This window comes from Hemibagrus wyckioides, linkage group LG14 (assembly GCF_019097595.1).
Source record: "Hemibagrus wyckioides isolate EC202008001 linkage group LG14, SWU_Hwy_1.0, whole genome shotgun sequence".
In the NCBI taxonomy this organism is placed as follows: domain Eukaryota; kingdom Metazoa; phylum Chordata; class Actinopteri; order Siluriformes; family Bagridae; genus Hemibagrus; species Hemibagrus wyckioides.
Window position 1 is genome coordinate 11,078,180 of NC_080723.1, and position 72,089 is coordinate 11,150,268.

General features: G+C 37.0%; 3 protein-coding genes across 6 annotated transcripts in view; 1 reads left to right on the forward strand and 2 right to left on the reverse strand.

Annotated features, from left to right (window-relative positions):
• Positions 1-16,552: 16,552 nt before the first annotated feature.
• Positions 16,553-52,995, forward strand: shisal1b (shisa like 1b). Of its 2 annotated transcripts, XM_058407407.1 has the most exons (5): positions 16,553-16,856; positions 38,207-38,392; positions 40,015-40,228; positions 41,589-41,918; positions 50,935-52,995. In XM_058407407.1, coding segments are annotated over exons 2-5 (630 nt in total). In that variant the 5' UTR covers positions 16,553-16,856; positions 38,207-38,307; the 3' UTR covers positions 50,936-52,995. The 2 variants fall into 2 exon arrangements, with proteins under 2 accessions (XP_058263390.1, XP_058263389.1); XM_058407406.1 differs by lacking the exon at positions 50,935-52,995 and having other exon boundaries at positions 41,589-41,922.
• A 5,362-nt stretch (positions 52,996-58,357) lies between these two features.
• Positions 58,358-65,780, reverse strand: parvg (parvin, gamma). Its single transcript, XM_058408694.1, has 13 exons — positions 65,554-65,780; positions 63,138-63,196; positions 62,884-62,948; positions 62,698-62,800; positions 62,461-62,610; positions 62,050-62,165; positions 61,822-61,877; positions 61,395-61,417; positions 61,233-61,291; positions 61,051-61,119; positions 60,525-60,626; positions 60,201-60,273; positions 58,358-58,786 (listed from the first exon to the last, which is right to left on the reverse strand). The coding sequence occupies exons 2-13, from the start codon at positions 63,184-63,186 to the stop codon at positions 58,713-58,715; spliced, it is 939 nt and encodes a 312-aa protein (XP_058264677.1). The 5' UTR covers positions 63,187-63,196; positions 65,554-65,780; the 3' UTR covers positions 58,358-58,712.
• A 1,901-nt stretch (positions 65,781-67,681) lies between these two features.
• The window catches only part of parvb (parvin, beta), a 13,740-nt gene continuing 9,332 nt past the window's right edge, over positions 67,682-72,089 (reverse strand). For all 3 annotated transcript variants that reach the window (XM_058408691.1, XM_058408693.1, XM_058408692.1), the window contains exons 3-13: positions 71,447-71,517; positions 71,215-71,317; positions 70,919-71,059; positions 70,691-70,806; positions 70,552-70,610; positions 70,433-70,452; positions 69,775-69,836; positions 69,446-69,514; positions 69,187-69,288; positions 69,010-69,082; positions 67,682-68,105 (exon numbers count right to left, since the gene is read on the reverse strand). In XM_058408691.1, the coding sequence (XP_058264674.1) occupies positions 68,029-68,105; positions 69,010-69,082; positions 69,187-69,288; positions 69,446-69,514; positions 69,775-69,836; positions 70,433-70,452; positions 70,552-70,610; positions 70,691-70,806; positions 70,919-71,059; positions 71,215-71,317; positions 71,447-71,517 (893 nt within the window). In that variant the 3' untranslated portion in view covers positions 67,682-68,028. The remainder of the gene's footprint in view (positions 68,106-69,009; positions 69,083-69,186; positions 69,289-69,445; positions 69,515-69,774; positions 69,837-70,432; positions 70,453-70,551; positions 70,611-70,690; positions 70,807-70,918; positions 71,060-71,214; positions 71,318-71,446; positions 71,518-72,089) is intronic.

Sequence of the window (72,089 nt, forward strand, 5' to 3'; positions counted from 1 at the left end):
TCTGGGACTTGATTTTGGGGAAAAAGACTACCCTTATAGCAGCTTTTCCCGCATTTAACGATAAGATCATCAGATAATAATTCTCGACAAGCCTGCTGTGAAAGCGGCATTTAACACAACTATTTCTTCACACAATCAGTGTGAAAATATTATACTAGGAAATCACATTTACAGATTCCAGGTCCATTATTAAAGCTGCTGTAGCTCATGTCATTTTTTGGTTTTATAAAGATACAGTAATATATATTTGTGATGATCATCATTTTAAATCTGTTTTACATTAAAGACTCTTACCAATAATTTCATCTGACAGTCTTTAATATTAGCCCATAAGTAATTTACTTACATAGCTGGAGGCATTCAAGGCTATCTTTCAGGCTCTAAAGGAATTAGCTGTTGATTACAGATCAGTATCCCTTCCTAGATATTGTCCATTTTTTTCTTCATATATATGCAGTGTGTAAAGGCTCTGTGTGCCAAATATTGTAGCAGCGGGATGGTCTGTTATAGAGATGAAGAGAGATGCCAGACAGTGACATTTATTATAAATGTACCATTTAGCTCCAGGAACTTGCAGATTATTAGGTATTAATAGGTCATAAGTGCTGCTATACCAGTTTCAACCAATATGTACTTTCTTCACATGTGCACAAATCTTTGTCCTTATTTCGACCGATATGTCCTAATTTTTTATTCTAATTTGCCTTATCTATTTTTTTGATAAACTCACTTCTCTTTTAATGTTACACATTAAATACATACATAAAATATCTAAATACAACTGGAGATTTCAGTGTAATCTGGTATAGTCCAGTACTGACAATGCAAGGTCATAGCAAACACAGTAGTTCCCATGGAAATTAAGTAATTAAGGCATGCTTTGTCATTAGGAATGCTATTCTACATTTCCATAAGCGATGGCATGTCCTACTGCTTCCCAAGAATCATCTCTTCTCCTGCTCTAGGTGATGGATGGAGAAGCCTACACTGTGTATAGGCACATTTTTTCATATTTCATAACCATTGGGAACAAACTGGGAAACCCTCACAGCCTGGAGTGTGAGCTCTCACCTAACAACACTGAACCACCCGCCACATGCCTGTTGCCATGGCAATGTCTCAGATATGAGATGAAGCAAGGGAGTCTTGAGTTATGCTAATTTATCATTCTGCATGGACCATGTCTCAAACGATTATATGGCCCTGTATTGCTGGAGGCATTACTTTTTTTATTCTAATCATCAACTGTCAAGCAATAGATTTCCTTCTGCGTCTGAGCAGTAAAAGGCAAGCAGTCAGTCATGTCATTTAGAAAAGTCAGTTATTTACTTTCATCTTAATAGCGTTATAGTTAATTTAATATAGGAATTTAATGACCTCCTCTCCTTCTTCCAAACTTGCACAATATCCGAGTGCCTTGTTTACAACTTCCTGGTTTGCAGAAACTTATTGGCTGTACAGAGAAAAGCAATATGTTTGTACAGAGAGACATGTACATGTATTGAAGGATTCTGTGTCCATCCTGATAGCAGAGGCGGATCAGGAGCCAGACCACAGATACAGCAACACATTGGGTTACTCGAGATAGCAGAGCAGTGGAGGCACATCACAGACGGTTAAATGACTGTCACTTGCAACAGACTGTGCTGTATGTGGGAGTGCTGGTGATAGTAACATGACACAGTTGCTGTCTTTTCTCCAAATTCTGACCCTGCCCTTCTTTACTTGGGTTTAATCAGGTCAGATAGAAACTCATTTTCTGTGGTTCCCAAAATATAATTGTATAGTTACTCATTTTAACTTTGGCCACACTGCAGAAAATGATTTCTTAGCAAGTGCCTTGAATGAGGGCAAATTTATCAAATGCTTCTTATTATGAGGTTAATCTAAAACTAAATATAAGATTATTCAGCCTGTTCTTGAATGCTCTACTCGTTTAAAGCATTAATTCTTTTTATTTTATTGGCAGATAAGGTTCTTTCTAGAAACAAATGCTTAAAATGGGAAAAGATATTCACGAATAGAAGAAGATTGACAATTTTCAAGATATTTTCCCATTAAGATGTAACTTTTACAATATTCAATTACACTTTAAATTACAGCTGAGCAACTAACATATGCCATCACTTTAATGGAATGCTTTTAGGCAGACTGTGTGAATGTAGATTTCATAATGCAGTGTTACATCAATTATATATACATCACTGTATAAATGACAGTGAATGTTAAACTGATGTAGAAAGTGTTTTTATTATCGAGATGTGTATTTTATTAGCGATATGTAGACCTTATATGTGAATGCATTTGTAAACATTTAGATGTTAAAAAAGACCAAAAATCAACCCAATGATAATTCTTTATAGAAACATGAATCACACAAAAGTCAACATAATTGTAAAACACCTGAAAATCAGCAAGATCTTGATTAATTATTCATTTCCCCTCAGTTCCTGTCCCAGCTCTGTCTAGACCATGTCCACAAACATGTTTCCTGTCTCTTATAATTAGTGATCTTGAAAGTGAGTGCAAAAATTTTTACTACATATCATTAACTCAACCATTACTATTATAAAACCAGCATGGGCAAGTGTTCTAGCTCACGGTTTCATCACAGGCATCCATCTATGGCACACAGTAACACACTTATTGAAAGATAAATAGGGAGCACCATTTGTGGCTGCTTTTTTCCCAATTGAAGTGTTTCCTGCTGTGTTTCTGAATAGCGAGTATGGCAAACAGAAAAGCTGTGCTTGCCATTAGCCAGCTCTTTCATTTAAAGCAAACAAAACTGACATTTCTGTTCATCCTTTGTGTACTTTTGATCCTTTGATTGCTTTGCTTAATGTATTGACTTCTAGCTTCTAGAAAAGTATTCTGGTAAATCAGTGATCTGGAAAGTAATCCACATTGTTCGTGTTTATTATACCAGCTATTGTATTTCATATGCTCTTTCTAAATCACTATTTTTCCAGTGCATTTACACCAAACAACTGTGTGAATCTACAGTCTAGAAAGAAATCTGCCCCTGAAACTAACTCATAGTGCTTTGTGTATTATTAATTAAGACCATTTGCAGTGCTGCTGTTGGGCTCGGTTTCAAAAGAGCAAAAATAATCCGCTTTGAGACATTTTTCGACAGCAAGCAAGACATTGTGGAGTCTCATTTTATGTATAAGAGCTTAGCCTTGCTAGTCCATTTATACCAGACGGCCTTGTTTGTAATCCCCATACCCTTCACATTGCGTTCTTTTAGAAGGCAAAACTAAAATATAGGTTGTTTTATATGCATGGTGGATATGTATAGTGGCATACTGGTGGGTGTTTTGCTGGGACAAGTGGAACAGATGCATTAGTGATGTGGGGTTATTCCTCATGCTTGAGAATATCAGTTCAAAATATCCTGCCAAAGCAGCTTGTAGTCCAGATGTGGACCCAGAATCACATTTCACCGAACTATAAATGTATTAAAAAATGTGAAAAATGTTATATCAGTGTACCGTGTGTAAAAACTGCCTGTAATCTAATTTCTTTAACACATGAACCAGCTTGGCATCTGCAGCAGATCCTATGCTGTACCTTATCAAAGCACATACAACCACTTCTGTAAATTATTTAGCTGAAAGCAACCAGAAATGAGCAGAGAGGGACATTTTGACAAAAAGAGAATGGACATGAATGAACAGAGGTTTGCACTGTGGAATGAAGTTATTGGTTATTACATTAACAACAGGACAAAGACATGACACCATTATCTTCTTCACTAATTGGTTTGTTCTAGTTTAAATGACTAATTTGTTTATATTTTGGGAAGTTTATTAGACAGTATTGTTGGCAGGTATGATGAAAAATAATAGCTGCATGGACATGTGGAATTGTGGCTTGATTGAGATTTAAAAAAAATAATACAGCTACACACACACACACACACACACACACACCTGTAACTCAGAGCCCATACATGGTAATAGTCAAAACTGGCAAAAAACAAATACAAACAAATACTCCAAACTGTCTTATTTATATTTTTGATCTATTATTAAAAATTAAGCATTAAAAGGCATTCAGTCATGTTCTTTGCTTATCCTAACCCTCACATGCAATTTTATCAAATATTCTATGCAATTATCCCCGAGGATTATGAACACAAATTTTCCCACTAGGTGGTAAAGAGTAAATAGAAATCTCAGCCAAAATGATTGGAGAAAGCTAAATCAAGACCCTCTGTAATTATATATGACTTTGAAAAGGTTTATATGCTAATGTTTATATGTTCTGCCCTTCAACAGTGATTATAAATTGAAATTAGGTTCATTGTCTTGAGGAGTGTGCTGCCAATGGACTGGCAACGGTTCAGGTGTGACAAAAAGATTCTAAACTTGCTTTACTACCATGGATGTGGGCAGTGGTGAGCCGATAGCAGTCATGTTGCCATGGAAACAGCCTGGATTGATAGAGAAGTAAGGGGGAGGATTTACCACCAAATGGAGCTGAAAATATCTGGCAACCCAGACAAGCCTATAAAATACAACATGGCTTTTTAAAAGGATGAGAGAAATATGATTTAGAAAGTTCTCTTACCTGAGATGTGACTCTAAATTGTGCACTGTTCCTTTCTTTACCTAAACCACAGTGAAAAGTGATCAAGCATCACTTAATTGGCTGTGTTGTTTTTCTTTTTAAATCTGCTTGAGCATGTGTGTGTTCAACACAAGGACATGGGGCCCACCATGATTAAAAATAAATGGTGTTTCATATGACTCTTAGAGCAGAACTTATGCAGCTGCTTCATATTTCATCAAATACTTTATCCTCCTTGCCAACCTGCTCTGTTAGTAATCATTTACTTGACTGTTTTAACCATTTGTATTTGTTTATAAGTTGTGAAACTGCAACTTATTTTATTATAAGAGTCAGAAGGCTTGTACAGATCTTGTGCTTACAGTAATTGTTGGCAGAATGGAAAACCAGTCACATTTCCCAGTCTTTATAAAACAAATAAGACTGAGCAAAAGTAAAGTGAATGATTTTAATAAAATGCATTGCTAATAAGAGAGGTTTAGAGTATCACGGAAGTCGCAGGTTTCCGAGATACTCTAAACTATATCATCTAAATCATTCGTTATAGGTTATATGACACGCTATCATGTATTAATCATTAAAAAGTATTAAAAATCGCTCTTCAGTGGCCTTCAAATGACATCAACCTGGTGCCGTTGCCATATACAGTACCCGAGAAAGAGGCTGTAGAAGTTTGGCATTTTAGCCGACTTTGGAGCTCTATTTCCATAATGACACTACAGGTGCTGATACGGATCATATTTTTTCAGCTGATCATTTTTAGGGAGAATTCAAACATTTACTTGTTCATCTTTAAGATATAATGAATCTGCAATACTTTTTCTTTAAAATATGAAACATCTGTTCATAATTTATAATATAGTTTTAGTTTTATACAGACAACATGCACATCATTTTGCATTGTTTATTATTAAAGACAACAAGGAGTCGTTTTAGTCATAATTTTCGTTATACCCCTGTTATTCACAATGTTCAGCTATGAAACAAAAAACAGGTAGTGTTTGGTTTGGCAGAGGAAGCACACAGCAGCCATGTCACTGGCAGAGAGACATGCAGACTGTCTGCTCTAATACCTATTCATGCTTTAACACCAACCACCAAAACTCACACTTTTTGTAAAATCAACACATTACATGTTCCTGTAATTTACTGATAAACTAAATGTTGTAAGATTAAAAGTTTTATCCATGTGGTAAATTAGCAATAGTTTTATCTTCCACCACTGACCTTAAATCATGGCTCATGCTTCTGTCTCTGTATCCCATAATTATCTCAGTTAGCTCAGATACCCCTGAGCCCGACTCTGTTCCATGTCAGCTGAGGAAACGCAGGTATCTGCCTCTTTCCTTTCACACTCAACCAATCAACTCCACTGCCCAGGCTATTTTGGGACTAATTGATGTCTGTGTCTCGAATGTGGAGGGACCTCAGAATAGACCTCCTTTTTCATGCTCTCCCCTGGAGAATCTGAGGTTTGAAACATTTCTGTCGTTTTGGACATCCATGTTGCCACAACACAATAGGACAATTTTCCAGCTTCTGAGAGCGCCTTTGTCAATTCAGCACTGCATGAATATCTCACAGCAACATCTCAGTTAAGAACATGAGTCATGCTTGTGCTGGTTTGAAATACATATCCTACTGAAAGTGGAGCAATATTAAACTGCTGTACCTGGTAGCACCAGTCTTTATACCTTCATCTACACTGATCACACGACTGACAAAAGAACGAGACTTTTCTGTTGATGAAATGCATATAGCTTATTTAGAAACTGTAGGAATAATGAAAACTGTTCAGATGATCTACAGGTGTCATCTAAGTCAAAAACCTATCACACTGATACTTGACTAACTTATGATATATTCACATTTTTTTGTGAAAACATATGTAGGTGTGCTGCTGCAGTATATCCAACAAGCTTAAATAATGTGTATGTACAGCACGGTGATGCTTTCATCATGATTTGATTTCACATCAATATATTATTGGTAGAAATAGCTGGCTGGATGATGTCACATACACAAATTTTACATTTCAGACTGATATTTAAGTCACAAAATATGTCACAAACACACAAGTGTGGCTACAAAGTACAACAGCACAATTTCACAGCTCTCATAAAAAATGAAAAGCGGTCAAATATAACAATGTGAATTTGCCGTAATGTGTGCTGTTGTGCAGCATGGGAGATCGTGACAGGTAAAAATAATTGGCTAGTTGTCAAATCTTACAACAATACATTTGGCAATTCTGGCACTGTCCTGGTTATTTTATATTTATTTGTAGATGCAATTACTTGAAAAAGTAAGCAAGAATACAAAAAAAAAACCCCGTTATAGGAGCAAACGTCGAGTGTGTTTAAAAAATAATCTGAATAATACAGATTTATATTTGTGTAATGCATTTACAAGCACTATAGTATTGAACGGAATTATATTAATAATTAATAAAGAGGTTTAGTAATTTTACTAATAAAATGATATTTGACTGATATTCATTTATTTATATTATTTATTTCTTTTTAGTAAATAGTGAAGTGGATAAAGAGGCCATAAATCTCACAAAATCATGTTACAAGCAAAAAGTCACATGACTTGTTTTAAATACTCAGAGAAATAAAAAGAAATCAGAATAATTCAATAATAATTCGATAATCTGATCTACAAGTAGCTGATAATGATCATATTTTTAGTGTGCATGAAAAAGTTTTCACTGCACACAACAAGAGATAAAAAAAAAAAAATAATAATTTCAAAATGCAAATAGATTCTGAATCCTTTTTGAAGGGTTTTGTCAGTTAGCAAGGAATGCATTCTCACATCTTTCTTTCTTTCAGGTCAGTCTTGTCCAGTCCCACTCATCCCATTAATCCCATCCTCCAGTTCACAGAGACGCAGCCACCCAATTACCAAAGAAACAAAGCAAGCTCAAAATAACAGTAAAGGAGCGAACGATTTTCTCTGGTCCTTGTGACGTCAGACGAGCCATGGCAACTAGACTGCTCTGGTGACACAGCCCAGTGTCTTCAAACATTTCCTTTATTAACATCAAAGATATGGCCTCTCCAGCCTCTAATTATGCTCTGCACGTGGCACATAGTGTGTAACACAAATGAGGATTATATTCATAAATGGGGGCATGATTACAATATACAGTCATAAGACTTACAATATATTAGAATATTAAAAAAAATGAATGAAAGAATACATGCGGTGACGTGTTGTCCAGTACAATTTGTTCAAACCTGTGTGTGTGTGTGTGTGTATGTTTGTGTGTGTGTTTGAATTTATGTCTTTGTGGCTACCAAATGTCCCCATAACGATAGGCATATCTAACAGTTTTGTTCTTATTTGTCAATCCTCACGATGACTGCGGAAAGGTGTACATTTGAACACACACACACACACACACACACACACAAAGTGAAAACAGGGAAGAGAGACGCACACGACATGCCTGCAATTGTTCCTTTCCTAACACACACGTTACCACCAAACACTCCAAAGTTTGACCACACACGTGTATTTGTTAATGTTGACAACCATCCCAATAAACACACAATAACATTTGGAGATATTTTGGCGGCTTCGTTCCATGGAAACCAGTCTGAAGTCTCATGGTCATTAGAATAGTCTGAGGAAAAGGTGATTAATTCCCACATTCAGCTAACACACTCTCTGCTGAATCACTCACTGGAGAAGTGAAGAGCCTTGGGACCTTCTCCTCTCACTCAGCTTTGACTGACAGTTCCTAGAGTGCAAATAGAGCCATTAAATCATCTGTGGTATCATTAATATGTGTACAACACTTCCAGAGAGAGACAGAGAGATATTCTCCTCACTGTTTAGACAGTGCAATTATACAGTACTCAAGCAAACAGTTTCATACAGTTCATGTGACTGGAATATTTAACTACTTACTCTTTAGTTCAAGTCCTAGATGTGCTTTAGTCTGTTTCCATGCTGTTGATAATAATAATAACAACACTTTACACTTTATCTACTGATATATCTAGAGCATATGAGCTAGTGAGTCCTGTATCTGTTGCATCAGTAAAAAAACTGATTGCTGCCATTCAGAGTTAATAAAAAATAAAAAAATGGAAGAAAAATCATATTACCTTCTGATGGACAACTTAAGTGACCTTTCTGTTACTGTAGATTTGACCTTCAGATTTTCTTCATCTCTTCATGTTCACAATGGGGTAAAATGTCTTGGTGTAACTCTTGCTAATTTAGTTGGGTTCAGTTGTTATGTATATTGAGGCAGGGGGTATAAACAACACAACGGGGCATGACATTCGAATTCTGTCTTTGCAATGAGGTTTTCAAAGCTGCAAAATTGCCTTAGAGTTACACACTGCAAAAAAACATCTTAGCAAGTGAATCAATATCTGGGAAACTGTGAATCTATCTAGACTGCAATAGACCGAATTATTATTATAACTTTTAAGAATTTCAAGATTTCTTTTTTGTCTAAAATTTTTTAATTTTCTATAAATAAAGGGTTCATATTAGAATACTGTTCTGTCAATAGAATAAGAAGATTTCAAGCTTGAAATTAGTGAAATGTTTAGAAATAGATTGAATACATTAATATTCCGTTTACTGTAATCTTATTACAATCTTATTACAGGAATCTTATCATCAGATATTAATTTCACTACATTCAAGAAATCTGTACTTGATAAGATGATCTTCTTCATTTAGAAAATTTTTTGCTCTTTTTTCCACCCTTCGGTAATATAAATAGACCAATAAGTAACCGATGGATTCAGATTATTTATTTATTTGTTTATTTATTTAATAGGATCAGCTTTTTGCAACATTCTATGTGCACACAGAATATGTCCTCCACTCCTGTTTATAAAAGTGAATATTGAAGTAGTGTTAAATGAAGTACTTATCTTGCCCTGGATAAAATAATAATAATAATAATAATAATAATAATAATAATAATGAATAAAAATGACAGCTTGATATTGTAAAATGCAAAGTTTATGGATTTAATCACAAACATTTAAATCACAAACATTTAAATCACAAACATTTAAATCACAAACATTTAAAAGACCATCTATCACAGAGAATGTTCAGTTCAATGGAATAATTCAGCTGAGGTGATGTGCTATGAATCACAGCACAGGTTCAGAGCATCGGTGTGTCCTAACTACCAGGTGGATCACATTTAACTTAGCAGACAAAACAAAACCCTTCTGTTCTGTGATTTGTAGGCCGGCTCTGTTCTTTAGCAACCTGTGTTCCTGCCAACAGAAACCATAATATAATTCCTTTTTCATATTTTCACTTGGAAGATTCCTCTCATTGGTTACAGTGATTTTTTTTTCTCTCTCCAAAATGATATGGTACAAATCCTTTCTCTGGCAAAGTAGCCAATAAATTTCACATCAGTGTCAGTTCTTCTATTTAAACTAAACCCAAGATAGAGACCAGGGGTAGATAGATTGAAGAAATGGTAGGAGAATATAATGAGGTCTCCAGATTGCAAAGATCAAGACAGTCTGGCAGAAAGTGGGGAGTTTCTCCACTAAAAGGCTTCTAAAAGTATTGAATTAATTATAACGGTCAATATTTACATCGGTTTGATTGATAAATTATGCAACAATCATGAAACTTCCTCTTGCTGCTAAGCATTACCAATGCCCTCATGTTTTACCAAGCCTAAAATATACTGAAGCACACACACACACACACACACACACACACACACACACACCTTGAAAAAATCTGTACTGGCAGAAAATTGAAAGTTATTGCATGATATTGCATGGCTAAGTGTTCCCCTCGTGGGCTGTCCCTGGTTCGATCCTGAGCTCAGGTTAGTGTCTGGGTTTAGTTTCCATGCAGGTTCTCTCCATGAGCATTGTGGGTTTCCCGCTCTCTGTTTTTTCCCACGTTTCAAAAACATGATGCTAAGCAAATTGGAGATTCCTGATTAATCAGATCCGCTGTGACCCTGACCCTGATAAAGCTCTTACTGAAGAGAAATCTATAAAGGCCTCACAAACATTTACTCACTGTGAAGAACGATGGTTTAATCAGTTTGAACTTACCAAGCTGTGTTTCCTGTCTGTAGTTATTCTGTCTCTGGCATTGTTTCCTTCTTGTTTGTGCTGTTGGATTTTGCCACACTGTTGATTTTTTTTTGCTAATCGCCTGATAGTGTGCTGTTTGATTATACCTTATAAAAGTGTAGTTGTAGCAGAAAATAAGCACATATGGCTATAACATATAAAGCTCAAATAGTAAAGCTCCCGCTTTACTATTTGAGTTAATGAAGTAAAGCTCAATAGCCTTAAATAAGCCATTTCTTACCTGTGATATAAATGTATCTACTTCAAATTAAGACAAATTATTTCAACTGGTATCAGCTGTCAAATATTTTAATTGTGATATCAGGTTATAACACTTCAGGTGACAGATTTTTTGTTAACAGGTTTAATGACTTAATGACCTGTCATGTCAACTCCTTAAAATCCAACATAGGTTCAGCATAGAGTACATGCATGTTTATGCTTTTATTTCTTTTTTTAATTTATCTCCACAATGGATGTGCTACATCTAATTTTCTATTTTGAAGCAGAAACATAACAGAACTGGACTGGATTCACATTTAGATTTTGAGTCACACTTTTTTTTTTTTTCCACTTTTACAGGCTGACACAGCAGCAGGGTTTTGGACCGGTGGAATAGTAGGACTGACTAGTGGGATTCTGGGTTCTTACATGAGGAAAGAAATACAGAAATCCAATGTTTGAAGTAGTTTATAGTTTTAGGCTTTCTCTGTAAATAATAACTGGACTAAGACTAATATAGACTAATAATAGACTAATATTAATATATTATTAATATAGGTTGATAAGTTCCCAAGCCTGGATAAAATGGGAGGGTTGTGTCAGGAAGGGCCAAATCAAATATGCAGACCCACTGTGGTGACCTGAACAAGGAACAGCCAAAATAACAAGAACAACACAAATGTTGATAAATTACCATTTGAGAAAAAAAAATGGAGGCCTTTGGTTATTATGTAATTATTTTTTCTAAAGACAAAAACCAAAAGAATCCAAAATGAATAACCAGTTGAGTCTAGCCAAGTAAAGTAGATTCTTTCTGAAGAAAGAAGAACTGGTTTGAGTGCTCGTTTATGTTAGACAAGTCTGGGCTAAATATATATCTAAGGAACTAGCAAAAATGAAGTTGTTCAACAGAAAAAAATATAATAAAAACAAAGGGAAATGAGTGGAATACTTTGCTGGTCTGTGGTTATGAGAACACTGGGTTCAGTTTAAGAAATGCTGGTCAGATTACACATCATGTGTTCATGTGGAGAACTATGAGACTAGTGCTTTGTGACCATAAATCAGAACCGAACACATGAGCATACACCAATCAGCCATAACATTAAAACCACTGACAGGTGAAGTGAATAACGTTGATGATCTTGTTACCTGTCAGAGGAAATATTGCACAGCAGTCAGACGCAAAGTTGACGTGCTGGAAGCAGGGAAAATGGGCAAGTGTAAGAATCTGAGTGACTTTGACAAGCGTTAGATTGTGATGGTTAGACGACTGAATCAGGGCTTCTCTAAAACAGCAGGAGTTGTAGAGAGTTCCTAGTATGCAGTGATTAGTACCTACCTAAAGTGCTCCAAGGAAGGACAAGCAATGGACCAGGGACAGAGTCATGGACCCCTAAGGCTCACCGTTACTTGTGGGGAGTGAAGGCTAGACCATCTGGTCCAAACCCACTGAAGAACACTGTAGCACAAATTGCTAAAAATCTGAATGCTGGTTCTGATAGTTCATCCCTTGGTATTCCCAATGTCAGTGTCCTCTTTCAGCAAAATGTTGCTCCCTGAAACACTGCAGACTGTGTTCAGGAACGGTTTCAGGAACATGACAAAGAGTTTAAGGTGTTGACTTGGCCTCCAGTGTGCTGGATTAACAACTCTGATCCATGGAAACTCCAGCTCACAACTTACAGGACTTAAAGGATCTGGTGTTAACGTCTTGGTGCTAGATACCAAAGCACACCTTCAGAGTCCATGCCTTGATAGATCAGAGCAGGTAGCACAGGGAGACCTACACAAAATCAGGGAGTTGTTTTTATATTATTGCTGTTTGGTGTATTTGCACAGGCTGGCCAACAGAACATAACAGAACAAGACATGAGAACAAACTAGACCCTGATGCAAACATGAACTGGAGGCATGGACAAGACAGAGATGCTGCAGGAACCGAGGAAAATCATAAAGTAGGCCAAAGGATTCTGTGAATGAAATTTCAGTTTGTATCATTATGTATAATTTTAAAAACCTCATCAGCAACTACAATATAGTATACAACCCAAGTGTGATATTATTGGAAGTTAGCATAGGAGTTTTAGTTGTATATGCATTTGTGTTTGGTCCTCCTCATTATGAATAATAATCCATGGCTTGTGTTATTTCCACTCAGTGGTAACTTTGATATTGCATGAATTGCACGAGGAGTAGATGAACAGTATGACCTATTTTTACTTGGAGAGGTATGAGCGAGAACAACAATACTCAGATAAGACATTCAAGCTCTTTCTCTAAGGAAACTCTGTCTCTGAGCTCTCTCTCTAAGGAAGAGGCGTCTTGCTTTAGCAAGCTCTCTCCCGACATAAGCGCTTTAAAGATATAGGATGTCATTTCAAAAGTCTGGCTTGTAAATATTTATACAGTAACACAATACACCACAGTTTTGTTGTATTTGCATAATTTGAAAAAAAAAAAAGGTAGACATTTTCCCTGTAGTCATTTTCTGCACAAAAAAGGAAATTCTGCCAAAATCAAAGGAAACAGGATTGTAACCAAGGCGATGAATTCAACTCATATTAAATTACTTGGTGATGAAGGAGTCTAGACCAGTACATCTCGCTGGATGCTGTAGAAGTAACATTCATCTTAATTATTGGCATCTTTAAGAGAAAATGGTTTTTTATATGTAACACCATTGAAAAAGTCACGTTTGCAAAAAATAAATTATAGTTCAGTAAAAAAAAAAAATGTTTGTTTGTTGCTACACAATTCAGGCTATAAAGTTACATAAGCCCTTACTTTGAAATAAAATAAACTGGATCTTTTCGCCAAGCAAGGGATGCATGTTCATACTATTTTGTGGTTTGGTTCATTTTTTGCTTGTGTAATGATTTAAAAGTAAAAAGGCCCCAAACTTGCTGTAAAACATAGTGGCGGATCATTGATTCTTTTTTGTCTGTTTTGTAGCTGGTGGTCCAGAATCTCATGGGGCGATAAACACTTCATTCATTTAATTAAGAACCAGGTAATAGTGTCCTGAATCCTGGCTGCTTCTAAAGATTTATCTGTTGACAGCTCCTTCAAGAAATGGTCATAAGCTGTAGTCTGTGTATGTAAACCTTACTGAAAATCTGTAGCCTGAATTGAAAAAGGTCCATGTGCACAGGCCTAAGAATATATAACAGTGCTTTAATAGCTATACAGGGAGAAATCATCCAAAATCCATAAACAAGTGTTTACAACCTTGTTAGACATTACAGGAAGTGGCTCAGTGCTGTTATTCTCTTCAGGGAGGATTTAATCTAATATCAACTGTAAGGTAGCCAGTAAGTAGATAATAAAACATAGCACACAAAAATCCACGACAACTGAGTGGTATGAAATGACTCAAAGCAAATATATGTGTTTTATTCCCATTGTACCACAATTTCCCAATTGTTTTTAATTTTATTTATTAATGAATTAATAACACAATGGCTTTTTAATTGATAATTTCATGCATTTTATGGTTACATTACGTTTAAATCCTCTCCAGCCCCTCTCTGTTCTCTCTACTGAAGGAGATGAGAAAAAAAATCTTGTCTTGTTACTGAGAAACTGCAGTCCTCGTTCCTGTATGCTCTCCTGTGGCAGAAAACTTACTGACCTTTACAAAGCTCTGACACTCCAGACTCTTTCTCTAAGTGTTACTTAAACTTCTCCTTACAAAAAGCAGCATCATATCAATGTCTACAGATTTTTATTTGAAAAACAGCACATTATTTAATGATTAGCATGAGGTTTGATGTCAATCATCTGCCTTAGATGTCCCTGAATGAGTTGTTTCTGTAAAAAAAAAAAGTTACAATGAGCTCATGAATGTAAACTTATTTAAATTAAAGTTGGCACCATTTTCAGAGCTGCCGTTATTAAAAGTACAATCAACATTTTGGACACATCTTCTAATTCCATGGTCTTTCTACATTGTAAAACAATGCTGAAGGCGGCCGAAATACACAATAATGTCCTTTGAACAGTTGATATTGAGATATGTCTGCTACTGATGCTCTGTAAAGCCTTCATAACGGCTCTAATCTGAGGTGCTGTTAATTGGTGATTTCTGAGGCTGGTCACTCTAAATGAACTTCTCCTCTGCAGCAGAGGTAAGTTTTGGTCTTGCTTTACTGGGATGGTCTTCATGTGAGCCAGTTTCATCATGGTGCTTGATGGGTTTTGCAAATGCACTTGATAATACTGTTCTTGCAAGAACTATTCCAGAACACCTGACCTTCGTGTCTTAAAATAACAACTGACTGTTTTTTGTTGTCATTACATATGGATTACTTAAGTCCATGTGTGTTATTTCATAGTTTTGAAATCTCCAGTATTGTTCTAGAATGTAGAAAATAAGTCACTAAACAAAAAACATTGTATTGGAAGGTGTGTCCAAACTTTTGACTGGTAGTGTACATTTAAGATTTCAAATACACAGTGTTACTACAGTAACCTTAACCTTCAACTGCTCCGTAAATGACATAAATGTAAGACGTTCAGGATAAAAGCATCCGCCAAATGCTGTAAATGTTAATGGTAAATGTATAGCATGATTCCACAACTCATCCTGGGTCACATGACAGATGGTTTAGAGATAAACTTGCTAAAGAGTTCAACAAGAAACCTGCAAAACAGGATGTGTCATCATTTCAGTAGTTAATGTAGTGCAAAGCAATTTCTATGAATTAGCACCAAATACAATGATCTGTTCTATTACTGTGTCTACAGTACTCACTCAAATCCTCGATGTAGCCCACCAACATCAGGCTCGGCCGCTCTGAATTTTTAGTCATTTCTAGTCATTTTTGCTTTTATACGTTTTAAAAGTTTTTGGTGATATTGCCTAGTAGTCAGTAAGCATCTGTCTTCTGAACCTGCTCAGCAGTGTGTGTTCAGCTGTGACATTGCGTGAGTGGTAACTTGAAGTGAGGCCAAAGATAATGTGCTTATTGTTTATTTTGGAGTGTTACTTAAGCAAAAAATTCTACTACAAAGAGCTTAGAATTACTACCAAAAGAATAGTGGGCTTCTGAATTGTCTGCATGTGTGTGTGTGTGTGTGTGTGTGTGTGGTGTTTACAGCTTAATGAGGATTCAATATCCCCACAGAGACAAGAATATCTGACAGCATTGCTCTTATGGGGACGTTTCTTAAAATAAAAAAAAAGCTGGAAGTTAGATTTATGTGAAGCTTATGATTAATTATCTGCAGTAACAGTTATTCCACTGGAAAGGTCCTCAGAAGCGTAATAAGACAAATGTGTGTGTGTGTGTGTGTGTGTGCACAAAGCCTCTGAATTTGGTGTTTAATGTTATGTACATTCACACACACGGACACACACACACAGACACACACACTTAATCTTTTTTATCCTGTATATTTTTCTCCACACTAGTGGCACATCTTTGCAGCTTCAAGGCTACAGTAATCGTGTGCTGATTGGGGAGAACAGAGCTGTCCTTTAAAGAAATACACAATTTCACTGAGGAGCTGGGAGACGCTCAGCACATGGTGGAGAGAAATCTTTTATTTTTTTTCTCGTTCAGTGCACATCCCCCTCCCACCACTTTACTTTCTCTCTCTCTCTCTCTCTCTCTCTCTCTCTCTCTCTCTCTCTCTCTCTCTCTCTCAGTGTGTTCAGTATTAGCTTTATCTGCTTCTTACTCACTCACACTCACACACACACACAGTCGAGTCCAAAGCACTTGGACTCTGAGGACTTGGCAGGCTGCTCTTTCACCTTCCTTTCTCCTGAACAGAAACGCTCATATTTAACCTGCGCTTCAGGAGAACCCGGTGGTTCTGAGCCAATAAATAAATGGCAGCGGAGACTGAAGAGCAACTGAGGACTAACTGACAGAGACAGAGAGAAGCAGAGAAGAGGAGAGGGAGAGACAGGAAGAGGGATTCCCCCTCGTGTGGAGTAAACAGGAGAGGCTGGTAAGCACTGACTGCTGCTTTTAATAAAATAGGGAATTCTCAGGAACAACGGGAAAGCCACTGGAACATGGTGTAAAAGATTTCTCCAGCAGTAACTGATGTTTAGTGTTGTTTTTAGTTTTTATTTCAACTAATTAGTTATACAACAAATAAGACCAGTGAAACCCAGGGCAGATTTGCCGTATATTTTGTTATAATATATATATTTTTATATCATATAAATTACAGAGGTTTTCTTTTGCTGATTTTTTTTCTTGCTTTCTTATTCTGTTTACTGTAAACTCTCTCTGTGTGCAGTAATCTCATTCCACAGTTTGCAGTCAGTTTGAAGAAGAATAAATTGTTAGTCTTTACCTTCACTTCTGCACTGTGTGGTTCTCAGTGTTCCTTTGCTCCTCGGCTAATTATATTGGATTGACAGGCAAATCGGGGCTGGTAACTTGGAAACAGGCATGTTGAAGGTTAGAGAGCTCAGTGAAACCACACTCGTGCACACACACACACACACACAGTATTACTGTAGCTAAGTAATACTATTCCTAAAAGGAAATTCTACATTTTTGGACATAGGTTTCCTATAATTATGGGGTCATCTACTCTTCACAACTGTCTGAATGCACACACACACACACACACACACACACAAACACATAAAATGGTTGTATATTGTATCATAGCCTGACTGTTGTTGCACTAACGATATACACATACACAAACCTCTGGACAAAGTGTTACAAAGACGGACAAAGAGAGACAGTGTGAGAAAGCTTGTGAGACTAGATGTGTGTTGTGGGTGTGTGTGTGTGAGAGAAAGAGAGAGAGAGAGAGAGAGAGAGAGAGAGAGAGAAGGAACCCAAATTGTATACTGCCACAGTCAGCAGCTCAGGATGAAACACATTGCACTTGTTCTGGTTGATGCTTAACTTCAGACAAACCATGCTCTGTTGAAGATGCTTCCTGAAATGAATATCGTGACATGACATGTGTTTTCATTTGGCTCCCAGGCGTGCTCCACCTAATTAATAACTGAGAGTTTTTGCTGTTAATTAACCTCACAGCAGCACTACTGGAAACGAACAGTGTTCAAACAACAGTCGTGGCATCATGCTGTATTTAGGAGCCATGCTGCTTCACTAAACTATTTACTGAAGACAGTGTGTCTGACTGTGTAACATTTCTAGTCACTTTAGCTGCTTGGGCTGTGCAGAACTATGATTTGAGATGTGAACAAAAATGAACTAGAATTAAACAATTATAATAACAAAAGACACATCAGCAAAACACTCAAAAGGATGAGTCTGCCTGCACTGATTAATGTGTTCTCTGTTTGTTCTGTTATCTTTTCCTCTTAATAATACTATTCACTTTTTTAGTTGGACACATGACAAGTACACAATGGCCAAAGATTTGGGGGTGACACAGAGAGATAGAAAGAAAGAGAGAGAGAGAGAGAGAGAGAGAGAGAGAGAGAGGAACACATAATGTGATGGACATCAACATGCAGCTTGGCAGGAAATCCTCAGTTCTTTGTATGTATGAGTCACTGAAGGTGTGTGTGTGTGTGTGTGTATAGTAGCATCCATTCACAGGAAGTAAAATACATCTGATGAAGGTACAGTCTAATTATATACTTCCCAAGAGTAGAAGAATTTGTTGATCCTTATTATATTTTGTTCAGTTCAACACTACTTCAGCTTTACTTGATGTGTAGATGGACCTTCAGGAAACCTTTACTGAAATATGATCATGACAAAATGTTAATATCTGAATGAGTCTGAAAGAAAAGAGGTATAAAGGTTAGTAAATCATCAAGGTAATTTGCTAAATTAGAAGGTAATAAATTCAGAAACCTTTAGGCTAGTTCAAACAGAAGCCTTTTATTTTTGTCACATATTCATTATTCATTTCTTCACATATACCAGCTTTGGGTTAGATCTCAGGATCAGCCATGGTAAAGCAGAGAGGGTTAAAGGCCTTGCTCAGGGGCCCAACAGTTTGGCAATGCTGAGGCTTGACCCCTGACTTGAGCCCTGACCCCTGTTGTTCTGATCAACAACCCAGAGCCTTAACCATATGCGTTACCACTGCTCTTCTTCACTATTTCTTTAATTTTTGAAATAGTAGAAGTACATCAGTAAACCATACAGATACTTACTGTGGTTATTTCACTGGTAAATCCCTTTGGTTGTGTTCTTTGATTGTCTGTTTGGGGGAATCCTGACTTCTTTTTTTTTTTAAGAATCTTACAACAGAGTATTTCCCAATTGTAAGGTTCTACATAACATTTAAGTATTTTATATGAAGTGTGGGACATTTGAAATATTTTATTAGTTTTCGGAGAAGGGGAGAAAAAAACCCCACAACTAATAAAAGTGAAATGCCATCTCTCTAGCAGACGGTTTCCACATCCATCGTTTGAATTGGCTCAGTTCTCTGGAACGCTCCAGCGATTGCAGTTTTGCAGCCAGAGCACCGCGAGGCCAGTTGGACTGCAAGGCTAAATTTCCAGACAAATATTCCAAAGAGCAGAGTATGTTCTGCCCTGCTGGGTGTGATCACAGAAGTGCACTGGATGATTTCCCTTGTGTTTTCATTTCGGATGGCTGAAGTGACTGCTGTATAATGTATTCTGCTTTAATTGTTCTGCGTGTGGACCCGCTGTGTTCTCCTCGGTGCTCTGTCAGTGCTCCTTAAAGTGCAGGTGGGAACCACTCATCGTCACCTGCATCATCACCCACCTGATTTGACAGTGTGAAGGGTAAGATATAAAAGCAAAGATTAAGACTAGGCTTTAACTGATCAAATACATTTTAAGGGTGCACATTTGTTCTGCACTTTGATAGACAACGCTTTCTTCGGATAATTGAATAAATCTCAGTCCAGAGCTCTGGTTTCCACAGGCCTATAATTATGACCTTTATTATTATATACTGTGCATGATTACAAGAATTTTCCTGAATTATTCATAATGTGCCTTATATTTCTGTGGAACAGGTGCTATTTGAAGTTCTGAGCCTAATGTAATTGTTCTCCTCTTAAGCATGATGAATGATGAACACTTCTGTACTTCAAACAGCATTTTGAAGTTCTACTTTCATTGTTAAATAAAAAACACTATATTTTTAGAATACTGTATTATATTTACATTTGTTATTAATAGTTAAGTAGCTCAAATTTTATTGGTTGGAGAGGACAGCATGTGACACTTTCTTTTAAATAATGTTTTTGGTCTGCTGTTGCTGATGTTTTTTTCATAACTGAAATATTATTGAAGTTTATGGATTGTTTGTTTCTAATTATCGTTTGTAACCATTTCCTGCACTGATGACATGGGGTGGGAATGCATTACCGTCATCCACTTCATTTCCTTCTAAAAGCAGGCATTTATGAAAGACTGCATTACTGTAAACCCCTAGTGGCTTAGGAGTCATGGTAGCTTTTAGAGTCGCTAATTGTTTCCTGTCAGTAAAATTGTTGCCACACTGATCTCAGTTCTGTTTATTGGTGGAAGAAATCATATGAATTGGACAGACAGACAGACAGCATTGCATTATATATTTACATTCATGGCATTTGGCAGACCCCGTTATCCAGAGCAATTTACATTTAAGTAGTCTAACACCTTAACCACTGAGATAGCTATGCTAATTATGCTAATTATGGCTACTGGACTTCTAATGCATCACTTATTACAATATAACTGTAGAAAAAACTGGTTGTTGCAGCTCTAATCATTCTGTGCAAGGTTATCAGTAAAAAAATGGGAGACACATCCTCTCTGGCTGTTTACATTTAGATTGCTCCTTTGGGCTATTGATGTCAACATTTCTTTCAGTAGAACAGATGTACACTATGCTTATGCTTCGGGCATGTTATAACTGTCTTGTGACACAATGCCTTTATATTCACAGTAGGTTTGTGACGAGGGTTTAGTACAGTGTTGCAAACTGAGACTGATAGAACAAACAATTTACCTGACAAGACTTGTCAGGTTCAGCATTGAATGTCTTTGTCATTTTCCACTCCACAGTGGTGGTTAATATGAAGCTCACAAAAAGTAGACACTCAGGACATTAAGAATTTGTAGTTTTTTAGTTTTTTATAAGTATTTCTGTGCTCAATAACTTACTAGGTGTAATATATTCACAGAAAAGTTTAAAATAACTAAATTTCCATTCCTCTCGCAAAACGGAACACCAGGGTACTGGTAAAAAAAGGTTGAACTAATAATCAATATGCCTATGCAGAACTATAACTTCCACGAAGCACAGAGCTGAATATGAAACTGGCTGTAGTCTCAGCTTTAACGCATTGATAATTATAGTGTGTTAATTATAACTGATTCTCTTTCTCAGCAGCATTTATCAGTTATCAGGGTTGTGCATGAAGATCCTGACTCATTAATGAATTAGATGAACAGTCAGTGCACATGAACATCTAATTCTTTCTTTATAGATTTTCTTTTGGCAGAATAAATACATAATAATTTACTGCTATCTAAATAAGCCAATATACTATGAACAATGTCAGGGCAGAAAATCACCAAGTGTACTTTAGATGTATAGAATGTTAAAAGTCCTTTGGAATTATTGACAGTGTTAAATTATTGCCTTCATAAACATGAGTAGGAGATTTATATAATTTTCTTTGGTCTACTTTTTAACTCTTAATAATCGTATTATCTTAAAAAAAAAAAAAAAAAGTGTGTGACAAAATTATACTCGCCACTAAATATTTTAAAATAAATTCTTGAAAAACTTTCCTGTCTGCTCTCAGTCTTCAGTCATTGATGCCCTATGTCCTTCTCTCCTGGGAAATAAATATGCAGTATCCATTACCTAAAGGATAAACCAGTTACTTTAAACACAACAGAGACAGATGGTTGTTGACCCACAAAAAATCAGTTCATTGATTTAAAACATACATGACTAGTTAAAAATCAGTTAATGACAATTAGGGTCATAATAAGAGGCTCCACATGGGAATTTGCAAGGCTGTAAGAACATTCTCCACCACACAGGGAGGACGAGGTTGAAAACTAAAGATGGCTGTTTTAAATTTACACATTTTAGTTGATTCCTTTTCAGAATAACAACAAGCTATTTGGAAGTATTTTAAAGAAAGAAGCTCTTCTGAGGGGTTCAGTCTCACAGGTTGAAACCTCTAATGAGCAGACGCATCAGAACTGCATATGGCATCACATGTGGTGGTCAGATGAGACCGAAATCAGACCTTTTGGTCAAGCACAGCTTCAGCATGTGGGCTCTTGTAAAGATTGACAGCAACAATTGATTGATTGTTATTTCAGCCCAAAACCATGTTGCTTCTGCTATGAGGTCCAAAATCTTAAAATTTAGTTAAATCTTTAAATTTAACTTTTGCCTGTTTGCTTATATATATATATATATATATATATATATATATATGTATATATAAAGTTGCGGTATATTTCCTCCAAACAGAGCTTTAGACTGATGTTATCTTTAGCCTGTGACCTAGAGAACTGGTATTGATGTATTCATAGATAGAAACTTCAAGGCATTTTTGTACGTTCTCTGGATAAGGGCATCTGCTAAATGCCATAAATGTAAAGGAATTATTTCAGATATTTTTACAGAAACACACAAATCTTTTTTTTTAATAGCCATCTCAGTCTCTGGGATTAACCATATTGCAACCCTGTGATCTGAAATGAGGAAGGAAGTCCACATGCACAAACCTAACGAGATAAAGGAGCTTAACATTTCATGCATGATGGAGTGTACCAAACTCCAAGCTTCAAGAGTCTCTAGCTTCATTAGACATTGCAGGAAACCTAGTGCTGTTATTTTCTCCAGTGCATGTTTCACAAAATATTCATTGTTAGGAAGTGAATCTGTTTTGAAAACATGTACTGTGCAACAACTGTACTTCATTTAAAAAAAAAAAACAAGTATGGAATGAGATTCTAGACATAAACATTTATATATGTGAACTGGGTCTCTTTCCATACACGTTATAGGTCCAGTTTATTTAACTCACTAAAAAAATTACAAATATAAAAGAGGGTTAGTATCTTGGTATCTTGGTATCTTTCACTTGAGCATATCAGTGATAAATATTTTAGCCATAGAACCTAAAGGTTTCATATGAAATTTTAACATTTCCAACAAACAGAAAAAACATTTGTTGACATCTCTCATGTGAGTTGACATCTCACAGATAAATATTTCATAAACCATCACTATCAATCTTTATTTCAAATTATTTTATAAAAAGCACATGTTAAAAATGCTTTGTATTTCCATGGATGGAAAGATACTATCTAATACATCCACAGGCCATCTTTTTCTCTCCTTGTAACTTGTCTGTCTCTAGTAGGTCACTTGAAGATTACATATCAATTACATATGTAATCTTTTTCAGGTCCTCACTGGTCAGTGAAGCATCCAAAACTAATTATAGCTTACAATATTGTGACATAAATTAGATTTGAAATGCATGATGATGGATGAGAACAGAAGAATGTTAAAGTGTCCATGTCATGGAAAGCTAAATTCATCTTGCTGGTATTATGCAAACATCGTCATAATTTCTTTCACCCCAATCCGATATTCCTGTTAAAATTGGACATTTATATTTTCCCTGATATATCTATATATCTATATATCTATATATCTATATATATCTATATATATATATATATATATATATATATATATATATATATATGTATATATATATATATATATATACACTATATTGCCAAAAGTATTTGCTCACCTGCCTTGACTCGCATATGAACTTAAGTGACATCCCATTCCTAATCCATAGGGTTCAGTATGACGTCGGTCCACCCTTTGCAGCTATAACAGCTTCAACTCTTCTGGGAAGGCTGTCCACAAGGTTTAGGAGTGTGTTTATGGGAATTTTTGACCATTCTTCCAGAAGCGCATTTGTGAGGTCACACACTGACGAGAAGGCCTGGCTCTCAGTCTCCGCTCTAATTCATCTAATTCATCTATCGGGTTGAGGTCAGGACTCTGTGCAGGCCAGTCAAGTTCATCCACACCAGACTCTGTCATCCATGTCTTTATGGACCTTGCTTTGGTCACTGGTGCACAGTCATGTTGGAAGAGGAAGGGGCCAGCTCCAAACTGTTCCCACAAAGTTGGGAGCATGGAATTGTCCAAAATGTCTTGGTATGCTGAAGCATTCAGAGTTCCTTTCACTGGAACTAAGGGGCCAAGCCCAGCTCCTGAAAAACAACCCCTTACCATACCCCTTACCTTACCCCAAACCCACACCATAATCCCCCCTCCACCAAACTTTACACTTGGCACAATGCAGTCAGACAAGTACCGTTCTCCTGGCAACCGCCAAACCCAGACTCGTCCATCAGATTGCCAGATGGAGAAGCGCGATTCGTCACTCCAGAGAACGCGTCTCCACTGCTCTAGAGTCCAGTGGCGGCGTGCTTTACACCACTGCATCCGACGCTTTGCATTGCACTTGGTGATGTATGGCTTGGATGCAGCTGCTCGGCCATGGAAACCCATTCCATGAAGCTCTCTGCGCACTGTTCTTGAGCTAATCTGAAGGCCACATGAAGTTTGGAGGTCTGTAGCGATTGACTCTGCAGAAAGTTGGCGACCTCTTCGCACTATGCGCCTCAGCATCCGCTGACCCCGCTCCGTCAGTTTACGTGGCCTACCACTTCGTGGCTGAGTTGCTGTCATTCCCAAACACTTCCACGTTCTTATAATACAGCTGACAGTTGACTGTGGAATATTTATGAGCGAGGAAATTTCACGACTGGATTTGTTGCACAGGTGGCATCCTATCACAGTTCCACGCTGGAATTCACTGAGCTCCTGAGAGCGACCCATTCTTGTATTCTCAATGTTTGTAAAAACAGTCTGCATGCCTGGGTGCTTGATTTTATACACCTGTGGCCATGGAAGTGATTGGAACACCTGATTCTGATTACGTAGATGGGTGAGCGAATACTTTTGGCAATATAGTGTATATATATATATATATATATATATATATATATATATATATATATATATATATATATATATATATATTTATACATTGTACATACCGTATTATTTATTGTCATTACATTTATATTCATATTTGTCTTTTTTTTATCTACATACATGTATATACTATATACTATATATTATAGATGTTTATACATATATATTATTTATATATTTTTTATAAATATTATATTATATTATCATTATTATTATTATTATTTATTATGTATGTTTATATTAAATACATACTTTTATTGTATATATTTTATTTTATATATATATATATTTAATATTTTTATATACACATATATTTGTATATGTATATCTGATACACAGTTGGCTTTACATAACTATAATTTATCATGTCTTTAATTTCTAATATGATAGTTTTTATTTTTCCTATATATATATTTATATATATATATATATATATACACTACTCACAAAAAATTAAGGATATTTGGCTTTTAGGAGAAAGTTATGGAAAATGGAAAAAGTTCATGATATTATATCATGAAAGTAGGGCATTTAAGTAGAAGCATGCAGTGGTGATTTCCTCATCTCAAACAATTTATTGAAACAAAAGCCAACAACAGTGGTGGGTATACCACAACAAAAAATGTCAATGTCTCAATAATTTGTCATGTGCCCTTGACCATCAATTACAGCTTGACAACGACGTCTCATGCTGTTCACCAATCGACTTATTGTCTGCTGAGGCATGGCATTCCACTCTTCTTGAAGGGCGGCCCTCAGGTCATTGAGGTTCTGGGGTGCAGGGTTACAAGCCTCTACATGGCGAGTCAGCTGATTCCATAGGTTTTCTATGGGATTCAGGTCTGGAGAAAGTGCAGGCCACTCCATTTGAGGTACCCCAGCCTCCAGCAGCCGTTCCCTAATGATGCGACCTTGATGAGCTGGAGCATTGTCGTCCTGTGTTGTTCATGCAGGGGCACAATGACTGGATTAATGATGTTATTCAGGTAGTATTGGCTTGTCACTGTGCCATTCACAAGATGTAGGGCAGTTCTGTATTGAGTAGACACACCTACCCAGACTGTAACACCACCACAACAGTGGCTAATGCATAGTGCTCTCCTTGACATCTCCAACATCGTTGGCAGCCATCATTTCTGCTCAACGTGAATCAACTTTCATCAGAGAACAGCACTGATGCCCACTGGTCCCTCGTCCAACATAAATGCTCCCTGGCCCGACACCTGTGCCTGGTGGTGTGGTCAGGTACCCTTGCAGGTCGTCTAGCACGCAGACCACGCTGATGTAAATGGTTTTGAATGGTCTTATGTGACACTTGGGCACCTCTCACCTCCCTTAAATGTGCCTGGAGTTGAGTGGCATTCATCATCCGGTTCCGCAGGGCACTGTTCACAATGAAGCGGTCATCAACGTGGGATGTGGCCAAAGGACGTCCACTTCTATGCTTTTCTGTGACTCTTCCAGTCTCTCTGTATCTCTGTCGCAACCTGCTGATGACACTCTGTGACACTCTAAGTTCAGTGGCCACTTCCCTTTGAGAACATCCTGTTTGAAGCTTCGCAATGGCGAGGTACTGTTGATCAATTGTTACTGTAGATGTCGTCTTGGTCTCATGATGTAAAAATGTGAACAGCATGATGAAGAGGACTGTTTAAATACCAATTCTAATTGAACCAGAAAATTTATTGGTCGATTCATGGATCAAACACCAGTTGTGAATTTTGCCGTTAAGCACCTTGTTAGAGAACAGCAAGTTATGCAAAAAGTACTGAAACACTGAACAGTTGGACATGTGCATTCAAAAGTGTAGAGAATATATATATATATATATATATATATATATCTATATATATATATATATATATATATATATATATATATATATATATATATATATATCTATATATATATATATATATATAGTTTTTTTTTTTTACCTATATCCCTATACCCACACACTTTAAATTCTTTCTTCATATGTATGAACTGATTAGAAATACAGAACTTTACACCTTTGCTATTTAGGTGCATCCAGAAAACAGGGTATTATCAATGAATAAATGTTTTCTCATTAAATTGTGTACAAACAAAATAAATAAATAAATCCTCAGATATTTGTACAGAAAAATGACAGAAAATAATATCTTCCAAACCAAACTGTAATATAGAACTGTATGTACTTTACATAAATCATGATTTGGATAGAAAGAGTTGATGACAACTTTAACACACAGTTGCACCACATCTCGGGTTGCATATTTTCAAGTTCCCTTTCAAGGAAACTTGAGGCTGCGTCATGACTGACGCTGTGGGAATGCTTTTATGTGAAAGCTGTGTCTGAAGCTCTGTGTGAAATCACAACGATTTATCGGCATGCATAGGTCATGTAACGATGCAGAGTGCACCAGCAAGTCCATAAAAAGAGCACATTACACGAGCTTCTTTGACTTCAGGAAGCACTTTGTGTATGTTGTGTCAGTTGTTTGTCCTGTCTGTCTAGACTAGGGAAAAGGAAGATATATATAAATATATATAAATATATATATAAAATAAAAGATATATTTAAATAAGATTAGGAAAGATGGCAAGTTCAGAAAGTGCATGCATTCGTGCCCTGCTACATTACGGGGGACGACTCGCACTATTTCTGCATTGTTTGAAACTTTTCCTCTCCATAAACTCCACTCTCGCTTTGCTGTTTTCTCCAGCCAAACGCCTGCACCTCGTGCGTCGGGTCCCGCGTCTGCTGAGGCAATCCGCCGACTTAGATCATGGGTCTTGCTGGTCAAGTTAGTGGAGGCGGAACAAGAGATGGGTGATCCCCATTTTCTTGCCCTCTCTCCCGCCTCGGATTCCCCAGCTTCGGCTCCAGGAGCTCACTTTTCGATTTATCCTGACCCGAACGAGGAACTATTATTGTCTTCATCGGACTCTAAAGAGCTCAATGTGGGCGATAATGAGCGGTATGCCACTGAATTGCTTCTTGAGAGAAAGCAATCAGTGCCATTCGTGCTGTTGAGTTTTGCTCACTGTCGCTAAGCTTATTCCACATTTGCTTGTGCCGCGTGGCTCGAGTCCATATATCCCTTTTGTCCTTTCAGCTGACTCTGATACCTCTGCCTTGGTTCCGGGAGCATGCTTTGTGATTTCTCCTGTCTTAGATGAGAAAATAATACTATCTACATCGTGGCCATTGTGGGCCTTGTTATGGGTATGCGGCAATGCCTAGTTTTGAATAGACGCTTGTGGGGTCTCTCACATTCATTGGCTGCATGGAGAAAGTCTGCATACCCTTTGAGGCCCTGTCGGGCTACATTGGCCTTATAAGGAAGGCCTACAATCCCGCAGATTAAGCCATTGCAGTGCTGCAAACAATGGCAGTTTTGCAGTCGTACCGAGCTGACCTGATAAAGGAGCTTGTCTGTGGGGAAGGGGCTCATCAGTAAGGTCTGAACTCCGCCAAGTCACAAAATTAGCCCTCTGTGCCACAAAGCAGATGGTCAATGCCATCGGCCATTTCATGACTGCATTTGGTTGCCACAGAGAGATGATCTGAAATGTAAAAGAAAGAGACAAAACCATTCTTTTAGACACACTGATGTCTCCGAAGGGCCTGTTCTTCCCTTGCCACAGTGGGGAGCTAGGGCTATCAACCAGTAGCCACTAGCCCCAGCCTAGCCTGCTGACCCCTTTACCACTCCGGGGCTAAAATCTGGGTGGCTGGCTGGTGCTTAAGGGCAGGTCCCCTAGGTGAGAGACAACCATCTCCACCAGGTGGGCCAGAAAGGAATCCTAATGCCATAGGGCTAGGGTTTTCAGGGATGCCCCTTTAGGGTCATGTCCACTGCTGCCTACCCTTCCACCTCTGCTGCTTCAGGGTTAAGCCATAACCACCCATGCTCCTGCCACTTATGTGTTGCCACCTCCTGTGTTAGCCCCTGCCAGCTTGCTGTTTCAGGACACTATGCGAGGTGAGAACAGCGAGAGGCTTACACCTCTCTCAGACCACCCTGGCAGCATGGAAGCTTCTGCCGAGTGTGTAACAATGGGTTCTGTGGGAAAAGGCTAAAGAATCCAGTTTGCCTCCAGTTCTCCTTCTTTCAGGGTGTGCTGCCCACTATTGGCACAGACCAAACCTTGTTCCTCAAGGAGGAACTTTTCTCACATCTGAGAAAGGGGCCTCCAGCTTTATATCAGGTATTTCTTGGTTCCCAAGAGGGACTTGAGCTATGCCCAATTTTAGACCAGTGTGCTCAAATTTGTATGCTGAATCATACAAGTCTGAGATGTTAACACTCAAGGTCACAGAGCACAGGAGACTCCCCTGGTTTGATTTTGGGTGATTTGTACCGGTGCCAGGTTCTTCCTTTAGGCCTAGATTTATTGCTTACCCTCACAAGGTGCATGGAGGCTGCTTTGGCATCATGAGGTCCCTAGGCCTCAACCCAGTGAAGTGTGTGCTTTTTCCCACCTTCTAGGGGATAGTTTGGGATTCAGCCATGATGTGGGCAGGTCTGTTGTAAAAGTCTGAATTTAAAAAATGACTAGTTCATTGATCTCAGGAACTACCTTTGGTGGTCCCCTTCATCAATCATTAGGGCGGTCTGTGTTTGCACCCTCTGTTCAGGTTGGTGCACCAGATCTGGCCCTAGGTAGAGACCAGATTTCTCTCACTGAGAGCGATTTACACCCCAGAGCACATGATTGGAAAGCACGCTTCCTGCTGAGGCCTGGGGAATGGCATCTCCACCCGTACATGGTGGAATGCATATGGCAGTTTTTGGCTGGGCAGAATTGGCTATGTTTAATTCTGAGGAGTTGACCCACTGTCCCCTGTGGCTTTCTTTTTTCCCTTCTGGATGGTGCTCCTTGAGGCTTTCCTGCAGACCGTTTCTTCCCTCCTGGGACATCTCAGTGATTTTCCAATCCCCCTTTGAGCCAATGGAGTCAGCCTCTAAGGAGTTTCTGACCCTGGAAACAGCTCTGCTATAATCCATTCGTCCAGCCTTTCTGCAGGCCTTCTGCCTTCCGTCCCACAAGTTGGCGAAGCAGGAGAATGCACCTGCTGTGCCCAGTTCGGGTTCTTAGCACTTACACCCGTTCCTCGAGTGCATAAGTCCTCTCCCTTTTTGTCTGCTTTGGTGGCCACAGCAAAAGCATTTCGGACTCCAAGTAGCACCTTTTGCTGAGAAGTGGTAGATATTTCCTAGGGCTATGAGATGTGCTGTGTGGCTTCACCTCTAGGGATTACAGCTCACTCCACTAGGTGTATAGTCTTGTCAAGCACTCTGGTTAGGGCCATTCCCCTCCAGGATATTTGTGCTATGGTGGGTTGGTCCGCACACACTTTTCAGGTTCTTTAATCTTGAACTGGACCCCACACCTGAGTCCTGGGTCTTGCTCTTGGCTCATTTGTGCTCTTTCACAACCTCTGGCATGTAGCAGCATTGGTTTTGGCATTCCCGTAGCATCAGCCATGATGCAGCATCGAGTTCCCTCGAATGGGAACTACACCAGGTATGACATAGATGCCATTTTTATGGTCTTGCTGGCATGTTCTGCTTCATCAATAAATCGGCATATTTTCACAAAGAGCTTTAGACACAACTTCCACATAGAATCGTTCCCATAGCGTCAACCATGATTCAGCATCTCATACCCTTCACAGGGAACTGGGTTACATATGTAACCTGATGTAGTTCAGTTAAATTTAACACCACTGAAAGAAAACGTACATTCTAAAATTTCTAATAAAAATATAAATTGAATTAAAGTTTTACTGTTTTCTTGATGTCATTATTATATTTGCACTGAGAATAGTTGTACGGTCGCAATACATTTTGACTATTCTAATGAATGAAAGCTACAAAAATAAGAAAAAACCTGGATACTATCATGAAGGCTTTCGTTACCAGTAAGCTAGTCAGCTTACATTAGTGCCCATCAGCTCATCATGTACTCATGTCCTGGAAAGTCTACGACTGTTTGTTAGGAATCTAATCACCTAACATGTTTATGTTGATGAGCTTTGTAGTGGTGTTCAAGCTTTTCCAGAAAGTTCCGTCTGGTAGCAGGCTATCACTGCAGTTAAATTGAAGACTCTCTTGATAGTTTGCTGGCGGCTAAGATGAATTAATTAAACAAGAGAGACTAGTGCCCTTTCTGGATAATATTGAATACCCCTGAGCTTAAAGGAAATACTATTATAAAATCATTTAAAATAGTCAGGTGATATATTATTTACTGTTGATGATATGAGTGGGTTGAGAAGACCTTCCTGACTTTCTGAGGAGGATTTTCAGGCTGAGGGAGTGTTTTCAATGTTTTTTCTTAGACAGATGTCAGAAATTCTGTGTTATGAGCTTAAGTGTTACGAGTTAAAATGCAGCATGAGTCTCTGATGCTGTTTAGAATAACACACTGAATCCATCACATGAAATTCTTCAGATACCACACAAGCTCTCCATCTTTGAAGATATTAAGAGCAATGGACAGGGAGAATAACTGCTCGTATGAAATTGCGCTAGACAAAATAACACATGCAGCATTTAATTAGGAAGAGAAAGCTTGTCATATTTCAGCCTTTAGGTAATTTTCATACTCCTCAAGTACATGACTGTTGAATATTTTACTTTCTTCAGTGGTATACCAAAGAGGAATTCAGTTAAGTATTTATAAGACACACACCCTGGCAAGGACAGTATAGAGAGGAACAAACCTGATCAGCACTCTTAAATATGCTGTGAGAATAAAATTTTTATTCCAGCCTTAATTTCAATATGCATTATGCACCTTGTTGTGGAAGGAACATGTATATTGCATGCTAAAAGTACTGAAGATGACATGCTGCTTAACATGACTTTAGGAAAGGCTGTGAAATTAACATTTATGCTGCAGGAAGATATTTTCATATGTGTTTCTCTTACAGCATATATGAAGGCACAGACACATAAAAAACTGTAAAAGGAAAAATAATTTTGGGGAAATATAAACTGTGTGTTTGCACTAAGCTTTAATCTTTCGATTGTTGTTAGGGAGAAACTGTAGCCCCTGTGGTTGTGTGGCTTAAATTCAGTTATCCACTGTAATTATTTAGGTTGCCAGATCATTTTTACCCCCTAATATTTGCAAAACTCATATAAATGTGCAGAATGCGCGGTTTGGGTGCTTTAGTATGGATAGATTAAAGTATATAGATTTTTTTTGTTGTTGTTTTTTGTTTATAGTATATTTAGTATATGAATTGTTTTTTTTAATAAATGTCCTGTAAAATAAGGTTTGTAAGCATTTTGCACAGAATATCAGTTTCATTGGAAAATTTTATTAGTAATACTATAATTTACCAAAACTTTTGACAACATGCTCTTTTATTCAGTAGATAAATTAAAGAACAGATTCTGTTCTATGTATCAATGTAGAAAGGAGCAGGTGGAATTACAGCACTGATGATGTCTATTCATCATATGCAAAAACCAAAACCATACTGTATAAACACAAGGCCTGAATTCTCATGTTAAGTGTTTTAAGAGGACTGTTTTTACTGCAGCATCACTCCAAACTGAAACCAGCTCTTCATATGAGCAGTGGTGATTATGAAAATTTCTTTCTTTAAAACATTGGCTAAGGTTATGAGATGTGAATGGAGCACCTCCACTATGCTATTTGTTATGTCGTGTTATGTTGTGTTGTGTTATGTTGGGATATGTTGTGTTAATTTCATGTTGTGTTGTGTTTTGGATGCTATGATTTGTATCCATCCTGTTTCACCCTGTGCCCAAGGTGACCTTTGATCTAGGAATGATGGCGTATAAGAAAAATCCATTTCTTTAGGGATATTTCAGGCACTAATGTTACTTACATGCTCTCTACTTGAGTCTTAATTATTAAAGAAGAAATGCCATTGAAAAATTTAAATATATGTCATACAGACCTCAACAGCAGAACAGTTTCACTTAGTCTGCTTTAAAGTTCACCTGGGGGTCAATCCAGCCCAAAAATAATGGGCATTCCAGTCTATAGCCAGGATTCTTACAGACAGATCACAGCATCTCCTTAAATTCAGAGAAAAGATATTGAAGCACAGCAATGCAATGCTGTAGGTTACACTCTGATTACTATAATTTCTCTCATTTGTATAGAATAAGAAGCTATGTTGATTTCCATGATTAGAAATGACAGATAAGAGAAATCTGTTTGTCAACATTATCCATCAGTCTGATTCCTTCATTAGTGTGATGAGATTTAATAGGCAACAGAGCGCAAAACGTTAGCAGAAGCTTGTAATCAAACCATTTGCCTCCTTTCACTCTCTCTGTAACTAACCTCATTTGGATCATGCTGTGTGTTGTCCCCACGCGTTCCCCCTCATGCCTGCATGGCAGTGAGTGTTATTAAGTCTCTCTCCCACACCTATACAACCCTGTTGCTGCAGGTTAATAAAATAATCATTCATAAATAAAAGTAATCAAACCTCAACTCAAACCTAATTATCCCATTTAAAAAAACTTGTAACCTACTACTGTTAATTATATTGACCATGGCCAAATTTACACCATGGATTGAATCCTTCTTAATCAAATAAGCCAGCATACATTTGTAAAGAAAGACAATATATTTGGTTACCACACACAGAATGAATGTTGTTTTTTCCCCCATTATCCATAAGGACCTAGTATTACATACTAAAAAAGCAACCTGGGAGTGAGACATAAGACTAAAATGCTGGTACATGCATCATTCACATAACCATCTGTGACTTCTTTTATTTTGTTTTCTGTCATGAAGCTGGAAACGGGGTCACTGTATAAAAATGCTTGACGTCTTGAAATGTAGTATTCATCTGATTTATTTAAAAGTATTGTCTCTATGTCAGGAGTGCAGTGTCGTACACTGAGAATATTAATCACACAATTTGTGCACAAGCACTTTTTGGAGCGATATTTACAGCTTATGCCAGAGGGAGATTTGATAACCCAAAGTGCCAGCAACACAAGCTCCTAATGAGATCTACTCAGAAAAGACACAGAGAAAATGCATCATATTGTAACAGCCAAAAGCATATTAATAAATGTTTGAAAAATAAAAGTTTTTGATCTATAACTTTAGCAGGTAGTCAGTTCAGATTAATGACAGATTTGGATTTCCTGCTCACATCTCAAAATGCTAAGAAAAAAAAATATTATCAAGAATTTAAGAAATTGTTTCTCTCATATTTATAGTAAAACATTATTTACAGTTCTGAAATATCTAATATCTAACAAAAAGTGTCTTTGGGTGATTGTGTCCTGTGATGAGTGGTCACCTGGTCCAGGATGTTCTCCGCCTTGTGCTCTGAGTCCGTTTGGATAGACTCTGTACTTTCTGTCACCCTGTGTAGGATGTTTTATTGTGATGTTTTATTAAGTGACTTGATTAGGATGCACATTACTTTGCCTTTTTTTCAGTGGTTTGCTCTGTCAAAACACTGCCTTATTAAGTGGCATCAAAAAAAACCCTAAAACAAATTCCTACCCTGTTTGTGTGCAAAACTAAAATTCACAAAAAATTTATGTAAAATTTACATTCAAGGCATTTAGCAGCAGCTTTATTCATAGTGACTTACAGAAGTGCTTTGAAATCTCAGTCAATAGTTACACCCATACTGGTTCACAAAATCACAGACTGAGACAACTATCAGTCTAATTGTCTGTAGTTAATTGTTATTTTAGTGTAAGTTTAAGTACTTCAGGAAGTCTTTAGACATCATTTAAAGACTGCCAGTTCTCGGTGCTTTTGTGTATTAATTTTGTACCAGGTGTTTAGCAAATAATTTAAAGTGAAAAAAGATATTTTACATAATGGGGACAGGTGACTTACATTTCTTAACAATTTAGTGCGAATATCTACATGTTTTTTATTATTATGAGTAGAATTAAGCACATTGTGAGTTTAGCAGTTGAACTAAATATAAAAATGAATTGATGTGTTAAAATATTCAAAAGCATGTTGCTGGAGTGTTTCTAATGCACTTTGTTGTCTTGCTACTGAAGTAATTAAGGAAGTTACACAGTCAATACCACAACTAAATAGTGTTTTAATGTTCTACAGGCTCTGGTTACCATGGTGATAATTAAGGGAACACAGAACTGAGGCTGATAGCAGACAAAAAAAAGGAAAAAAGAAGGAAGTAGTAATCCAATTAAAATCCTACATGCAATAGAAATAGGAGAAGTGTAAAGGGATACTAGAAAAGTAAATTACTTAACAATATTTTGCCGGAGCTTTACTGAAGTTTCAAAAACACAGGAACATCAGTGTAGAGAGAGTCACATCATTAGAAGGATACAAATGAGAACAAGAACCCTATACTGTTTATAGAAATATTCTAGATATATTCTCTTTATATTGCTGTAAAAAAAAATGCATACAAAAGAATACATGTATGTAAAAAGGTTTTTTTTTAAATTATAATATAATAATATCTTATGTCTATATAAATATCTAGCACCACAAAAAAATATTATGAAAGTGTTATAATAATGTGGTAGAATAAATAAATGAGAAACTTCAGCCCTAAAATATTAATAAATATTGAATATTATAAGCTAAATGGCTAACAATTAGAATTTTATATCAAGGTTGACCAGCAGACAAAGTAAATCTTTGTTGGACCAATGGTAAACCTGTATGGAGAACTAACTGACTGATGAAAGATTTTTGCTCTCACAAATAGAATAACATTCAAATTGTATTTCACTAGTCATTTTTTCACCCAGGTGATAGATACATAAGTAATAATTGAGAATCAGTTCACCTTTGTGGTTGACGTTAAGTATAAAATTCAGCTATTAGCTCAAAGGATATCCTGTTATACAAACATCTTCATGGTAATCAGAAGAAGGCATTGCATTTTTGTTTTATTTTGTTTTGTTATGAGAAATAAGTGGACCTTTCAATCAAAAACCTTTTTTAACTTAAAATAAAAAAATGTGGTCTAGTTGTAAATATTTACTGTAATTATTTTGTAATAAATAATTAAAATAAAATATAATAAAATATAATAAAATATAATAATAATAATAATAATAATAATAATAATAATAATAATAATAATAATAATTTTTATTATTATTATTATTATTATTATTATTATTATTATTATTATTATTATTATTATTATTATTATACTTATTGTGATTTCATTTAAATAGCCCTTTCTATTATTAACATATTGTTTTCTAATCAGAATACAGTAGTGTAATTCACTGTATAATTACCACAGCTAAAATGATATCAGAAAAGCTGTTTTTGTGTTTTTTTACATTGCATACTTTGATGAATGTCATAAAGTGTCAGTGTTCTCGAGCCCTTCTCGCACACATCCACAGTAAGAGAAAATACTGTTATATAAATCACAAAAAATGTTAATATGGCAGCGCTGTTGGTACATATCATAAACGTTATGTAAAAATGTTCTCAGAACACCCCGAAGCTTGACAGATTGTGCGTTCAATATAACCAGATGTTCCTAAAACCATTTAGAAATGTGCAGTAATTATTAGCTGGGCAGCAGCAGTTTATATCATCCATCTCTTTGTATCCTTCTCTGCCCAGATACTGTGCCACTGCTGTTCGAAATATTAGACTGTTTTTAATAAAAACACAAGCCTCTTTTTCTGTCACATCTCTCGCCTGACTAATACAACATCTGTTAGGAATTTTTGTCTCTCTTTCTCTTGCTGTGTGTGTGTGTGTGTGTGAGTGTGTATGTTGGTGGGTGGGTGTCTGCTTCAGTAGATTTGTCACTTTAACACACAGAAATGTCTGTGTTTGCAGCCAAAGCTCTGCTCTGATATGTGTTAAGGTTAACTTGTCTTCGCTATGTGTAATGACATCACCACACTCCAAAATACAGCTGTTTCATATTCCAGACTCCTGACTTTATTCCAATTTTTTTAAATTCCTGCACTACAGTATTATCATTGCATCCATTTTCCTTATATGTGAATAAAAGAGGTTGTTGTGTAAACAGGAGAGAACACAATGCTTCTGTCTTCAGAGATTAAGATATGTATAGCAAATTAAGGGATGGAGAAAAAAAATCTCGAGAAACATATTTCCTAACACCTACAAAGCTTTAATGCATGTTTAATCAGGTCTAAAATAATGAGAACAAGAGTGCCTGTAAACACAGGAGAAAAAAAAAGATAGGGACCAAAAACAGGTGCTATTTTTAAGTCTAAGTATTCAGCCGTGTTCCAAGAACAGTTACTGCTCTGAAGGGAAATTCATGAACAATCCAAACAGTGTGAATTTGCACTGAATTGCAAGTTGAATCCAACATCATCTCATGTGCTAACTCAGACTGTATTATTTAGAATACTATACAAACTATACAAGATGTTAATACAGATGTTAATGAAGAGCTCACTTTAGGAGTTCTTTAGGAGAACTAAGTGGTGAAAGGTATCATCTTGTTTTCTTTTATGAAGAGAATAAGCAGCATGTTCTTAGCTCACTGCTATGCAATTACTCTCACTGTTATTAGTCAGAGCTATGAGAGGTCAGACTGATGTATGGACCTTAGGCACAAGATAAACTAGGAAAGGGTTTTGAAAGCACTTATCCCTGAGCTCTGGATGTGGACAGATATCTAAGAAGCAATGTGAATTAGACCAGAGGTTGCAGATCCAGCACTAAGCATTTGAGCTCTTCTGCTCTATTAGATGCATTTAATGTAGATGGATTATTAGCTCTCTTGGTCTTTCTGAACACTGAATACTTGAAATGTTAGGTTTGGTGACCTCTTCTAGGCTGAAATCACCAGCCTTAATAGCAGAGGCAGGAACTGAGGTAGACACTTTGAATTACAGTACTGTTTCTCTTTGAATGTGTTCGTGTAAACGACCGTACTGATACAGAGAAGCGATGCTGGAACACAAGGCTGCATGCAAGAGGCGCATTTCATTTTAATTTGATAAGGGAAGGCTAAAATGAGCATTTTGATATGATTCATATGTCAACAAGTCTTTAATGATATTTTAATGACTCATAAATTAATCAAAACATTGATGACACTGATCAGAGAAATCTGTATTCAACAAAACAAACACACATATGCACTATTTACTGCACATGCAGAATTTATTCAATTCTGCATGATTACAGTGTGTCACTTTTTGTCTTCAATCCTTGTGCTACACAATGGATTTAACAAATAAAACTCTTGAACCTTGAATCTTGAGTGTGTAGGAAAAATAGGAAGGGATTCAATATCTTTCCGTGCACAACAACTGCTTTGGTCTTTAGATCAAGTCTGACCAGCTGGATCTTCTGTTCTGACAGGTGGTGTGTCAGATTGCGGCAGCCATGACAACATCAGCTGGACACGCCACATGATGTCTTAGCTCAGCTGAAGCTGTCCATCCTCCTCCGGCCATCCTCTCATGGGGGAGGACAAAAAGATGAGTGTCACTAGATGTCGGTCCTTCAACCTTTTGGCCATCATCTTGCTCCTGTTTTCCTCTGCAGGTAAGAATGAGGGTCTGACTGTAGAAGCATGCGACAGAACACATGTTTTTCACTCCTGAATAACTGACACTTTAGGAGAATGAAGAAAAATTAGTGTATACGGTAAATATTACAGACTCTGCTCAAACAAGTCTTTATTCAGAGAAACGATTTATCGTTCTTTTAATAGTTTAGTTTTAAAAAGGATGCATAATATTTTTGCATAATAAGTTGCAATAATATTGGCACCTCTAAAGAGTATTTAAAATAAATATCAGTTAGCAATAAATGATAATCATTTTGAAAATAAAATTACACTCTTAAAAATTAAAACACTTTTAATATATCAAACAAACAATTTAGTCAGGAAGAAGACCAATGATCATACTGAAAAACAAAACAAAACAAAACAAAACAGTGTGTTAATGCAAAACTAGTTTCCATATTATTTTTATATTATTGCTTGTTATTTCAAATCTATTATCAGAATTCGGTAAAGCTGCTGTGTGATCATTTCTCTTCTCACTATACAAGAGAAATTGAAACTGTTTTTGCTCATTATGGCAATTGTGTGAGGCTTCTTGGAGAAAACCTAATTGCCTAATTGTTATGCCTCGTAGTTAAACACAGGGAGACTTGATAACTAAATCATTTTTTTGTTTGTTTCTCTGTGAGATCCTACACATTAGGAAAAACTGAACACAGCAAAATCCATTTATGAATGAACATGAATGCATGGAAGGAAACAAACCTGCCCCTGAGTCTAACCTTATTCAGTGTTTGTTTTCAAAAGCACACTGTGCTCATGACACATCAGGGAAACAGATTTTACTTCATCCAGCCGTTCTGAAGGTGTTATTAATATATTTCTGGCCATGGTTGTCTTTATTTTATAGTAAATGAGTCTTGATTCTGAATGAACAGGCTTGTATAAATGCTTAAATGGAAAGACGTCATCTTTTAAATCTAAGTAATTTGCCAACTTAAAGAAGGTCATCTTTGTTTTTTTTGAGAGCTGTGTCTTTTTTTTTTTATTCAAATGAACAGATCCGACTTCTCTTCTCTATATATTTTCTTTGACGTAGTTCAGGTGCAGCACATGAAAGAGAGCAGCTGCTGCAGCACTTTCATCTGTGTGGTAATTACTTGAGATCCTCTGGCTTTCTCCACTTGTTATGATTTTCTCATCTCAATTTACGTCTGGACACACTGACACATCCCAGGAGTTGAAGGGTTAATCTTCTGATTTTTGAAACAGCTCTTTCCCTTTATTGAATATTATCTTGCCTAGATGTGAAATTGTATTTTGTTTAAAAAAAATCTGTCAAGATCTAAGGCGCATACAGGTAGGATGCAAATGCAGGGTTTGTTTAAAACACCTGCATCAGGAAAGGTTTCAAATTCATGAAATGAAACCGGCCCAAATCAGGAGATCAGCAAACAGACCAAAACAATCAAACTAAGATAAGAAACACAGAATGAGCAGGATCAGTAGCATGATGTAACACCGTTAGTGTGACTGATTGACAGCCTCAGGTCATGATGATCAGGATCTGGGTGATGTGATGTGAAGTGATATAATGTGATGTGATGTGATGTAGCATAACTGTACTTCCTGTGTCCTTACTATCTGTTTCCTGCAGCTCTCTCGGCTCATTTTCGGGTGTGTGAACCCTACACTGACCACAAAGGCCGGTATCATTTTGGATTCCACTGTCCTCGCCTGTCAGATAACAAGACCTACATGTTCTGCTGTCACCACAACAACACTGCCTTCAAGTACTGCTGCAATGACACTGAGTTTCAAACCATCATGCAGGTCAACCTCACAACCACTTTGGATGGATTTTCACACAAGTAAGTAAATTAATGGGAGAATGTATTTGCGTCTTACTATGTTCTGTTCTAAAAGCATGCACATCATCCATTTTTATGATGTTTTCCACTATTTATATCATTTTTATATTATTATGTCTTGTATCCCACGTTATCCAGACACGATTTTAATATTAGTATAAGCTAAGAACGTGTGACACATTTTCAGCGACATTACATTCTCTCTACCTTGCTTGTTGACTAGACAGCAGTGCTAAATCCTTCCCACTGAGAACACAGCAAATAGCAAAAGCTCCAGATGGATGGTGGAGCAAGTAACTGACATTTAGATTGCATGAAGCATAGATAGAGGGATTATCAACCTGGCACCAACCCCATGCAGCCCACACAGATAGAAAACCAAGATTACATGATAAACCTGGACCTTGCTGCTCTTGGAACAGCATCTCATTTCCTACGCAAGTCTTTGCTGTTAAAATGAAGTTGCAAATTTTCTGAGATGAACAATGTCAAGTCATTTCTACATTTAAAAAAAAAAAAAGAAATGCCGAATTAAGTAATGCTGCCCTCATGCACTCCTTTACCTTTCACCCAATAAAGTTATTATCACAGTTTACCAAGGATAGAAATTGTTCTTGTCTCCCACACAGTACGTCTCCCTTACTAATGGTCATGCCAGACTCTGTTCACCTACTGTGCTCTCAGGCATTATAAAAGCATTGTGTGAGGAAAGGAAACCTGGGGAGAAGCCATTTCATTCACATTTGCGGTCAGCAGGACATAGCCAGTGATATTTATCATTGCCCTTAGGTTACAAAAAAATAGACCCCAGCCTCTCATAATCAGCTCAGCAGTGGAGACTATTTGTCAAAGCAAGCTCATGCATAACAATGAGAAAAAAGAAAAAGTGGTTTTATCTACAGACTGTTATCGGATAAAATGAGCATATTACACAAGTAAACCAAATGCATGTAAAAGCCAGAAGTATTTTAAAAGAACTTCATTCATTCATTCATTCATTCATTCATTCATCCTGCTCGGGGTTACGATGGATCCAGGGTTTGTCACAGGAACAGTGGACGCAAGGCAGGAACTTACCCTTGATAGAACTAAAATGATAACTTTCTCCAAGTACTGCTATCTCTAAAAGCTACACTGATGGGGATTTGGCAAGAACATAGTTTATCAAAGTCAAAAATATCTCTATATATACAGTATATTGCTGCAGGCAGCTAAAAAAAGTAAACAAAATAATCAAAGCTCTCTTCACCAAGGCAACCAGCCATTTTAAACCAAGTTTAGGTCTTGAAGGTCCTAATTCATGACCATTACTGAACAGACACTCCTGTTCTTACCTCATGCCCTCTGTGTTATGTTGCAGTAACTACACAGCACTGGTTGGAGTGTGGATCTATGGCTTTTTTGTCATGGTGCTGCTGGCACTGGACTTCCTCTACTACTCAGCCATAAACTACGAGGTGTTCAGGGTGTACCTGGAGAAGTGGGGGCTCGGGGGCCGCTGGCTGACGCAAGCTCGCAGTCAGTGGCAAAGGCCTGAACAGGAGGAGAGTCAGGGGCAGCTTTCTCATCCTGGAGCTCCAGCAGGATTATCACACCACCAACAAACACACTATCACTCCCAGTCCAGACACAGCCTGAAGCCAGAGGCCCAGAGTCCAACACACACTGCACACAACACATCAATTGCCTGGTGAGTGTAACACTTTACTCTACACTAGATTTCCGATAGGCTTTCATAACATAAGTGTATGTTAAGTAAGTCTGACCAAATAATATACTATATTTCACATTTTCCAATTGTATGTCAGTCACCATAAAGCTAGCCTATCAATGATGTTCACTTAAAAAGTAGGCAAAATTTTTTTTCTTATTTCTGTCATTCCAGAAAATATGCTAAAAAACCCCACAGTGGATTGTCAATTAAAATATGTCTCAGATCCAGTGGTCATCTAATGTTGACTAAGCTGGAAAAAGTTTTCTCTGACATTAAGTGGAAAGGTACAGAATGACTTTTTACTGGAGAGTTTTATCTGTTCATTTAAGGAAAGGATGCAGCGACAGCGTTCTGTCTGAAAAGGTCACCTTCGAGCGATATATAACTGCTCCTGCATCTTCTGCATCTCTAACATTTACAGGATAAATTATCAGATGATTTTCATGCAGGGAGAACACTCAAATCCACAGACAGACAGCGAGAAACAGTAATGCAAATCAGCAGAGAGACACATGCACATACAGTGAGGGAAAAAATTATTTGATCCCCTACTGATTTTGTACATTTGCCCACTGACAAAGAAATGATCAGTCTGTAATTTTAATGGTAGGTGTATCTGAACAGTGAGAGGCAGAATAACAAAAAAAAAAAAAAATCCAGAAAAGGTTATACATTGATTTGCATTTTAATGAGTGAAATAAGTATTTGATCCCCTATCAATCAGAAAGATTTCTGGCTCCAAGGTGTCTTTTATACATGTAACGAGCTGAGATTACAGTAGGAGCACTCTCGGGGAGAGTCACCTGTCCACAGAAGGAAGCAATCAATCAGATTCCAAACTCTCCATCATAGCCAAGACCAAAGAGCTGTCCATGGATGTCAGGGACAAGATTGTAGACCTACACAGGGCTGGAATGAGCTACAAGACCATCGCCAAGCAGCTTGGTGAGAAGGTGAGAACAGTTGGTGCGATTATTCCCAAATGGAAGAAACACAAAAGGACTGTCAATCTTCCTCAGTCTGGGGCTCCATGCAAGATCTCACCTCATGGAGTTTCAATGATCATGAGAACGGCGAGGAATCAGCCCAGAATTACACTGGAGGATTTTGTCAATGATCTCAAGGCAGCTGGGACCATAGTCACCAAGAAAACAGTTGGTAACGCACTACGCCGTGGAAGACTGAAATCCAGTAGCGCACGCAAGATCCCCCTGCTAAAGAAAGCACATGTACAGGCTCATCTGAAGTTTGCCAGTGAACATCTGAATGATTCAGAGGAGAACTGGGTGAAAGTGTTGTGGTCAAATGAGACCAAAATCCAGCTCTTTGGCATCAACTCAACTCGCCGTGTTTGGAGGAGGAGGAATGCTGCCTATGACTCCAAAAAGACCATCCCCACTGTCAAACATGGAGGTGGAAACATTATGCTTTGGGGGTGTTTTTCTGCTAAGGGGACAGGACAACCGCACCACATCAAAGGGACAATGGATGGAGCCATGTACCGTCAAATCTTGAGTGAGAACCTTCTTCCCTCAGCCAGGGCATTGAAAATGGGTTGTAGATGCAAAGAGGGAGTGAGCCCAAATTCCTTGAGATGTCAGATGTGTGCAAACCTGGTGGCCAACTACAAGAAATGTCTGACATCTGTGATTGCCAACAAGGGTTTTCCACCAAGTACTAAGTCATGTTTTGCAAAGGGGTCAAATACTTATTTCACTCAATAAAATGCAAATCAATGTAGAACTTTTTTGAAATGTGTTTTTCTGGATTTTTTTTGTTGTTATTCTGTCTCTCACTGTTCAGATAAACCTACCATTAAAATTACAGACTGATCATTTCTTTGTCAGTGGGCAAACATACAAAATCAGCAGGGGATATACTGTACTATAGCACTATACATTTCATCACAATATACCTCTATACTACAGCAGTACATACTGTAGTATCTGTCGTTGTTATGTAAAAGGGATTGCACATTTCAGAGACAGCTCATTTTTGTGATTGTTCTTCATAGACACAAACCATGTGTCAACATATTGCTTTGAATTGTCTGTTTGAGGTCATTGAAGACAGTCTAATCCAGTCCTCAGGGACCATTAGGGGAATTAATAGAACTGGTTCCAAGCCTGAAGAAAACATCTGCTGTCGGGTTGAAGACTCGTAAGGTCACTGACTAAAATATAACTTAATGTCTTATTTGAGGACTTATGATGTACTTGGGAATTAAAGCATTAAAACAAACAACTAGATAGACAGAGTATGCTAAGCCAATGTGATGTCACTGTATAGGAGAGCTGCAAGAGTTTTTTCTTTTCCTGGTATGGGTATGGCATTAGAAAGCACTAGAAATAGCTTTACATGGCAAGTTTCTGTGTGTTGTTCCATTAGGATAACAAGAGGCAACTCCTGGGAATGTTTAGAGGGAACAGGATTATTCTGCTGTTTATTAGTAGTTGCATTGTGTTCCATCAGTTTGTTCCCTGTGTGACGTAATATTAAGGTGAACTGAAGGCTGCATGAAAATGCTGTAATTGATGCAATTTTACTTACAAGGTAATGGTTGTTGTTGTTGGTGGTGATGGTGGTATTGTGTGTTTGTACATTTCCTAAACAAAGAAAAACATACCTAATTATATGGAATGGCACATTATATGGAATTCTTCAGAGGCTTTACTTCTTTCTAAATACTAGATAACTGTATAACTGTGGTAGCCACCCGGATACCTCCTTGTTCACGTGTGCATGCATACCAAGACCTTGCAGCAAAGTCACTTTGTGATGCATGATGCAGTATTTGCAATAAATATTCCTTTTATGCAACCATCTGTCCCTGGAAAGTTTGCACAGAACCTTTTCATGGGTTCTAACTGATAAGGAAACACCTAACAAGAATTTATATAACATCCTGTTTAATCCTACTATAGTGGGAAAAGCCACATGGATTGCATATGTCACGGGAACAATATTCACCCAAGGTTTAAGCTTTAAAGTGTTCAGAAATGAGTACACATGCACCACTGGGAGAGAGAGTGTTAACATGGATAAAGTAAGGGGTGATGCCAAGGAGCAAAAGCGGCTTATCTCTAAATAATGAATTAGAGACACTCCTCATACAGTGACATGTCATAGTAGGGACTGAGGGTCCAGCTCTTGTAGAGACCATGATAAGGAGCTCAACATATCTTTCCTCTTTTTGGAAAATTAGCAATTAACTAAAACCACTCCACTGCTCACACTACTCCTCAGAATGTCCAGCATCTCTAGCAGTGCTGGATTTATTTTGCCGATATGTGTGCTTTCTACATATTTGCAGATCAGTAGTAGCTCAGAGCTTAATGACTCTGGATTATTGATCAGCAAGTCAGGGTTTCAAGCCCCAGCACTTCCAAGCTGCCCCTGTGGGGTCCAAGAGCAAGACCCTTAACCCTCTTTGCTCCAGCTGTGCCACATCATACTGTAGATGACCCTGTGCTCTGACCCCAACTATGTGGATATACAAAAGAAAGAATTTCTTTTGCAATGTGTATGTGTATATAGTAAGGACATAGGACTCCAGGCTCCCTGCAACCCTTCCTTGATTATATGCAGTAGTAAAAAAGAGTCACTCCATATCACAACACTGCTTTGAATTACTTTTATCTATCTAGGTTATTCCACATAAATTAATATTCCCCATTATTATTATCTATGTTTATTCCACAGCAGTGTGACATCTAATTAAAATCCATTTAAAATCTTGTAAATGTTCTCATAGGGACATTTAGAATAGGAATTAAAATCTCATTAAATTGATGAACATATTGCTAATATATATCTTATCTAATAATCTGAAGGTCAGTGCCCATATTTGCATGGCATATTGTATTAAGCCAGCACTAGGGGGCATGGAAATGAATGCTCCACACAGGTGGGTTCAGGATGTTTGCAGGTTTGTAGTGAAGAAACTTGTGTCTCACTAGGGGAGGCTTTCTCGGCTTCTTGTTGTGCTTATCAGTCGTCACTGAACGTGAACGTTTGTGACTAGCAAGCTGTTTAGACCGCTGTGCTTAGGCCTGATTCTGCTCCGTACCAAGGTCTAATAGTGGCAGCTGAGCTCACTGTGTCAGCATTATTCTGCTTCAGACACTGTGTGGTGAGTGACAGCTCATACAGGCTAGTAATGCTAACAAATAGAAACTGACTTTAATGGATACTCTAGCATTTAAAATGCTTGTATTATACAGCAAGCAGATACTGAGCTAGAACAGGTTGAACTGAGCCTGTTCTGTTTTTGAAGGAAAGGATACCTACAGCATCAACCATCAGATTGCTGCATGAACATGGTGTTTATTGCAAATTCTGTCTAATGAATCAGTAGATGCATAAAATGTAGAACATATTAAAATCATTTAATTCTCTAACCTTAAGTCAAGCATTTAACAGAAGTTAAATGAAAGACTCAGGTGTCAAAAACAGTAAAACCTTTTAAGGAAAAGATTTTTAAAAAAGTATGAGGCCAATTAAATCTAATTACCAAATAAGTTTATTTGGTGTTTAATTTTAATAAGCCTCTTCTGTCCCACTTCTACTAATATTTTGCTAGGATTCTTCACATACAATGACCTAATGGTTACCATTTCAAGAATTAGGTCATCATATGTGATTTTTTTCATACAGTTAGACACATGCTGGATGACAGTTTGCCTGCTAATTCTGTTCTAATTGATGAGCTGTTAACTATAACAATATATATATATATATATATATATATATATATATATATATATATATTTTAAAAGCTAAATTAACTGAAATTAAAGGAAATGAAAGTTTGAAATGAGTGAAAATGTCTAGAAATAGGTTTAACCATCTTATATAATTGTAATCTTAGATAAATAATGAAGGAGAACAGATTACAGATGATCATCATGATGAAGTAAATGATGGAGCAGATAAACATTCTGCACTGTTGCAGGTGATGAATATATTTATAGTTTGTGGATTACACTAATACTGCAGTAAATTATTTCTGTTCATGAGAGCAGACAGAATATCTTTGATGTTAAGAAAAAAAAAAGATTTTGCATATGTTGCTTTGTAAATAAAAGCAAGCCAGCAGTAGAATAGTCTGGCTCTAGGCTGTGGCAGTGTCTCTGCAGACCAGTTCAGGGCAGGCAGGTTAACTTTTGCATCCCAACTGAGGACTGAGAGCCAAGTGGTCTGGCTTACAGTCAGATACAGACATCTAAAAAACCCCTGGGATTCAGAATGAAGCTGAGGAAACAGTATTTGGCTGGCCTGTAGCAGAGAGGGCAGTCAGAACTTGGGACATGCCATTATTTTAGCTATAAATACACCATAAACCAAAACAGACAGGGAAAGGCATTGGAAGTGCTCCTTCTGGACATGTTTATATCAGTAACTGTGCCATGCTTCTTTCACTACTGCTGGGAAACTGAAGACTGCATAAGAGAAATACTTTACACCAGGAGTGTCTAATCTTATCTTAAGGGCTTTTCATTCCAAGTGAGCAGAAGCCGCACCTGAGTCCATTCAAAGCCAAGATGAACTGTTTAAATAGGCGGAATCAGGTGTGGCTTCTGCTCGATTGGTGTGAAAACCTGCACACAGATTGGTCCTCTGCAGAGAAGATTGGTCACTCTTGCTTTGGATGCCCATCATTATAGATTTTAATGTCATGACTCCTATAATAAAGGCTCTGAAAAGATCTGATGCTCTAAAACAAGAATGTGAATATCAGTATTAGCAATTAGAATATTAGAATAAGTTATAAACTAACTTAAATACTAACAATATTCACATTCGTTTGTTCATTTTTAATTTCAGAAGGTCAGATAAAAAGAATTGCAAGTGCATTAAATAATAGTTACTGTATATACAATATATTGTTTAATAATGATTGATTATTTTAAAATTTAAAATAGATAAAAAAACAATTATTTGATAATAATTAAATCTGGAATGATTTGTTTACTGATATTCTAATATAATCATAGTAATCAGTATTTATAATTTATATATACACTCTATAAAATACATGGTAAAAAGAATCTCACTGAGACAAAAGCATCCTATATATTTATTGTTAACTCAGAGCTAATGTCTTATCTAGCAGCACCATCAGGCCTGAAAAAACAACCATTAACAAATCACATACACAGTTCCTTTATTCTTTAGTATTGAATGTAAGGGAAATGTATGCTATAGGTAGCATAGCATGCAGACTTCATGCAGTGCTTCAGTCACACTGAGTGTGTTGAACTGAATTTCATAAAAAAACTCATTGTCCTTGTTCTTGTTATTAACTTTCATCATGATGGTATCAAGATACAGCCAGAACACAATGTAACACGGTTTCTTTCTACAGAACAAACTGACGAGACACTAAGTGTGTGTTGTAGATACCATAACACATCATAAAGCTAATTCTAGTGTTGGATCAGTTACTCGAGCTAAATTACAGCAAACAACACCATGTGTGATCTGTGTGTGAACATGAATTAATTAGTAGGTGTTGACTGAAAGACGGCAAATTAATAATCATTTTTATTCCATGTTATTTCCTATAAACTATTTTTATTCTCCCTGCACTGCACTTCCTGTGCATTATGGGTTGATATTTTGGATCCTTTACCTAAAAACATATTTGATAGAATAAAATTTTGATATATAAGATATGATCTTTACTGGAAGTGGTGGACATGGTATAGTTCAGCTATTCTTGTACAAACATTTCTAATAAAGAAACAATAGCAAGGCATAGCAATCTGTGCCATTAATCAAATGTATTAAACCAATTACAGAATGAGAAGAATTTACCAAATGCTAACATTGCTAATTCATGAAGAATGCATCATGAGCACATAATTATTGTTTAATCCAAATCTTCACAGAATGCTATAACTGATAGAATCATGATCTCCTCATTTACTTTAAAAATGCTAATGTTTTCAGGGACGTGACTTGAGGGCAGATTGAGTGCACTCTTGAGCTTCCTACAATAATGTTGAGTCATTTTATGCTTAAGCACTCTCCTACTTGACTGAGGTTTGGCTGGGAACCAATTCATATTAGTTCTGCCCTAAAACACATGAAAATAGACGCCACATTTTTTTCTGACTGCTGCTCATTTTATTGCCGAGCAGCTGAATCTAATCATAGAAAAGAAACAGCTGGCCTCTTGTGTGTCTGTGAGTACAGATACCCTGTGATTGGGTAGTGTCGCTGTGATTGACAGGGAAGATAGTAATGCCATCCCTTCTACAGACAGTTTGCTCTCATGGACTTCCAATTATGCATAAAGTTCATGTTTAAAAAAAAATGAAAGTCTAACAACTACATCCCCCTCACTCAAGTCTTGAGAATTTTAATTTGACAAGATCAGGATCCATCTAACAACCTACTAATGAGAACAAATAGTTGAAGTAAGTGGAGGCAAAAACTTGGTCGTGTGAGAGTGAGAAAAAAATGTGGGACAGACAAAAAAAGAAAGGACTTTAATACGGTGAGCAGATGCAGAGAGATTTTAGGATTTGCACACAAGACAGACAGTGGAATGAAAATAAAACAGGGAAAATAATGGTTATGAATTAGATGAGACACTATAAGATGTGTTTTCCAAAAGGCTGTAAGAATGTCTGAGGTCAAATGATCCAAGATGTTAAAATCATTTAAAAAAAAAAGACTATTTGCCTCCTTACCATTTTCTCCTTGTTACATAAATATAAAAGCATGTTACAGATGAGAAATGACAGTTTGTAGATCACTGATCTGTTACATTCTGAAAAATAAACTAATATAAACAAAATTATAATTAACAGAGAAACAAAAAATAATATTGTTGCTTAAATCTTTTGAATATTCCATAACCAGCCTTGAATTATAACATGAACAAGTTTTTTTTTATTTGTATTTGCAATATTCATTTTGTGCTTGAAGACAGTGGGAGAGAAAAAGTAGGAATAGAGTAGAAATATTTTGGCTTTTGAGCTGCTCCGTCTCACACTGAAAGCACAAACACTGTAGAGCTGGAACACGGTGTATTTTATATGTAGGTTGTGATGATGTTGATTGTGGCATGTGAAAGACTACCCACTGTGCTGATAGACGCTTCCGTACAGTCCCTACTAAAAAATACTTCCTTATGGGAATTGCCCTAATTTTGGTTCAGCATATTTTCCTAAGTTACAGAAACAGAAACTTAGGATGTATGGCTAGCAATGGCTGAATAAACCTGTATATGACATATCAGACAAAGAAGAAGAAAAAAGAGGAGGAGGAGGAGCTAGAGGAGGAGGTGAAGGACTCTACTCACTATCACTGAAGACCTGATTACTGCAACACAAGAGATCTTAAGATAAAACAATAATAAATTCAGAAATTACCCTGATGATCATATTCATAAATTCAAAATTTTCCAGTTTACACAATTTCCCATTTTTTGCCATATAGTGCACAGTTGTAGAAGAGAAATGATTTCCATGGAAGTGGTAGCTTAGTGGTCAAGGTGCTGGGCTACTGGTTGGAAGGCTGAGAGCTTGAATCCCATGACCACCAAAGTTGCCACTTATCTTCCTCATCTAATATTTCCTCACCACCATCACCTCTGGCTTACTCATTAGGGATAAATTTAACATTTACATCTGGAACTTTTATATTCCTGTAAAGATGCTTTGCATTAATGTCCGTTGTTAATAGTGATTTAAAAATAAAACTGAATTGATTTGAATTGAACTGAAGAGAAGCATGAAAAGCTTCCAATACTGATTTTGAAGTGAAGTTTTTAATCTTACATCATCACATTATTTACTTACCTGAATTATCCAGGAACTTTAGCACACCTAATAAGGAATGTATGTATTATGTAGAACACAAGTCTGGACCCCTGAGAGTTTATGGGGGTTAAATGGTTAAGATGAATCTTCATGTTCAGTAAAGTACATGCTTGGCCTTTAATCTTACTGATTTTGTCTTCTTTCATTTTTCCCCAAAGAGACACCAGATGATCGGAAAACATCTAAGAGGAATGCTTAGAGGAAAATAAAGTTTGTGCCTCAGTCCTCGGAGAATAACCCTCCTGGTAGTGTATGCCGGTTCAAGCTCACCTCCAGCTGTCTCTCTTCAAGCACAACCATCTCCAATCATCTGTTCTTCTGTATGGATTTCCCTTCAGATTCACCCAGAGAACCACTAAAGCATACTGGTTTGTTCACAGAACCTGCTAATTAAAGGAACTACATCATAGCTTGGATTTGTAAGCAAAAGAGACGATGACGATGATAATGATGATGATGATGATGATGTTATGAGACCGAACTGAACTTTAGGAGGATCTAAGAAACTGAAAGCCTGTCCAGGATAATAAACAATAGTTCTTCACCCATTTAGTATTTATATTGTTCACACATTGTTTATGACCTAATCCTGGCTAATTACTGTAACTGTGTGGTGGTAGGAACATTCATTTTTACATTATTTATATATTTAATTTAGGAAATGTTATGATATTATGAGGGAAGCCCTTTTAGGAACTGTTACTATAACACTGCACATGGTACATGTACATATTGTACGTTATGTTAGGTGCAGTTTTGTCTTTATAATAATAATTTTTAATATCTGACATTCGACTTTCTGCCCCCTTGTAAAATTTGGAAAGATGATATAATAAACACCCAAGGATATTTCACAGTACACTATGCTAGTTTTTTTTTTTTTTTTTTTAAAGCAATATTGTATTGCAGGCAAAAAGCTGAAATTTGTCGATGCAAAAGATATTTATACCATTCAATAACATGAAACCAGGTGTGTTCATAGATAATGGAGTCAATTGTGTTCACTTTATTTGTTAGTGCATCTGATGGAGGTCTTCTGAATGCAGGTAGTGTTTACACAGTCATTAAACTGGGGGTTTTCCATTTATTTTGTAATTCAAGACTAGGAAATTACTTTAAAGAGCTAAAGTAGCAGCTTTCATTTACACTCCACGATTTAGCAGTGAATCCATCAGTGTGTGTATGTAGTTTTTTCAAACCAAAATTACTTTAACACCTTTCCTGATTAAATAAAAAAAAATGCATTAAATAAAACAGTATAAAAGCATAAAATATATCCCCAACTTTCAGCAATGCAGCATACACTGTTTTTAAAAACTGTAATTGGCATAACTTCTGATTTTGGTTAGCGCTTTATAATGAACATGTAATACACATTGCAACACTATATAAAAAGAACTAACGAGTCTCATGAGGAACATGTGACTGATTAGGTAATGATTGTAATCCAGAAACCCATAATTATGGTAAATAAGCTTCAAATATGTCCGATATAGACGAAATCCAATTACTTCATTTCTAGAGTGGAACGGTTTTATCTCCTCTTCCACCTTGACATTCGCTGCAGTGATTAGCTCATGCTGGGAATGCAGGAGAGAGATGGACACAGAATGAACAAGAGCAGATAGCAGGACAGGGGTAGAGAATTTCAAGCACATCCGCAGCAGGATGGTAATTTAATCGGAGATGGGAGATCATTTGTAATTCGGTGTGGTCTAGCACACAGACTGCTAGGCTGATTCAATCTAGAAACATCATTTACTGTATCTGGATTTGAATTCAACAAATGTCAAGTTTTTTAGTTGGTTATATCAGGTGCAAACAAGTCATTAGACTAATATTAATAAATTACTCTCCTTGGTTTCCCACAAAGAGAGAACAGCTTCGCATTGTTTATTTATTTATTTTTTGTCAGTTCTCTCTTTTTTTTTTCTTTTTTTTTTTCAAGACAGCCCGTCTTGGCAACAGTTGCCTTAGTAACTCTATACATGTACACAGCAGCAGTGTAGCTACTGGTACCTTAAAGCAGGGTGTATGATGTTCCACACACACACACGCATACACACCCACATCCACCCACAAACATGCAGGCAACATGCCACACGTCTGTGAGCCTGTGTTTTGCTATTAGGTAGACTGTACAGCCTCGATTTCAATTGTATTTGCAGTTGTTAACTTTGTACTGTCACAAATGGACAAAATAAAGATCTATCTTTCCAGCTGTTCCTTGCTACACATGTGACTCAGTTCTTTCTTAAACTGAATCAAAAACATACATCATGAATCTGCAGCAGTGTACACATCTTAGCATGAATTACTTTAGCTCCTAACCCTAACGCCCTAACGTCCGGAGATTGTGAATTAGAATCCTGGCGATGCTGCTGCCATGTCTGATTTCACCCATACTATCTCCCATGTCCGTAAATTGTGGGAATCTGTGAGCTGATGTATGTGGAAGAGGGCTGAGGGAAGTTTCAGGAACCTCAAAGATTAGATCTGGAATTTATATATTTCTGTAAAGCTTCTTTGTGACAATGTCCAGGGTTTAAAGCACTATAAGACTAAAATTTCATTGAATCAAGTGAATTAAGGAGAAGGAAGAAAAGTGGAAGGATTTTCCATGTTTGATGAAGTTCATAAACTTTCAGCTTATGATTTAAATATCGTTCAGTATATTATTTATTAAGCTGTAGGAATTATCCAGGAATTATAGCAAAACTAATAAGAAATGCATGTCATTATGTAGAACACAAGTCTGGACCCCTGGGACACAGGTCACATTTGAAACAGTACAGCTTTAATCTTTAATCTTTTAATCTTGGACGAACCACATGTTAGCTTTCACCCTCCCCATTTGGTAGATGTCGTATGATAGGTGAGAATTTGCCAAGGAAGACATTTAGGAAGAGAATGTGTGTGTGTGTGTTGGGGGTTTGAGGGCATAGTGATATTTATCTCCACCAATTGTTTTTTGTCTTGTCATAATGTTAGTGCTCCTCATTATTTAGGGGTCAGACAGTCACCACTTCAAAGCCATTCTTGCGTGCGACTCTGCTGTTTTGATCATTTTGACAGGATCAGCCGATCATCTCTCCAGACCTCAATCCTCCCACTGCCCCTGTGAGTCCTCATGACTCTTGTGGTTGTGAGACATCATTAAGACTAAGACAGACTGTCGCGTCTGCAACCATGTTCTGAAATTAGGACATTGCTGCAGATCTAGATTTAGCCTCATTGCACCTGGGATGTACAGTGAGAATTACACGTCTACACACTTCGTCTGCTCGCTTAAGCATGTTTGGGCATTCTTTCTTTCTTTCTTTCTTTCTTTCTTTCTTTCTTTCTTTCTTTCTTTCTTTCTTTCTTTCTTTCTTTCTTTCTGTTGATTAGATCAGATATCCTCAAATTGGTAATATTAATAAGATTTAAAATAATACAGTAAATCTCCATTTCCTCTCTCTCTCTCTCTCTCTCTCTCTTTTATTTTTTATAAAATTGCATTTTCACATATTCACTACATTCTGTCTGAAAACCCCAAAGACTCCTCTGTAATATTTGATACTAGATAGTTCAGTAAGTATTTCTCACTTCTAAACAATTTAAATCTACAAGCTAATTATAAAATGCAACCTGATGTGGCTATAAGATAAAAAAAATATTTGCAAATATTTCCATGAGATAAAAGACTTTTAAAGCTTGGCTTTGGGCATGTTTTTCATTCCTATTAAAGTTTTAAATGTCAGGACAAGGATTTCTCAGAACTGCAGTTTGAGATTTTCTGTGCAATGTGCTTGAATTCTTGAACTGAATTCTTGATGAGTGCATTTTAAAGCCAACAAAAAGTCTATTTCAAATCACTTGGTGTTTTGAAATTTGTCATGACGTTTGACATGACAAGACTTTTTTCTCATATGATGCTTTCAATTAGTGCAGTGCACAAAGCAGAATGATTGCACTGCTGTCACGAGCTCGAGCAGGTAATCATAGGTGCAGAAACATATTTTTAGAAAATGTTTCCGCTAACTGAAAGAGAATAAATGCATATGCATGCATGAGCGCACAGAAATCCTGAAAACAGAGAAGAATAAAGCAGCACAACAACATGAATTACAATGAACTGAAATATCTACAAGGGCAGTGAGACACCTGAACACTGCAGCAAATGATGTTAGAGTCTCACTAAGCAATCCTTTCTTTACATTCACATCCATGTGCAGTCAAAGCCAGTGCCACACACATGAGCTCAAGCACAATCCAAACATCCCTCTTCATTAAGGGATACTTTTAATGTTGTTGTTTTTTTGTTTTTTTTTTGTATTGTAATATATTTAAAAAATATTTATATTTTATACTGTAAACTATAATTATTTCCATGCTTATAGCAAATTCGTGGACAAAAACTGTGAATAAAACAACAAGGTACAAGAAGTAGCTCCTGAGTAAGAGCAACAGATAAACTCCCAAAATAATCTAATTAGTAATCTAGCATGTCTAATGGATAAAAACATATAGGTGTGTCACAGGGATCTGTCGTGTCACACTATTTACCATTTAAACTAGTGTTGCAGATTCAGGATTCTGCCTCTAATTTATATTAATATACTGATGATATGGCTGAAGAGAGAGAGAGAGAGAGAGGGTTTCAAACGTTAACTTGATGCTTTTTAAACTATACAGCAGCACTACATGGTTTGATCTTATTAGTGTAAGGAATAGGACAAAACTGTCTAGGATTGTTAATGAGGCAGAAAAAATTACAGGGAAACCACAGAGGCAGAAAACCAAGCAGAGAGCTCCTTCCTGTCCTTTATTTAGTGAATTTGATAAACTTCTCTCTGAGAAGTGATATAAGTGATATTTGTTTACTTTTATTTTATCGTATTTTGTTTTAAATAATGTTTTTTTTTTTTTTTTGCCTAATAGATGAATTTCCAATTCTTATTTATCAGGCGCCATTTTCATTGTACTTCAGTTCCATGGACACTGTCACAAAGCAGCTTTACAGGAGTATATAAATTCTGAACATGAATTATAAATGTATCAATTTATCCATAATGAGCTAGTCAGAGGGGATGATGGGAAGGAAAAACTCCCTGAGACATCATGACTAAAAAACCTTGAGAGGAATCAGACTCAAAAGGGAATCCTTTTCGTCCTCATCTGAGTGACACCGGAAAGTAAGCTTATAAATTATTATAAACACCAATGAGTGAGATTATAAATCATTATAAATTCCAGAGAGTGGGATTATAAATCATTATACACACCGGAAAGTGGGATTATAAATCATTACAAATACCTGAGAGTGAGATTATAAACATTGGAGATTGGGATAATAAATCATTATAAACACCTGAGAGTGAGATTATAAATCATTTTAAACACTGGACAGTGGGATTATAAATCATTATAAACACCTGAGAGTAAGATTATTAACAATGGAGAGTGGGATTATAAATCATTATAAAAACACCAGTGGGTGAGATTATATAAACATCGGAGAGTGTGATTATAAATCATTATAAAAACCAGAGAGTTAGATAATAAATCACCATAAACACTGGAGGGTGGGATTATAAATCATTATAAACACCAGAGACTGAGATTGTAAATCATTTCCCTTCTATCAGTGTGTACTACATGGTCAAAAAAGTGTAATTATGTAACCAGGAAATTCAGTTTATGTGCCTGTTAAAAGGTTAAACTATATTTCAACCTAAATGCTCACTGCACTTTATAACAAGACACTAAAGTCCACACTATTGGATCAAATCTCTGTGTGTAGGTGTGTGTAAAATGGCCTGTGTTTTTCAGTTCGGTTATCAAGCCAAAGGCAATATTCCAGAAATAAACAAAAAAGTTAAAGATTCAATTCAATAACAATGAATGGATGTAATAACAATTTGAAATGAATCATGCATTAGACATTGTTAAGCCTCTGTGAACAGTCTAAAACAAGCTTAAATTAATAATCATAATACTTTTTTTGCATTCGATTCTACTGTGCTAGTTGGTTTCTACATGTACTCTGTAAAAAAGCATGATTTGTGTTTACTGAGTTTTGTGCTGCATATGATGCGCTAGTATGACTGTTATATTGGATTAGTTTAACTATATGGTTATTCCATTAATTTATGCATTCAGATGGTAACTCCTGGGAGAACAAAATCAATCATCTCATGTTCATTCATTAATAATGAAGCATAATACATAATTTATTTAATATAATGACTACATTGGTTAATAATTTTTGTTCTTCCATAGTTACTGGGTCACTAAGGTTTCTTAGTGTAATGTGGTACCAAAAATTAAAGCCAAGTGCAGTATTATACTCACATGAGATATGTTGATATCTTTGATATGGCTAATAGCTTTCCTTTCGGCTAAATTTGAAAATGATATGATTATTTTCTGTGCTATGGAATTAGAAATACAATACTTTACATGTCGACCTGATGTTATTTACCCATTTATGAGTAGTCAAATTCAGGCACATCTTCAAGCTTTCTTATTTCCAGAATTGATCACACATTTAATTTGCTAACAATTTTTTAGCAAACATCTCACATAACATGGTGGATAAATGAGCTGGAGGTCTTCCAAATAGCATGGAGGCAATCTGTCAATAGCCATAGCCAGAGGAGCTTCATTTTCAAACTTGCAAAGCAAAAGGGACAATTTTAGGTTCCTATTTAATACAGAGTCTGGATTAATAAATGTGAGGAATATTTAGCATTCTCACGTTTCACCAAAATGATTTCTCAGATTTGTTCAGCAAGAAATTAAAGACTGTAAGGCTAAGATTCAGCCAGGAATCCGTTATGTCCTAGTGCATCATTTAATGATGATGACCAATATGGTTGCCATAATCCAAGACAATTCAGTGAGTCATATTGGATATAACAAGCTCTATACCTTGATTCTGTCCTTTATCTGAACTCCATGTGTCCTTCACTCAAACTATTTTTATGTTGATGTTTATGGCATTTGGCAGAATGTAAAAATATCAGGCATATTTTGGTACTATTTGGTACAGTGAAATTAAATGCAATTTAAATTGAAATTCTTGTTAAATTGAAAAGTTGGTTTTGGCATCGCATCTTCTGTCTGCAGCTGTTACAATAATAACTGATAAAATAACAGTTACTAACTAATAAATTTGCTAATTATTTCAAATTGTCTAATTGGAGGTTTTCTTGTCAACATTACTGAAAAATAATAGACCTTGTCTGTGTTTTTAGTCCTAATTAGTGTAATAGTCTAAGATTTATTTATGGTAGTTTTGCATACAGTAAATTACTGTAATTTAATGGTTTTCTGCTGGCACCCTGTTTTTTTTTAAACTGTGTTTTACAGGATATTTTTAACAATTTAGCTCAGCATTCCTAAACTCTTTAATAGTGTTTCAGAAAACATTACAAACATGAGCTCTATAACAGCTCTTAAATTATATTTTGTTAAATAATAATTTGATGATTTAACATGTTTATCATATCATAAATAATTTACTAGCTTCAAGCCAGTGGCAACACATTTTTTATAAGAAAGCTCTTGACTGAATGAAGGACACACATCAATCTCTTGATGGAACTGTATTTATTCGAGAGCGAGAGAGACGCTATAATGCATCCTGTCAATAAGGACGAGTGAGAAGCTCAAGGTCGAACATTCAATTAGAGAGCGTGCGGGAAGATAAGGGAGGGAGAAATGGAGGCGGTCACATGCTGTCACCGTCAACAACCAATCCGTGTGATGTGCTGAAGTGAAGTGATCCAGTATTCACTCACTTTTATTAAAACTAGACGGTGTCTGAACTGCTTTCACAATATCTTAATGTATATTAGTTACAACACTGTGCTCCAGGTGGATTATAAGCTTATCCCATGACCTTTACAGTCATTTTTCATCAGAGGCTTTAGCTATGTATAGTAGAGGATTATTTGTTCTTGTGTTTCTTGAACAAGGCATAGAGTACTTTCAGTGTTGCTGGGACGTCTTGGGACACAATATCTGAAGAAGGAGAAGAAAAACAAGGCACAGAAGGCAGTGAATCATGCAGGCATCACCTCATAACAGTGTACAGAGATGTAGTGAAGGTGTATCAAATGCAAATTAAATAATGATCAATTATTTATAATTATACATATGGACACACTATTTATTAGTGTATCCTGTGTCTCTTTCTGTGGTGCAGTAAGAGCGGGAAGCTGACTGATCCTCCTCATTTTCATTCTGGTTCTGTACATAGATTAATGAATGATTATTGAGATGATTGATTATGATCTTTGAGCAGCAAATGATTCTTACTTAATTATTGATGTCCTTGAATGATTTCTTTTCTCTCTGACAGTAAATCCAGCATGTTCTACACATACAAACTGTCACTGTTGTGTTAACACATGAAATATCCACTACCCTACATTTGATAAAGGGCTCATGATGCCACACAGTCAGGGAGGATATTAACATACACTAATGACCAAAGGTTTGTGATTACCTGACCATTAGACCCATGTGTAGGTCCTCCCCATATCTTTGCCACATAGTTAGAAATTGTCTTTGAATACTGTATACCATATTCTAAAATGGAATTGGATGTTTAAAAAGCTAATCCTAATCCCTAACCCATGATCTTTATCCCCTAACCTCCCCTAACACCCTAAAAGTTTAGGTCTACATCCAATTATGTCAGTGCAAATTAATGTCAGTTAACCCTATATAAACACTATATAACATTATAAATATAATTAACTATAACATTCAATTATATAAACACTATACATTTAGTCACTGTCTGTTAGAGGTTTGATGATAGGTATGTTTTAAAAATGTCTAAATGTAGTTGCTGTATGAATTTTTTATAAAGTTTTAAGCTTTGGCAGTTGTTCTCTAGAGATGACTGGATTCCCTACAGAATTTGTTATAGTGGTTGAACACCACTCTCAAACCAATTAAGCTCACATCAAATATCTGGCTCAGCTTTAAGGTTTGTTGTGTTTGTTCCAAATCAAACATTACTCAAGGATATTTCAAAAAGGCAAGGTCAATCTTTCCCCCGATCGTTTTGCACTGACACTGACACTGTACAATACATACTGATAGACTTTTCCAGAGTATATACACTCACTCCACTTCAATAGGAACACCAATCTGTGTAAACTCTAGAGGATGCTGTGTGTGAAAATCCCAGGAGATCAGCAGGTTCTAAAATACTCAAACCAGCCTGTCTGGTACCAATAACCATGCCTTCAGTTAAAGTCCCAGAGATCAGACTTTTTCTTCAATCTGTTGCCTCATTCTAAGGTCTTGACTTGATTTTATACATCACACTGCTGCCATGTGATTTGTTGATTAGATTATTGCATAAAATGCATAGGTGTTCCTAATAAAGTGGACAGTGAATGTATAACTTCTCACTGCTCACCTTCTGGGTCAACATTCTGTACTTGTATTTCTTTGTCATTAAGGAGATCCAGAGCCAGAGTGACGTTATGAAGCTAGAAGTAAGAAAGCCTGCATTATTAACAGTTTCAGCAGATTGACCAAACATCAGTAAACTGGTGTTTTGATGGTCTACAGATTGTAATTTGTAATTTCTAATATAAAATTTAGGATTTTTTCATGCCACATTCAAATAAATAAATATAACTGTAAAATTTATATCCTGAATTTATATATTGAATTTATTTATATAACACTTATTTTAAGTGAATTTAAGTGAATTTTATCAACAGAACAAGATTTTTACCATCTCTGAGTGGCTGGAAGGAGAGAGGTAGAACTCGTAGAGTGGAATGAAGAAGCCCTCCAACTCACCAATCAGCAAAAGCAGAATCACACCATCTGCAAACTGATTATTAGCAATATTAGCGTATTACACTATCGACAGTCGTGCATGTTCTTGTACTCACATCTTACATTAAGCTGTACGGTGGTGTCTTTAGATTCCAGTTATTTATTTCACTGGTCTCATGTCTACTTGCCATCTCTCTACTAATAACATACCATTTGCACAGTAACAATCATTTTACTGCCATATTATCTAATTTGTCACTTTACTACCCTAAAAGTCTATTTCTGTCGTATTTACACTTTAGTTAAGCCTATATTTCATTGTGTGTCCGATCTAATATAGTCTTTTTTTAAACAAGCATGTGATATACAGTATGTTTTGTATATAAAATAATGGCGTATCCATAGCTTATAGAGCTTTACATGTAAATTATTTAGTGCCTTACTTTCTTTGGGGAGATGATCTACCTGTGTTTACTTACCTGTTTCTCGATGTCAGACACCTGCAACCTTAATGGTGACATGTTCTTATTGATAAAGTGTAAGAGTGCCTGTAGATAAAGTGGACAATTCCAAAATGCATCAGCAGTTAATTTACAGTATAACCAAGCTGTTTTGACTGTTTTACTGTTTGATTTGGAAGTGTTGTACAGTAGCATTTTACCTTTTCCACTGTGGCAATTTTGTGTGCCTCAAGCTTGAGCAGTTCATCTATGGGATCGTCTTATGATAAAAAAGACAAAATATTCTCAGGTGCACTCGTGTTATTAATGATTATGCAACCTCAAGTAAAGAGAAAGGACCCAAATAAAATCTTTTGGCTTACTTTTAGATCCTTCTGTATCCTCACTGAAAACAAAGTGATAATATGAGTGAATATAATACCTTTTAGGACATTTTTCATTTTTTCATTTCATTGTCTGTACCGCTTATCTGAACTATCATCGGATCACGGGGAGCCTGTGCCTATCTCAGGCGTCATTAGGCATCAAGGCAGGATACACCCTGGATGGAGTGCCAGCCCATCGAAGGGTACATGCACACACTCATTCACTCAGGCAATCACACACTACGGGCAATTTAGAGACTCCAATCAGCCTCGAAGCAGGTCTTTGGACTGTGGGAGGAAACCGGAGCACCCAGAGGAAACCCACCAAGCACAGGGAGAACATGCAAACTCCACACTCCACACACAAACTCTTTTAGGACATATCATGTATATTTATTTTTTAAATTGTTATTTATAATTATACCTTTGCAAAGTGATGCATTCGATCTGCTTGTCAGATTTGATGCCACCCTTGTTAACCTGCATATTGAAAAGCAGTAGGTAATGTACAATGATGTTCGTTAAATTTAACAGCTTTAGAAAATATTCAGAGCTGGAAAACGATATTCTGTAGACAGGGAGCTCAAGACAAGCAGATTTCCAGTCTATTAGTTAGTCTTGTCCATTTGTAAATATGTAATTAAAAATTCACCTCAAACATGACGACTTCCACACTGACATTTTGGGGAAGGGCCAGTTCAGGTTGGTAACGCTTCACCATGGCCACCATCAGATGCAGAGTTGCCAGAAGGTCTCGACTGTGGATGACTAAACAGCAGAAGGAGCCTTAATCACACACTCATGCTTATTAGACAGTTACATATTGGGTCCTCTTGGGGCCTCCATTAACCCTCATGACCATTAACCCTTGTTTAATCCACTAAATGAGTTGTATTCTGTCTCACATGTAGTCCAATTTACACAATAGTGTCAGCTAATGAATAATGGTACAGACATTTAAGTTCATATGCGTAATGTAATAAAATAGAATGTATTAATGACGGTGACATAAATTTCATTAGGCAGATACAGATAATAAAGTATAGGACCAATAATTACTCACGCTTGGCACTCCATTTAGCTTTGCTGTTTGCTTCATCACCAAACCCTAGCTCCTTGTTGAGAACCTGCAGAATCAACTCCAGTTTGGACATCTGGGCAGCACTGGTTAGTGCGATCTCCTCTACTGCCAAATGCACTCCTCCTAACCTGCCTTATATTAAAAATTATGCAAAAAATTTTACACAGACCAACATTTGTGTAATGGCTGTTGCACTGACAAGGAATGCCAATTTCTTACCAAGTAGGTGATGAATCACAAGTCCATCATAGACATCTTCCTCCAGATTCTGGACCACAATGTGCTCTGGCTTCAGAGTGCTGTTGATCCATTCTACCAGCACCTGTTGTTCAGCTAGACATGTCAGATAAAGACATAACAGCTCCACAGTAAAGGGCATGTAGAATAATATAATCAGGACCTCACCTCTTTAAGCTTCACTAGTTTTGGATCATTTAAAGATGAAGGCTGGATTATCTTTCTTCTTTCTCCTGCATAATGAAATAAATTCAGTGGGGCATCACATTTTACATTTCAGCACCCTTCACAGGAAGGCTTTTCATGTTTTATTTGGTAATGAAACAGAAGATTAAAAGACTAATACAGGTTTCCATGATATTCACTCATATTAAAAAGGTAGCAGCTTATTAAAGGTAACGGTTTTACAGTAAATCACTCACCTTGGAAAGCTCCCTCATTACCTTGCTCAAATTCCACCACTTTATCCATTTGATGTTCTCTGATTAATTATACATAAATAAAACCAATAAGTAAACACCCAATGGTTTGAATAAACATATTTAATAGCAAGCTCAGACTGAATTAGTTATTCGATCTGTTTTTGTGCTAATTTGCTGGTATATAGTGGCTTTAGTAATATAAGATATTATCTCACATTCATTCATTATGTTGGTTTGACAAAAGCATTATTATTATTCAGAGACCCAATGTTTCTGTACTCTACTCCTCCTAAACCTTTCAAACTTCACCAAACATGATTTTCTTTTTAATTTATCGGACTTACAGTTTTTCCAGTTTCCCCATAGTAGATGATCAATCATCAATTAAAAATCTCCCATTGACTTACACTGTTTAGAGCCTGGCTCAGAATTTTTATTATTCAAACTCCAACTTGTCAAAGCTCACACACACATATGTGCACATGGCCTGAAGCCCTTCTTCTCTCCCTTTCACTCTGTCAATGTAGACCTTCATCTACATATCTACCAATGCCACACACTCTCTCCATACCTTTTTTTTTACCTTTTTATCTACCAGCAGCACATTGATGCTCTCTCTCATCATATACACTATATTGCCAAAAGTATTCGCTCACCTATCCAAATAATCAGAATCAGGTGTTCCAATCACTTCCATGGCCACAGGTGTATAAAATCCAGCACCTAGGCATGCAGACTGTTTTTACAAACATTTGTGAAAGAATGGGTCGCTCTCAGGAGCTCAGTGAATTCCAGCGTGGAACTGTGATAGGAGCGCACCTGTGCAACAAATCCAGTCGTGAAATTTCCTCGCTCCTAAATATTCCACAGTCAACTGTCAGCTGTATTATAAGAACGTGGAAGTGTTTGGGAACGACAGCAACTCAGCCACGAAGTGGTAGGCCACGTAAACTGACGGAGCGGGGTCAGCGGATGCTGAGGCGCATAGTGCGAAGAGGTCGCCAACTTTCTGCAGAGTCAATCGCTACAGACCTCCAAACTTCATGTGGCCTTCAGATTAGCTCAAGAACAGTGTGCAGAGAGCTTCATGGAATGGGTTTCCATGGCCGAGCAGCTGCATCCAAGCCATGCATCACCAAGTGCAATGCAAAGCGTCGGATGCAGTGGTGTAAAGCACGCCGCCACTGGACTCTAGAGCAGTGGAGACGCGTTCTCTGGAGTGACGAATCGCGCTTCTCCATCTGGCAATCTGATGGACGAGTCTGGGTTTGGCGGTTGCCAGGAGAACGGTACTTGTCTGACTGCATTGTGCCAAGTGTAAAGTTTGGTGGAGGGGGGATTATGGTGTGGGGTTGTTTTTCAGGAGCTGGGCTTGGCCCCTTAGTTCCAGTGAAAGGAACTCTGAATGCTTCAGCATACCAAGACATTTTGGACAATTCCATGCTCCCAACTTTGTGGGAACAGTTTGGAGCTGGCCCCTTCCTCTTCCAACATGACTGTGCACCAGTGCACAAAGCAAGGTCCATAAAGACATGGATGACAGAGTCTGGTGTGGATGAACTTGACTGGCCTGCACAGAGTCCTGACCTCAACCCGATAGAACACCTTTGGGATGAATTAGAGTGGAGACTGAGAGCCAGGCCTTCTCGTCCAACATCAGTGTGTGACCTCACAAATGCACTTCTGGAAGAATGGTCAAAAATTCCCATAAACACACTCCTAAACCTTGTGGACAGCCTTCCCAGAAGAGTTGAAGCTGTTATAGCTGCAAAGGGTGGACCGACGTCATATTGAACCCTATGGATGAGGAATGGGATGTCACTTAAGTTCATATGCGAGTCAAGGCAGGTGAGCGAATACTTTTGGCAATATAGTGTATCTTTCTCTCAATCTACTCGTGTCACTCTCAGTCAATCTGACTTTCTACCAGTAACTGTCTTCCTGCCTGTATGTCTGTCTGACTTTAAACTATCTATAAACTGACAAAACAGTTGTCAAGCCAACATCTACATTTGTCACGACAAGCTTTCCCTATCTAGGTCTTTAGTTCATGATATGAAGAAGACATTACAAATAAAATCACTCAGTTTCAACACCAGCCAAAGAAGACATTTGTTCTAAATGAACTCTGATTGCTTCAGTGAAGGAAGGGAACACTTGCAGTCTGCAGCAGTTTTTGCTTTTTCACTTTATTTTCCACTCTTTCACACACACACACACACACACACACATACACACACACACACACACACACACACGAGCACTGACACAACAAACTGACAGAGAAAACATCTCTGAAACAGATGGAGATAGAAGTGTTTATTTGTGTGTGGTGATGGTTGTCAGGCCTATTTGCCTCAAGTTGACAGAAGCCTTCGCTCCACATTTCAACACACATCTGAATAAACAGGCCTACCTTCAGCAGCGGATCAGCAGCACACACACTCTGGCCTTACTCTCTGCCCTGACTCGTCCCTTTTGCATGTCTTTGCAGATCAACAATGTGACAATCAAAATCCCACCCCAGCAGACAGTCACAGGTTTAACCCTCTTGTTTACAGTCCTTTCCCAGCAATGGAAAGAAGGAACAAAAGTAAACTGCGAATAAACGCTAGGCTACTTCTGTTAAGGAAGAGGTAGTGAAGAAATAGCTTCCTCTTACATGGTTTCAAGGCGGAAACTGAACAACGCCGTGGTTTTGTTGCTCTGCACATCTGTTTAAATATGTTACTGCAGTCAGCTAAAGTCAGCATTTTAACATTTCAAGTGAATATTCTATTAATACATTTGAAATATTTGACTGTAGAAAGCTAAGTGATGTGTGACAGTCAGCAGTAGTTTTAAGCAGTGGTGTATGTAGTGTAGTTCCTTTATTATTATTATTATTATTATTATTATTATCCATATTGCTCAATTTCATCTCTGTGCTTGAAGAGAATTTGTTTCTGACTTTAAATAATACTAATTGTAATTGCTCTATGGCATTCTTTTCTCAGAAAAAAAAATCTACACATCTTCATTCTCTCACTTTCTTTCTCTCTAAGTCAAGTGTTGAGACTCAGACTCTCCGTGACAAGGAAGAAGCAGTAATTTGGGCAGGGAAGTTACCATGGTTACCTGGCAAATAGACAAGACCCGATTAGCTCTCAAATAAACAGAGATTAGAAGCACAGTATTCACCTTAACAGAAAGGAAGCAAGTGGTTTACAGCCTTACTTACTCTCTTAATAATAATAAATGACCAGATGATGATTTTTTGGTTATTTTATTCATATTTAAACATTTAATTGTGTACCTGTATAAGCATTATGTTAACATGCATGCAAATTATACCATATTAAATATTTAAAGGACTCTAACTTCACTGTATGTATGTGTGGAGTTTCACATGTTCTCAGTATCCATGTGTCTTCCACAGGGTTTTCTGGTTTCCTCCCAAAAATCATCAAATTCTAGTCCTTTATACATTTTGACTACTTTACATTTTCCCTGTGTGTATGTGTGTGTGTGTGTGTGTGTGTGTGTATACCATATGATGGATTAACATCCCATCCAGGGAATATCCCAGCCCCATTCCCAGTACTCTTGGGATAAACTCAGATTAATGGAGATGAATGAATCAATGTTTTATCCTGCAGCTATATGGACCTCACTTTGATGAAACCTTACTTATTTGAAATACGTTTTTGAGATATTGTAACACAAGTGGTACAAGTTTGTGATGCATTAAGAAATACTTGTCCATCATTTATTAAACTATAGTGTCCTTGGGAAGAAAGATTAACCTTTTAATGTACACGGCAGTTTAACACTAGAATATGCTCATGACACTGCTCAATTCACATTGTAGTAGATTATAGCAGACTTTTCATGAACAGAGAGATTTCTGAAGTGTGCGCATTAACTCATGGTGTTGCAACAGATTTGTTTTAATAAGATTTGATAGTTGTGAATGTATTTATTCCTTTAAAGCAGCTGAGGAGCAGTTTTCCTCATTTCTTCCTGTAAAGAAGGTAATAAAAAGAAGATTGATTGCTGTGTAATTGAGTGTAATCTTGTGATGGGCTTATTGATTTCCATAGCCAGTTCTTTAGTTATTTATAACTCTCTTTTTTGTTTGATGTTTATTTTGTATTATTGTATTATGGGCTGTATTATTTTCAACTCATACAAATCACAATGCAATTGATGCTTGACTACTGACTGTTGTCTTGACTATTTCTCCATGCTGAGCAGGAAAAGACCGGGGAAAATTCTCAGCTACACTACCAATACCTCATTTAGTATTCTCAGGATAGGCCTGATTTCGAAGTCCAAAGACTTCCTATATGAAGCAAAATAGTGCAGCTGTTTGTACACAATCATGGCAGGTCTTATGGAGAAAGTGTGTGTCCAGGTTGATAAGCACAAACCCGATTCTGTATTCAAGTCAATACACACATTTACCTTATGTGAAGCGTTGGTAGACTGACTCTTATGTAACTGATAAATAATTTGTAACCTGAACAAACAAACAAAAAAATAATAATTACAGAAACACAATATATGTATAAATGTTTAATAATTGTAAGAATACATTCATAATATATATCATATTTTAAATAATCCATAGTGTATACAGATCATAAAATATCCAAAAGTCAAGCGTTTATTAATCTAATTTAACACTGTTGGGAGCAGTGAGCCTTGTTTTCATAAATTATGCATAGTAGCGTTTGAGTTATATTTAGTGCTTTCTGACAGAACAGCAGCATCTGTACCTAAGAGCATAAAAAGACAGGCAACATGTGTAAATAAATGTTCATAAATACAGACAGTGGGCATATGGCAGCATGGGCATCAGTGAGGCAGAAGGTAAGCGTTGATCCGCAGTGAAACTCTCTTTACTCCATCACTCAGCACTTTTGTAGTTGGTGAAGAGGTTATACAGGACTCTCAGAGTAGCCTTCAGGTTTAAATTTACAACATCTACAACACACACAGACAGCGTAGAGCAACAAATAGTGGAGTGTTAGAGAAAAGTGGTAGCAGTTCTAGCATAGTCAGATATTCAAAATGCAAGACAGTGCATTTCTCCCTGAGCCCAAGAAACCATTACAGTTTTGAAGGAAAGATATTAGAATCTGCCTGTAGAACAGTCACATCTACCACTTTCCACAATCTTCATCCCAAGCCAAACCTGACAAACTGTCTAGATAATGGTGCTTCTTTTCAAACTATTAATCCTATTACTTTTGAAAGTATTCTGCTGCATATTCAGCACCTGGAGTACTGTGTGATAATGCGTTGCGTACCTGTCACTAATATTGTCACAGGCCATATGTTCATGCGAGGAGCCTACAAACTCACAGGTGACTCTATGTTTCTCTTTGTTTATGTCTTGCAAAAAAATCCATGAGCCTTAGCTTTATAAGACTGAGAATCTATAACATAGCAGTACTGCAAAATGAGATCAGGAGTCTGTTAGCCCTATAACAGTGAACTACACATTGATCTGATTCTAGGTTCATTTTAACCAGTGTTTGTGAATCTAATAATGTTTAAAGATGAATCCAGGAGACAGCCACATCTACAGGAATGTTTGAACAATAAAATTTGAAACAGATACAAACCTTATGGTTTATTAGTCAATCTATAAATATTCTAAAGGGAAAAAATAGAGAACTGTGCATAGTGTGGATGGTTATATGGTAAATGTCGCCATCTACTGAACAAACTACATACTACAGGTCAGATGCTATATTTCAGCCGCACTGTAAGCACTCGACTGTCATTACTTTAAATCGCTGTGACTCATACAAGTGATTTACACTAAGAGAAATTATTCTCACTGCTGGTGTTCAAGCAGAGTAAATGATTAATAACTCAGTACCTTCTGGTCGAGCTTTGGGTTTCTTCAGTCCTCCGTCCTGCATCAACTCAAAGGCAAATGCTACATTATGCACCTGGGGCACACAAATAGTGTACATTAAATTTCTCAGTCCTCAAAATACCATTTTTATGCTATAGAGCAGTCAGTGCAGCTGAATGAATGAGGAGCTGTACTCACTTTCTGTTCAAAGCTCTCTGGTGTGAGGTAAAAATTATACAGCGGAACAAAATAACCTTCCAATAGGCCCATCAGCAGCACCAGATATACACCATCTGCAAACTGTCAACACACACACACACACACATGATATATTGATATATTAATGCTTAGATGTGAACAGATACAGGCTATGTATGGAATTCTGGAAGTCTTTTGAGGATATATAAAGCGCTTTAAGAAACAGAAGAGAAGAGAAAATTAAATCAGTTTGGCTCACCTGTGACTCCAGCTCAGTGACTTCCAAATTCAGTTTGTTCAGGTGTTTATTCACAAAAGTGATCAGTGACTGAGAAAAATAATGAACCAACCATCAATCAATCAATCAATCAATCAATCAATCAATCAATCAATCAATCAATCAATCAATCAATCAATCAATCAATCAGTCAATCAATTTATATAATAGGTCTACTAATATTAGTTGGTGGCTTGTGGTGACTTGTGCTATATCTAATAAAGGTTAAAGCTTTAACTTTAAAGTGATTTTATATCTTAAATACAGTAGAGATTAACTGCATCATAAAGGCTGTGAGAAGGTGTTTTTACCGTCTTGACCACATTGAGCTTGTCAGGTGCATGGTCCAATAAGGTGTCAAAGGCATCCCTCTCTGTACCCACAAAACAACACATGCATATTATAAATGAAATATATTTTACGTAAAGTTATTCTACTGTTTTACATGACTCTATGGCCAAAGGTTTGTGGACACCTGACCATCACAGACACATATGTGGTTCTTCCCCACAGAGGAGCTGTTTGTGTGTTGTAGCATTAAGAGTTCCCTTCACTGGAACTAAGGTGTCCAAACCTTATTCCAGCATGACAATGTCAGTGTGCTCAAAATAAGCTCCATGAGGACATAGTGATGTTAAGTTTGGAGTGGATGAACTCCTGACCTCAACCCCACTGAACTGGGGATGAACTGGAATACTACCCCCCAGACCACCTCACCCATCAGTGTCCAATCTCACTAATGCTTTTGTGACTGAATGGGAAATCACCGCAGACATGATCCTAGTGGAAAGCCTTCCCAGAAGAGAAGATCTTATTATGCTAGTGAAAAGGGAATACATCTGGAATGAGAAGTTCAACAAGCACACATGGTGTGTAGGTCCACAAACCTTTGGCATTGTAGTGTACTTGTCAGATATAGAGCTCTTGTCTGATATCTGTCTAATGTTTACCAACATATTTCCTACTCACCAAATCTTCCCATCATCATCCTGCAAAAGAACAGGAGTAATAAAATGGTTACATGCTGTGTACCAAGCTTCATCTGACCACTAGATGCCACTAAGGGACTAGTCACACGCTTCACTTACTCTGTAGTAGTTGTGAGTTCTTTTGTTATGCGTGAAGTGTGTAAGATGCCCTCCTTTTTCTAAAGAAGATAACAAAATTAAAATCTTTAGTATTTATCTCATATGATATGCATTCTCTGTTATAGACAAGCTTACACACCTTGACTACCACCACATTTACAGAGACATGCTCAGGGAGTCTGATTGGGGCCATAAAGTGCATAGCCAGAGTCACCAGCAAGTAAACGATGGCCACCAGGTTCTTCGAGTGGATTGCTGAAGGTGGAGAAAAAAACAGGGCACAACTTTTAGCCTTTCATAATTCTGGATGAATGTGTTGCAGTGAGCAGTATGAATAAGCACACACTCCTCACAGTGTTGTACTCACAATCAACTCCCCAGTCTATCGTCCAGCCCTGAGGTCGGAGCAGTTCATTCACTGATTCCAGAACAGTCTGTAGTTTCTGTTTCTGACCGATCTCTGATTGGGTCACTTCTGCTACATTCAGCTTACGTCCTGACAGCTTCTCTGTTTGAGATCACACACACACACACACATACACACACACACACAGAGCTGTTCTCAATGTAAGTTAAAACAATGAAAAATAAAATCTGTCAATCGGAGTATTAAATCATTAAAAGATTTGCTCTTTCTTACTTATTTACTCTATGTTTTCTTACCAAACAGTTTTTGCAGCACCTGTCCATCATAGAGATCCTCTTCTATATCTTTAACAATGATCCTCTCTTCCTCCAGCTCATTATTGATCCAGTCTATCAGAACCTGGGTTTATTGTGAGTAACAAGCGTTGTTAAGGCAATACTGATCAGCCTTATCACTACTGGGCTTCTTGTTGCCTCTAAACTCAGTTTTGTTTTGTTTTTTTGCCAAAAGAGGGAATGAGAAACACACCTTCTGTAGCTCTTTAAACTTGGGATTTTCTCTAGACGTGGGGTCTAACATAATCCTCTCTGCATTCTCCTCTGTGAAGAGAATAAGACATAATGAAAGTGTTCAATCAGTTAGAAACCTTAAGCTCAAAACAAAAAAGGAAAGCTTTTGGGTATTTTAGAAAGCTGCAGTTCTTGTAAAATAAACCAACCAACCAACCAACCAACCAAATAAATAAATAAATATATATATATATATATATATATATATATATATATATATCTATCTATCTATCTATCTATCTATCTATATATATATATCTCCACTATGATGCTGTGTGAGTCAGTACGTCTGCACTTCTGCCCATTTCTATGTAAAGACATAGATGAAATCTTTCCACTTCTCTGTGACTCAGAGGTCATTCTGAGAAACACTGGGTGGTTCCAAATATTGCCAAAGAGAAATTACATTCACACTCAGTGACATTTAAACTCATTTAGGTCTAAACTTTGTTTGTGTAGACAATACGCTGAAACAAATCACAAAGCTTATTCTTACAATTCTCGACAAAAATATGCAAAAACAGCATTACAGTCATAGAGCTAGCTGAAAGTGTGTAAGAGCAGGAGCAGTGTTTCATATACACAATTTTATTCATTGCCTG

Coding starts and splice junctions, on each gene's coding strand:
- parvg (XM_058408694.1), bottom strand. CDS start 63,186: ATGGATAAAGTGGTGGAATTTGAGCAAGGTAATGAGGGAGCTTTCCAA. Junction 61,878..62,049: donor TGGAAGTCGTCATGTTTGAG/GTGAATTTTTAA, acceptor TTCAATATGCAG/GTTAACAAGGGTGGCATCAA. Junction 60,627..61,050: donor TGTCTGACATCGAGAAACAG/GTAAGTAAACAC, acceptor GCTAATAATCAG/TTTGCAGATGGTGTGATTCT.
- shisal1b (XM_058407406.1), top strand. CDS start 38,308: ATGGGGGAGGACAAAAAGATGAGTGTCACTAGATGTCGGTCCTTCAAC. Junction 38,393..40,014: donor GCTCCTGTTTTCCTCTGCAG/GTAAGAATGAGG, acceptor TGTTTCCTGCAG/CTCTCTCGGCTCATTTTCGG. Junction 40,229..41,588: donor TTGGATGGATTTTCACACAA/GTAAGTAAATTA, acceptor GTTATGTTGCAG/TAACTACACAGCACTGGTTG.